At 43.3% G+C, this 62,286-nt stretch overlaps 1 protein-coding gene across 1 annotated transcript; it reads right to left on the bottom strand.

Moving 5' to 3' along the window:
* Positions 1-21,158: 21,158 nt before the first annotated feature.
* Positions 21,159-53,763, bottom strand: LOC120983013 (prostaglandin reductase 1-like). Its single transcript, XM_040413126.1, has 8 exons — positions 53,698-53,763; positions 44,059-44,118; positions 36,705-36,872; positions 35,716-35,833; positions 33,120-33,275; positions 32,412-32,517; positions 30,305-30,423; positions 21,159-21,384 (listed from the first exon to the last, which is right to left on the bottom strand). Exons 1-8 carry the CDS (start codon positions 53,757-53,759, stop codon positions 21,274-21,276), a joined length of 900 nt encoding a protein of 299 aa, XP_040269060.1. The 5' UTR covers positions 53,760-53,763; the 3' UTR covers positions 21,159-21,273.
* Between the last annotated feature and the right edge of the window lie 8,523 nt (positions 53,764-62,286).

The raw sequence follows: 62,286 nt of genomic DNA, 5'->3' as shown, positions 1-62,286 counted from the left end.
ACCCATATACAGAAACTATATAAATTACACATATCCTATACATACAATATATACATTGCACTTACCCCACATATAATATATATATAAATATATATACTACACATACCCTATATACAGATAATATATAAATTAAACAACACTTACCCTGTACAAACACTATGTACACTATACATTTACTATATACTCTACACATACCTAATATACAGACTAGTTATAAAGATTACACTTATCATATATACAAAACATAAATACTACATTTATGCTATATACATACTACATAGACTACACTATGCAGATATACTATATACAATACACTTACCCTATACATAAACTATATACACTATGTTTATCCTATATGCAGACACTATATAAATTGTTTATCCTATATAAACACTATATATACTACACTTACCTTATATACAGACATTAAATAGATTACGCTTATCCTATAAGCACACTATATAGAATATACCTATCCTATGTACACACTATGTAGAGTACACTTACCTTACACATTCACTATATACACTACACTTACCCTAAACACACACTACATACACTATACATTCACTATATATACTACATTTACCCTATATACAGGCAATATATAGATTAATTATCCTATATATACACACACTAAATGCACTACACTTACCGTATATACACACTGCATTGATGAGACATATCATATGCATACACTATATACACTAAACTTACCCAATATACAGAACCTATATAAATTACACTTATTCTATACATACAATATATACATTACATTTACCCTACATATATAACATATATACACTACACTTACCCTATATACAGACACTATATAGAATAACTATCATATATGCACACTATATGCACTACACTTACTGTATGTACAATCCATATAGACTACATATACCATATACATACAATATATATATATATATATATTACACTTAGCCAATATACAGGCACTATATAAATTACACAACACTTAGCCTATAAAAACACTATATATACTATTGTCACGGCCATGGCTATGACGGTGACTCCTGAACCGCATGCGGTTGTCAGCGGTTTAGTTTGGTTGTCAATCACAGGTGAGGGCTGTGGTATTTGCCTCACCTGTGGTTGCCGCTGGCAACAGTATGTATGTGGCAGCATAGCAGTCTGAGCTGTGTCATTGCAGCTTGCTATGTTGTGCATGCGGTTTCGTGTGATGTGAGTATGTGTGCACTTGGTTTTATGTTTTTGTGTGCACGTCCCCTTTAAGTGGTGTTTTCCCTTCCCTGGTGTTGGAAGGGTTAACCTCCTTCCTAGTGTGTGTGTGTGTGCACTGGGTGTGTCTGACTGTGGGTGTGGCTACTTGGCCCTATAAAGCCTCAGTGGAAGGCAGTAGTCAGAGGGTGCTTCAGCCATGCTGCTGGAGACATCCTCCTGCTGGTTACCATCCTTCCAGTAAGGGCCACCCTTCCGGTCATAAAATCCTTATCCCTGATGTTTAGTTTATGTCCTATGCTTTTGGTTGTTATTGCAGCTATGAATGTCCTGGTTCCTCTGTGTGCTTATGTGTGTGCTGTTTGTCTATGTTTGTGTGGACAGCGTTCCTGAGCACAGGTTCCAGTCAGCAAGGCTGTGGCAGGTTAGTGTGGAACAGTTAGGTTCACCTGTCATATTCATAGGCTGTTCTTGTTCCCCTTCTCCCTGCTGCTTGGCCAGTGAGACCCCTGTTCCTCCGTGCCTAGGAGGAATAGGTAGTCTTACCCTCCTCCTAGTTCAGGGCCGTCCTGAGGGCTTCCAGGGACTATTAGGTTCCAGTGTATGAGTCCTCCCACCATCAGGGTCGGCTCATGCGGACAGGAGACAGGGTCAGTGCTAGGGACGCAATAGGAGGTGACCTGCTCCCTAATGCTGTTGCCCTGGCTGAGTAGCGACCAGACATTTCTGAGCATCGCACGGCTGAGGGTTTTCCCCATCCTCAGAAGTGACAACTATACATACACTATATACTTTACACATACCCAATATACAGACTAACTATAAAGATTACACTTATCTTATATATAAAACTTTAAGACTACAGTTATCCTATATATACACTACATAGACTACACTGTATATATGCTATATACAGTACACTTACCCTATATATAAACTATATACACTACCTTTATCCTATATGCAGACACTATATAGATTGCTTATTCTATATAAACGCTAAATATACTACACTTACCTTATATGCAGACATTAAATATATTACGCTTATCCTATAAGCACACTATATAGATTACACCTATCCTATGTACACACTATGTAGACTACACTTACATTACAAATACACTCTATTCACTACACTTACCGTGTGTACACACTATATTAACTACAAATACCCTATACATACACTATATACACTAGCCTTATCCAGTATACAGACACATTATAGATTACACCAATCCTATATACACACTACATAGACTACACTTACCCTACACATACACTAAAATCGTTGCACTTACCGTATAATACAATATATACACTACACTTACCCTATGCACAAACACTATAAAGATTCACTTATCCTGCATACACACTATGTAGACTACACTTACCTTATATACACACACTATGTAGACTACACTTGCCTTATATACACACACTATGTAAACTACACTTCCCCTATGTACATACTGTATAGACTACATTTACCATATATAGAAACTTTATAGACAATACTTACCCTATATATACACTACATTTATTATAGTTACCATATACATACACTATAAACACTACACTTACACTATATACAGACACTATATACAGTCGTGGCCAAAAGTTTTGAGAATGACACAAATATTAGTTTTCACAAAGTTTGCTGCTAAACTGCTTTTAGATCTTTGTTTCAGTTGTTTCTGTGATGTAGTGAAATATAATTACACGCACTTCATACGTTTCAAAGGCTTTTATCGACAATTACATGACATTTATGCAAAGAGTCAGTATTTGCAGTGTTGGCCCTTCTTTTTCAGGACCTCTGCAATTCGACTGGGCATGCTCTCAATCAACTTCTGGGCCAATTCCTGACTGATAGCAACCCATTCTTTCATAATCACTTCTTGGAGTTTGTCAGAATTAGTGGGTTTTTGTTTGTCCACCCGCCTCTTGAGGATTGACCACAAGTTCTCAATGGGATTAAGATCTGGGGAGTTTCCAGGCCATGGACCCAAAATGTCAACGTTTTGGTCCCCGAGCCACTTAGTTATCACTTTTGCCTTATGGCACGGTGCTCCATCGTGCTGGAAAATGCATTGTTCTTCACTAAACTGTTGTTGGATTGTTGGAAGAAGTTGCTGTTGGAGGGTGTTTTGGTACCATTCTTTATTCATGGCTGTGTTTTTGGGCAAAATTGTGAGTGAGCCGACTCCCTTTGATGAGAAGCAACCCCACACATGAATGGTCTCAGGATGCCTTACTGTTGGCATGACACAGGACTGATGGTAGCGCTCACCTTTTCTTCTCCGGACAAGCCTTTTTCCAGATGCTCTAAACAATTGGAAAGAGGCTTCATCGGAGAATATGACTTTGCCCCAGTCCTCAGCAGTTCATTCACCATACTTTCTGCAGAAGATCAATCTGTCCCTGATGGTTTTTTTGGAGAGAAGTGGCCTCTTTGTTGCCCTTGTTGACACCAGGCCATCTTCCAAAAGTCTTCGCCTCACTGTGCGTGCAGATGCGCTCACACCTGCCTGCTGCCATTCCTGAGCAAGCTCTGCACTGGTGGCACTCCGATCCCGCAGCTGAATCCTCTTTAGGAGACGATCCTGGCGCTTGCTGGACTTTCTTGGACGCCCTGAAGCCTTCTTAACAAGAATTGAACCTCTTTCCTTGAAGTTCTTGATGATCCTATAAATTGTTGATTGAGGTGCAATCTTAGTAGCCACAATATCCTTGCCTGTGAAGCCATTTTTATGCAATGCAATGATGGCTGCACGCGTTTCTTTGCAGGTCACCATGGTTAACAATGGAAGAACAATGATTTCAAGCATCACCCTCCTTTTAACATGTGAAGTCTGCCATTTTAACCCAATCAGCCTGACATAATGTGTGTATTAATGTGTATATTTATGTCATGTTTGTGCTGTTCCTTTCATATTGAATTTCTGCACTGTATTATTTCTTGTTTTACCTATGTTGTTTAAGTCTATTGTTCTCTGCTGCCATCTGCTGGCCGGAATTCATATGCTGCACGCCTTCGTTCTTGTTAATAAAGTTTTTTCTCTGGGCGTGGTTTTAGCAGCCTTGGGCCTGGTCACTTCCTGAAGCCTTTTTTCAGTGCTGCATCCTTTGTGACTGGAGACACACACCTAGGCTTGTGAAGGCATCAGTTTTTGACAGTTGCCTCAGCAGTTAGCCTCAGAAAAGACATCCACATCACAGCATCTACTGCATTCCTGTATTGCATCACCGTATGTCACTGCTCTGGATCAAATAAACCCACGTTTGATTGCATCCTCATGTCTACGTCTGGATCCATCTAACCTGAGCATCTGCCGGTCCGGTCTGCTCCACTGCTTGGATACGAAGGTAGGACAGTCACAAAGTCATTATCAGTTACACCTTCATTCGCCTTCATGTGGGGACAGAACAGTCAAAAACTGCCTTAAAGCCTTATACCCCAGTCAATATCCGTCTGAATGTCCAATGCCGGCTACAGGTTCCCTCAGAGCCCAGTGCCACACTCAGGAACCTCCCCTGCAACAGGCCCACTCCCAGCAAATCTGCCCAGCAACAGTGCACGTCCCATACGCCTAAGGGGAAGCACGGCGTGTCCGCAGTAGATATACTCTCGCCTGGAAGTCCTCCACTACTCGCCAAGCCACTTTCTACATCCTATATTAACCCTTGCTCGCATGATATAAGAACTGTTCACGCACGCGGGGCCTCCCTTATACCAAAACCCCGCAATTCACTAAAAGGACTTTGGGAAACTCATCGGGGTGCCTCATCTGAGCCGCACTGCCATTTTCAGCCCCCAATTCAAAAGTTCATTTTCTTAAAGAGACAGCGCACCTTAAATAAAAATGGCCGAAAAGGACCTCGTACAGTTCCCCAGTGATGAAACAAAGCAAATGCAACCTGATACTGATCATTATGAAGAGCTGGAGGTAGAACCCACACTTCCAGCAGACCAAGTCACTCGACCAAGGCGCTCTCTCAAACCAACTATAAAGATCACAGAAAACTATCACACCATGAAAGATGAGCTATGTGACAACCTGGAAGAGCTATGGGAACGAGTTTCCTCCCTCATATCAGGACTTAAGTCCTCCTCAGGCGATGCCACCAGTTTACAAGTTGCCGTCGGGCGGCTGAACGCAGCCCATGAAAGATACAAGAGACTGTCCACAAGGTATATAACCTTTCTAAAAGACTCTAATATTGAAGAAGCCCCGTCAGAGTTGTGCAAAGCAGAATCAATAGACAGACAAAGAGACGCCATGGTGCTGGACGCTAAAGATAAAGTGGAACTCCGCATCTCTCATTTACAAGAAACCAGATCACACAGATCACATTCATCCAAACATTCCTCGCGGTCCTACAGATCATCATGCTCTAGAAGCTCTGCCCTGAGCGACAGATTACTAGAGGCCCGCATAAATGCAGAGCTATCCAAAGTGAGGCGTTCCTTCACCGAAAAATAAGTCCTTGCGAGAACAGAAGCACAGACGGCGGTGGCCAAGAGGGCAGAAGCGGAGGCAGAAGCCAAGAGGGCAGAAGCGGAGGTAGAAGCCAAGAGGGCAGAAGCGGAGGCAAAAGCCAAGAGGGCAGAAGCAGAAGCAGAGGCTCGAATAAAGATCCTTGAATCAGAGAGGGAAGAGGAAATCGCATTAGCAAGAGTAAGACTACTTGAGCAAGCTTTGAGCCAAGGCCTTGATTCAATCTGTTTGCCACCAGAGGAGATAGACGATCCAGCTGATCGCACCAGCGACTACATACTGAAACAGTTATCTGCACCACCCCCAGTGTGCAGTACTGTCCAAGCCAACAACACTGAAACCTCCAAGTCAGCTCTACCTGCAGTGGCAGCGATACCCACAGCACCCGAGCAATCCAATAACAGTTGCCCAGATGCGCCCTCTCAAGGGCAGTTATTACAGCAAGATGGCTACCAGGTGTTTCCTGGCCTACCTCCACAGCTCAAGCAGCAGTCATCAGAATCTACAGAGGCTAGACCACAGCTCAACCCTGCAGCAACATCATTCTACCCGGAAGCATCTCACCCTTTCACGCCACGCAGCCTATACGCCCCAGGGGCATCACAAGTTGTCATGGCAACAAGCAGTGAGAAATCAGATATGTCTGAGTTTGCCAGGTTTATGGTGAGCAGAGAGCTAATTAACACCAGTCTCTCAAAATTTGATGACCGTGCGGAGAGCTACAGAGCCTGGAAGGCAACCTTCAAAGCCGCCATCGCCAACCTCAACCTAACCGCAGAGCAGGAGCTCGACCTCTTGATCAAATGGCTGGGCCCAGGCTCCACAAATCGCATCAAGAGCCTTAGAACTGTCTATGTGGGACAAGCAGAAGCAGGTCTCGCTGCAGCCTGGCAGAGACTCGAACGCACCTTTGGCAGTGCAGAAGCAATAGAGAAGGCACTATTCAGGAGACTGCAGAACGTCCCCAAGATCAGTCTCAAGGATGTCCATAAGCTTCAGGATTTAAGTGATTTGCTCATGGAACTGGAGCTTGCCAAAAGAGACCCTCGTCTGTCCGGGCTGTGCTACCTAGATACAGCCCATGGGGTGAACCCAATTGTCGTGAAGTTACCATACAGCCTGCAAGAGAAGTGGGCGGCATCAGTCTCAAGGTACAAAAGAGTGCATGACGTCACCTTTCCCCCATTTATTCATTTCTGTAGGTTCATCGATGAACAGTCCCAGATGAGGAATGACCCCAGCCTCGACTTCCTGGAGTTCAATACTACAGCTTCAGTGACACCATCATCAAGGTATGAAAGTATTGTGCATAAACACAGAGACTTTAAGAGCAGCGTGAATGTTAGAAAGACTAACCTACCATCATCTGCAGTACCCACTGGTAGACAGTACACTACCTCATCAGGAGACAAGGCCTTCAATCGTGAATGTCCCATTCATAAAAAACCACACTAACTGAACAAATGCAGAGGATTTAGATCCAAAACCATACAGGAGCGCAAGAAAGTCCTCACCGAGCTTGGGGTATGTTTCAGGTGCTGCGCCTCATTGGAGCACATGGCTAAGGACTGTAAATCCATTATCAAGTGTGAGGAGTGTCATAGTGATAGACATGCCTCAGCTATGCACCCAACTACACTCACAAGGGACTCACCTGCTGCTGTCACCACCAGTCCTGCTCAAAGTCATGGCGGGGAGCCCCAGAACCATGCTAACACAGCCACTGCTGTTTCCTGCTCATGCTCGGACGTATGTGGGGAGGGCCAGAGTGAGAAATGTTGTGCCCGTATATGCCTAATCAAGGTCTACCCGGAGGGGCTACCAGAAAAGGCAGTAAAAATGTATGCCATCATTGACGACCAAAGCAACCGCTCCCTAGCAGGACCTAAATTCTTTGAAGCCTTTGGTATAAAGGGACCGTCAGAACCCTACATCTTAAACACCTGCTCGGGCCGCATAGAGACTAGCGGCAGGAGGGCACAAGGATTCATCGCTTGTTCCGTCAGTGGAAATACGGAAATACCTCTACCGACTCTGATCGAATGCGATCAAATACCCAACCATAGGGATGAGATTCCTACCCCGGAAGCTGCATTTCACCATCCACACCTAAGGCACCTATCCAACGTTATCCCACCTATGGACAACAACGCTGAGATTCTACTCCTGCTTGGCAGAGACAATCTAAGGGTACACAAGGTGCGTCAACAGTGTAATGGTCCCGACTATGCACCATATGCCCAGAGACTGGACTTGGGATGGGTAGTCATAGGAAATGTATGCTTCGATCAACCAAAAATCCGCTCATTCAAAACGTACGTGCGTGGAGATGGACGCACAACTTGCATTAAGCCTTGCCCTCATCACTATGAGGTGAAAGAGAAGCCTCCAGACCTCATACAACCACCTGACGACATTCCTCCCTTTGCTGACAACTTGGGAAGATTAGTCTTTCACACAAGCAAGGACGATGATAAAGTAGCTTTGTCAGTAGAGGACAGAGAATTTATCAAGATAATGGACAATGAGTTCCTTAAAGACGAAACCAATCACTGGGTTTCTCCATTACCCTTCCGAGCTACCAGGGTGAGACTCCCGAACAATAGGGAACAAGCTCTGTCTAGATTTAACTCTCTTCAGCGTACCATGAACAGTAAGCCTGAGATGAGAGAACACATCGTTGCCTTTATCGACAAAATATTCCGCAACAACCATGCAGAACCAGCCCCATCCTTAGGGAAGAACGACGAGTGCTGGTACTTGCCTTCATTTGGAGTGTATCACCCACGGAAACCTAATCAAATTAGGGTTGTTTTCGACTCAAGTGCCAAACATCAAGGTGTATCGCTTAATGATGTCCTTCTCACAGGTCCTAATCTGACGAATAACCTAGTTGGAGTGCTGATGAGGTTCAGAAAAGAGCTCGTTGCCATCACCGCCGACATTGAACAGATGTTCCACTGTTTCGTAGTCAGAGAGGACCACCGGAATTTCCTCAGGTTTCTGTGGTACAAGAATAACGACACCAACGCAGAGATGGCAGAATATCATATGAGGGTACACGTATTTGGAAACAGCCCTTCACCTGCCGTGGCAACTTACGGCCTTCGGCGAACTGCATTAAAGGGAGAATCCGAGTACGGTAAAGACGCCAGAGAGTTTGTAGAAAAGGACTTCTACGTAGACGATGGACTCAAATCACTACCGACTGAAGAAGCGGCTATCGATCTGCTCAAAAGGACTCAAAGTATGTTGTACCAAGCTAAACTTAGACTACACAAAATTGCTTCAAACAGCCTGGCCGTTATGAGGGCCTTCGAATCAGGCGATCATGCACCAGGATTCAAGGACATTAACTTGGGACTGGACAGTCCACCTGTGCAGAGGAGCTTGGGCCTCAGATGGGATCTCTCGGCTGACTCCTTCGGTTTTCAGATAAGTTGTGCAGACAAGCCATTCACAAAGCGAGGCGTCCTATCAGTGGTAAACAGCCTATTTGATCCGCTGGGATTTGTAGCGCCCATTACCATACAAGGTAAATCTCTACTGAGACAGTTTTCTGAAACAGTCAAGGATTGGGATACCCCACTTCCCTCCGAGAAAGAGCAAAAATGGGAAGCCTGGAAGCGATCTTTGTGTGCCTTGGATGAGATCCACATCCCGAGATGCTATATTAAAACTTCACTTTCCTCTAGCATAAAGAAAGAACTCCACGTGTTCTCTGATGCCTCCACGGAGGCCATCGCAGCAGTTGCCTATCTGAAGGTGACAGAACCCAACAACCAAAATCACGTTGGATTCGTCTTTGGTAAGGCTAAGTTAGCCCCCAAGCCTGATCATACTATTCCCAGACTGGAACTCTGTGGGACTGTGTTGGCAGTGGAGATTGCGGATTTTGTACAACAAGAACTGGGTGTCGACATTGCCGAAGTCCAGTATTACACCGACAGTAAGGTCGTTTTAGGTTACATCCACAATCGGACCAAGCGATTTTATGTGTACGTTAGTAACCGCATAGAGAGAATCAGGAGGTCCTCCAAACCTGAACAATGGCACTACGTACCATCCGAACTTAATCCAGCAGATCACGCCACTAGGCCTATGTCTATAGGTTCCTTTATTAACTCTACTTGGCTTACAGGTCCAGAGTTTCTGCTTGAAGAGGCGGACGAATGTGTACATGAAGTTTTCAGCATCCAGGATCCGGATAATGATCCAGAAATCCGCGCTGAAGTTAGTGTACTAGTCACTGGAACAAAGCAGACCGCCAGCTTCGGTTGTCAGCGCTTTGAGCGTTTCTCCAGCTGGATGAGACTCGTCAGAACTATTGCAAGGTTAGTGCACATTGCAAGATGTTATCATAATACTCACCAAGATAAAGATTGTCATGGTTGGCATGCCTGTCGTAAACCCTTCTCTGCTGAGAACATCTCTCATAGTGAGTACCTCATAATACGTCACGTCCAGCAAGAAAATTTCAACATAGAATGGAAGTGCTTGCACAACAAACAGCAGATTCCTTTAAAAAGCCCTCTTGCCAACTTAAATCCAGTTATCGACAGTTTTGGCTTGCTAAGAGTTGGTGGTCGTTTGAATCAAGCCCACCTGGGAATTGCAGAACAAAATCCTCTCATCATTCCCAGCAAACATCATATCACCGTCTTGCTAATCCGACACTACCACGAAAGGGCCGAACACCAAGGCAGGCAAATTACTGAGGGCAAAATACGGTCTGCTGGCCTTTGGATTATAGGTATGAAAAAACGTGTGGCCCAAGTACTGCATGAATGTGTGCACTGTCGTAAAGCAAGAGGAAAACAACTACACCAACAAATGGCCGACTTGCCTGCGGATAGACTATGCACAGAGCCGCCTTTCACCTATGTTGGCCTAGATGTCTTTGGGCCATGGATGGTATCCGCACGCAGGACCCGCGGCGGTCACGCAAACAGTAAGCGTTGGGCTGTACTATTTACTTGCATGAGTGTGCGAGCAGTTCACATAGAGGTGATAGAATCTATGGACACATCCAGCCTTATCAATGCCTTAAGACGGTTCTTCGCAATCAGAGGACCAGTTAAACAATTGAGGTCTGACCAGGGAAGCAACTTCATCGGAGCTTGTAGAGAACTTAACATCGACACCAAGTCCATTCAAGATCAGTTGGCGGAAAAAGGTTGCACCTGGATTTTCAATCCTCCTCATAGTTCCCACATGGGAGGCTCCTGGGAGAGAATGATCGGCATCTCACGCAACATCTTAAATTCTATGCTGATGGATGTAAATTCGTCAAGACTCACACATGAGACTCTAGTCACCCTTCTCGCTGAAGTTTCAGCCATTATCAACTCAAGACCCCTTGTGCCAGTGTCTATGGATCCTGAAACACCAGCCATACTGACTCCGGCTATTCTGCTTACCCAAAAAACTGAGAGTACGCTAATACCTAGTGGAGAATTTACTCATGCCAACATCTACCAAAAACACTGGAAACGTGTACAATACCTAGCAGATTACTTCTGGAACAGGTGGCGAAAGGAGTACCTCAGTATTCTTCAAGGAAGAAGAAAATGGCAATACCACAAACCAAACTTGAAGGAAGGAGACCTTGTATTGATGAAAGAGCAACAGACCGAAAGGATTGACTGGCCTATCGGATTAATTTCAAAGGTTTTCCCTAGCAAGGATGGCAAGGTCCGGAAGGTGGAGTTGAAGATCTTCAGGAAAGGCGAGCTTAAAACGTTCTCAAGACCAATCAACGAACTCATTTTAATATTGCCCATCGAGAACGTCTCTGATGGGTGAACAGGACTGTATCAAGCTTCGCAGATCTTCTCCATTCCAAGTTGGAAAACAGGACTATCTATGTTTGCATTCTAACATGTTTTCTTTTACAGGTTGTTTATATTTTATGGACATTCGTCATAGTGAAATCCCCAAAGTGAATTTCAGACGGGGAGTGTGCAGTTCATTCATATTGAATTTCTGCACTGTATTATTTCTTGTTTTACCTATGTTGTTTAAGTCTATTGTTCTCTGCTGCCATCTGCTGGCCGGAATTCATATGCTGCACGCCTTCGTTCTTGTTAATAAAGTTTTTTCTCTGGGCGTGGTTTTAGCAGCCTTGGGCCTGGTCACTTCCTGTAGCCTTTTTTCAGTGCTGCATCCTTTGTGACTGGAGACACACACCTAGGCTTGTGAAGGCATTAGTTTTTGACCAGCAGTTGCCTCAGCAGTTAGCCTCAGAAAAGACATCCACATCACAGCATCTACTGCATTCCTGTATTGCATCACCGTATGTCACTGCTCTGGATCAAATAAACTCACGTTTGATTGCATCCTCATGTCTACGTCTGGATCCATCTAACCTGAGCATCTGCCGGTCCGGTCTGCTCCACTGCTTGGATACGAAGGTAGGACAGTCACAAAGTCATTATCAGTTACACCTTCATTCGCCTTCATGTGGGGACAGAACAATGTTTTCTTTTTAATTCAGACACAATCTTCAGTCTCCGCAGTCTTCACAGAGAACCTTCTCACGGACCACAGGATAGGATAAGTGTTGCCTTTATGTTGTGTATATAGGACAGGTTTAATCTTTATAGTTAGTCTGTATATAGGGTAAGTGTATATAGCGTATGAATAAGGTGCAGTGTAATAGTGTGTATATAGGATAATCGTAGTGTATATAGCGCATGTGTGTAGGATAAGTGTAATCTACAGTCGTGGCCAAAAGTTTTGAGAATTACATAAATATTGGAAATTGGAAAAGTTGCTGCTTAAGTTTTTATAATAGCAATTTGCATATACTCCAGAATGTTATGAAGAGTGATCAGATGAATTGCATAGTCCTTCTTTGCCATGAAAATTAACTTAATCCCAAAAAAACCTTTCCACTGCATTTCATTGCTGTCATTAAAGGACCTGCTGAGATCATTTCAGTAATCGTCTTGTTAACTCAGGTGATAATGATTTCCAGCCTGAGTTAACTGCTAGATCCACCGCGGATCCACAAAAAACGGAAGCCGCCTGTGTTGCCTTCCGCAATTTGCGGAACTGAACGGGCGCCGGCAATATAAATGCCTATAACAACGGTCGTGGGCATGAGGCCTAAAGCCGCAATGCATATGAAGAACCTAACTTACAGGCAACTACATGAGATGAGTTTAAAGACGCCAAGAATTTTCACATTTTAAGTCTTCATTCACACAGTCAGTGTTTGGTCAGTGATTTCCATCAGTGATTGTGAGCCAAAACCAGGAGTGGATCCTACACAGACATAAGGTAGAAGGGAAAGATCTGCGCCTGTTCTGTGTTTTGGACCCGCACTTGGTTTTGGCTCAAAATCACTGATGGAAATCACTGACCAAACACTAACTGTGCCAATAAGGCCCTAATGCAATCATCTGCAGTGTCTGCCATTCTTTATACTTCACCGTTCTTTAGGTAACTTCACCACAAGTGTTGTAGACCTGACCAAAAGTCCTATTTTTCCTAGACACATAATAAACCGTTCAAATTTAGGGAAAACGCTAAACATCTTTCCCTGTTTGATTGTATTTATTGTAGCTTACTAAAAACACACCAGTTTTATACGGAGATATCCCGCACCTGAATATAAGTTAGATATATCTCAGTATCTTACCCCAGAAATCCCACCGTGAGCAGTGGGCGTAAAAGCAGCTCCTCCGGGTGTCTCCGAAATTCATCACTAACCATAAAATCAGTTTCATCTCCCAAGGAGCCAACTGATGATTTTTAGATTCAAGCCGACCAACAGCTGTCTGTTTACTGCAGTTGCCATGGTGATGTCAACATCAGAGTTAAAGGGGACATTACCTTCCTGATCACTTTTTCTTTTCAAATACTAATCTTGATGAATTCCTGCACTTATGTCAAGTGTTAATGAAATCCAATAATCCTGATTTTTTTTTTAAAGTAGTGGCAATCTCCTACGGGATCTTAGTGCTGGAGTGCCTGTTAGGCCAGGTTCACATCACCGTTTAGCTTTCCGTTCTTCTGTATTTTAAGCATGCTCAGTTATGCACGTGTTGCATCCTTTTTAGCCATTTCCATCTGGAATCCGTTATTTTAGAGGGGAAAAATTCCTACAAATTTTGCAGTCTAAAATAACGGATCGTAGACAGAAATGGCTAAAACGAAGGCAACGTGTGTATAACAGATGCTTAAAATACATGTGAACTCAGCCTTAGGCCTCATGCACACGGCCGTTGTGCGGTCGTTCCGTGCATTGGGGACTGCAATTTGCGGTCCCTAAAGCACGGGCAATGACCGTGCGGCGGCCATGACGAATCGAGACCTATTTAACTTAAATTCCTTTGCTGTCTGGATTCATTTTTCCATCACATTATACACTGCTTTTTCCTATGGTTACAAAAACCCTGTAAACCATCAGTGGTGGCCCTGCTTGCACACTATAGGAGAAAGCACCAGCCTATGTGAGTTTCCACAGTCCTGGTCACCAGAGAGGATTACAGGGTGGTCATAACCATGGTAACGAGCAGTGTATATGTAACGCCCCAGAGTGGCATTACCACTTCTTCACGCCGCTACTATCTCTAATGTGCTAATATCATGTCATCTTGTGTATTTATTTCAGGTCCACTACACTGTGCATTTCTAATGTTTGCAACTGTTGTGTTTAAATGCAATTTGCCTGGTTTACCAGCAGGTGGCAGCAAATACGGCAGAGCTATATTTAGGTAGAATGGAGCTTTCTATTCCATTCTATACCCCCTCGGTGGAGGAGTGGGCCAGTCCCACTTCCTGCAGGAAGGGTGGGGATTAGTGAGAGTCAGTTCCAGCTTACCCCCTGCCAAGGGAGGGTGTGCTGGGCACGTCTCTCCTGAACATGCCCAAGCCAAGCCATCCAGAGCACCCTTAGCTCTGCTGGACATGGAGGCCAAAGCTTGAAGCCTCAGGAGCCAGGAGGAGTATTTCCTTGCCAAACATAGAGTCAGACTACTAAGTGTTGTGCAGCATAAAGAAGAAGCAAAGTTATACAGCCAGCCTGATAGTACAGCAGAGCCAGAGAGCAACAAATGTAGCAGTGATGAGTTTGCCTGCCAGAGTCTTAATGCTAAAGCCTGCTGGGACCAAGGCAAAGTTGGAACTGCATCTCAAGATCTGGACTCAAGTTATTCTTTTATCCCTCAACTATTCCCCCTATTTGTTTGCTTCGTAGCCAACGCCTTTGGTCCAGCCGTATCCAGGTAGGAGCACGTGACACTCACACCTCATATAAAGGGACATTTTAGGCCACCCTATACCACTCGGCCGTTCCTACACCTGGGACGCGACATAGAGGGCCCTGTGGCGCGGCCGCCCATTGCAAATATTGTTATACTCACCTCATCCACTTGCACACAAAGAGACAGTAACTCCTCTTTTGATTAAAGAGGATCTGTCGCGCTGGGAGCGTGCAATGACGTCATCACGCTGAGCGCCGGTCCTTCGGCAGGTCCTTTTCATTCAATAGAGGAGCAAGAGGATGAGGTGAGTATATATATATTTTCTTCATTTTTTTTGCTGAAATGAAACATTACAGCAGGGAGCCACTATGGGGCATTATTACTGCAGGGGTCACTATGGCAAACATTATGGGCCACCATGGGGAACATTAGTACTGCTAATGGCCACTATGGGAGACATTATTTCTGCCGGGGGGCACTATGGGGGATATTATTACTGCTGGGGGCCACTATGGGGACATTATTACTGCTGGGGGGTATTATGTACACTGAGGGCACATACGTGGAACACTGAGGTGTGAATGAGGTTTTATAGAGCTTAGAGCGTTTAGGATTGTACGGTAACAGAATTCAGACATGTCGGTTCAGCATGTTAGGGATCAGCTCCCTGAAAAGATTGCACTGAAAGGCTCAATAGCCTTGTGTAATTTCCACTAATTAGTAGCTACAGTAGATGCATTTCTCCAGTGTGGAAATGGGGCAGTTTTTTCCTTTGTAACTAAAATGTATTTCACACCTCCACTAGGTGGCAGCAATGTACTGGTTACCTTTTCATATGACAGAAAACACAACACAGGTGTGAATACAGCCTTAGGCCTAGTTCACACGAACGTATGGCTTTTATAGTTTTTTGCGGTCTGTTTTTCACGGATCCGTTGTTCCGTTTTTGAGTTCCGTTGTGTTTCCGTTTCCTTTCCGTTTTTACGTTCCGTTTTTCCGTATGCCATGTACAGTATACAGTAATTACATAGAAAAAATTGGGCTGGGCATAACATTTTCAATAGATGGTTCAGTAAAAACGGAACGGATACGGAAGACATACGGATGCATTTCCGTATGTGTTCCGTTTTTTTTGCGGACCCATTGACTTGAATGGAGCCACGGAACGTGATTTGTGGCCAAATATAGGACATGTTCTATCTTTGAAAGGAACAGAAAAACTGAAATACGGAAACGGAATGCTTACGGAACACATTCCGTTTTTAATGCGGAACCATTGAAATTAATGGTTCCGTATACGGATCGTATACGGAACACAAAAAAACGGCCCGTATACTAAATGTGCAATAAAAACGTTCGTGTGAACTAGACCTTACCATAACTTGTTAACCCCTTCTTACCCTGTGAGATTTTAATACATCATGGGAACTATGTAGTTCCAGCCAATTGACATAATAGCAGAAGTTGTTCCTGTGTGGTCGCTGTGGGAGGCCAGTTTTGACTGAAAACCAGGCTCCAGGCCTGGCTGTTTAATGCCTTGGATGCTGCAAACAATAGCAACCGTAGCATCTAAGGAGTTTAAGAGACGAAAGGGGCTTCCTATGTCAGCACGTTGCAACAAAATTGTGTGGTGCCATTAACAAAGGCCTCCAGGTCAGACATGTGCAGAAGTGTAATAGCACCTATGGCAGAGTCTAATAGTATACTTTTTTCTTTGTATTTCCCGGCCTGACCACGGTCATCTTAAAGGGGTTGTCTCACTTCAGCAAATAGCATTTATTATGTAGAGGAAGTTAGTACAATCCACTTACTAATTTATTGTCATTATCCATATTGCTTCGTTTGGCTGGACTCATTTTTCCACATTTCACATTATACACTGCTCTTTTCCATGGTTATGACCACCCTGAAATCCTTCAGTGGTGGCCGTGCTTGCACACTATAGGAAAAAGTGCTGACCTACATATTTGGTGGTTGGTACCGTAAGACCTAACATAGGCTAGTGCTTTTTCCTATAGTGTGCGAGCACGACCACCACCACTGATGGATTGTAGGGTGGTCGTAACCATGGAAACTAGCAGTGTATAATGTAATGGAAAAATGAATCTAGCCAGCAAAGGAGGTAATATGGTGAATCACACTACATTAGTAAGTGCCTTGTATTTACTTTCTCTACATAAGAAATGCCACTTGCTGAAGTGAGACAACCCCTTTAAGCCTAATTCACATGTCAGCATACCTCTCAACTTTTTGGACTTGAACTGGCTGGTTAGGCGATAGGGCTGATCTGGCTGGTTAGGCGGGCGTCCTCTTCCTCCCTCTACAGATGGTGAAGCTCCAGGTCTCCAGACACATCAAGCATGGCTCTGCAAATGGCCGTTTGTCCTTCTGTTATGGGACCTTCATCTGTGGGTTCTTTATGTCATAGACTTATGCATCTATGACATCAGCAGCACAGTTGCCATAGTTACTACAGGGGCTTATTATTGGTACCTACCTCATGCACTTTAACTGTGAAGTCAGCCACAGTGGTCCCAAGTATTAACCCTTTCTTGACTGACTGGAGACTCTACAATATACTTGTCACTAGAAAGGCCCCTAATCACTATGGCATTTAAAAGCTGCCCTAACAATAGTAAGTTAGGGAGTGTAAGGACAGATTTGAGGTGTAATATGCACACCCATGCCCTCAAGTCCATTTGCTATATCTGAATTTACACAGATTCCAGTGGACTTCTCTTTTGGTGCCAATAAGTAGCGATCGACCAAACTATCACATTAACAAGATTTTAGTATAACCAGTTTCTTATACATTGTCTTTGAAATGACCAATACCTCATCTAAAAAAAATCTGCATGGAAGCTTCCACAAAGAGTACACATTCAAAACGAATAGGAATCAGGATTGGTACAGAGAAGAATTAAGGGGGTCATTTATCAAACTGGTGTAAAGTAGAACTGGCTTAGTTGCCCATAGCAACCAATCAGATTCCTCATTTTATTTTCCAAAGGGGCTGTCCAAAATAAAAGATAGAATCTGATTGGTTTAATTTATGCTACAGATTTCCACTGTATATTTCACCGTTTGCAATGCGTAGGGTTAGATCTTTGGTAAATCCGCACCGAAATCCACTGTGGAATGTCAGCAAAATCTGCAGTAAAATTTCCAAGAAAGGGACCCTGTCACACACAGCCAGGAAAGGGGGAAGTGGCCGACGTTGGGCTGCTCTCTCCTTTCACTTTAGTGGGGCTTAAGAAAATAGCCAAGTAGGCGAGCTCCGCTCTTTTCGGATGGGACATTTTTTATATGGATATGCCGTTAATGGGCAGATATTTTACCCCGCAGGTTTTGTCTATCAATCTGAAACAGTTGCTTCCCAACCACATATTTACTATGCTTTTCTGTGCTTCTATAGGAACTCGACTTTATGGATTAAACACACAGCAGCCATAGCATCACCAAAATTTATGATGCAGCGACCAAGCAGGTTGAATCACCAACCACACAGAGACGGTTACAACAGTCTTCCTATCTGCGTGGCATGCCGGTGGACGCCAGGCTGATAGTTAAGGCAAGAAGCTTTCAGGATACAAGCCCCAGACCAGCGTCCCAGATGGAGAAACCAAGAGTCAACAGAATCAGCTGAATCTAGGAGGCTGTGTGGTGATAGGAACATCTATTTTTTGATCCAATTCAATTATGCTAATACCAGATGTTGGGTCAACTGGGCCATTGTGGTATTGTTTAATAAGATAAGCCCCAATCTTCACACAAGCAAATCACTTAATCCCATGGAAATGTATGGAGGTCTAGAGATAAAGGGCCAGATTTATCATTAGCTCAAGTCAGAATAATGGAGTGAAAAAGTCGCAGATTTTTGCGCAATCGCTTAAACTGCGCAAAAATTTGCGACTTTTATTGGCTCTTCGTTCATCACTACACCCGGGACCCGGGATCATCTGTTTGAGAAGGCAGTAGTGCCACAGCTTTCTCTCAGCTTTCCCTAGGCCATGTGACATCACATTCATTGGTCACATGGCCTAGGCGCAGCTCTATACAATGTACAGCGCTCTGATTGGTAAACTGTGAGTAGGTCTGTTGCATTCTCAAACAGCTGATCAGTGAGGGTCCCGGATGTCAGACCACCACTGATCAGATATTGATGACCTATCCAGAGGATAGGTCATCAGTATAAAACTCCCAGAAAACCACTTTAATGTGTGGAGGCTGACTCAAGGAGGAAGATGTTGAGCCAGACTAGAATTATCAGAAATGTTTGGGCACAGGTAAATACAGCCTCTGTTTTCTTATAGTATATCTATGTTGGTTTAGGCGTGTTTTAACATCCCAAGTTGTTTCACCAACATACCACAGTTTACACGGACATGATAGTAACATAGATATACTATAAGAAAACAGAGGCTGGATTTACCTGTGCCCAAACATTTTAAGGAAGCAGGACACTGTGAACGTGATTTGAAATTTAGAGTACTTGAGCAAGTGCCTTTGTCCAGAAGGGGTGGAGATAGGACGATACGTTCAAAGAAGAGAGCTCTACTGGATCTTTGAGTTACAAACTCTCAAGCCCAGAGGCCTCAATGTGGATTTCAAAGTTATATGAATATCTCTCATTGTCTTTTTTCTGTTCTTTTTCTGTTTTTCCTGTTTTGTTTTTTCTTCCTTCTTCGCTTCTTTTCTTCTTTTTCTTTTTTCTATGGTTCTGATGAACTCTGCCCTTCTCTCTCGTATAGGTTTTATACATGTGCAACCATTGGATTTATTCCAATAACTGATTCCTGTTTTATCTATTATTTTCTATATAGATGGATATACAAACCTGTTCAACAATGAATTACCTCCTTGGAAGCTACAAGACAGCAGGACCATATTGGTGGTTATGGATATGTGAAAAAATTATTGTATTAAAAATTTTTGTGCTCACTGATGCATGTATGTAATCACATTGGGACATATGACAACACAGACAAGATCTGACCTTGCAATTATTTTCTAATATTATGGGACCTTTGGCACAGTGCAGATGGCCACTGGTTTTAGGCCATGTATCTGTGTATATTGGATCCCTAGGGAATTATACAGTCTGCGTGTGATTGGATGTTTTTTTCAGGATGGGGACCGGGATGCAGAGTCGCTTCATGGTGAGGGCTGTGTCTGTGGATCCCATTTGGGCATGCTGCCTCCGAACGGGTGACCCCCGGTGGAGATGCCACACCCCCTGAGATAAAGTGTGACTGCCTACGACAGGTGGACCATTAGATATATAACCATTGACATATGATGGTATGGGAGTATGTTTATATGGGTGATATTGGCGGGATGCCATTAGCCCCGTTTGCATTGTTTGACTCCCTCCTTTTGAGTAATCATTAAAGAAATGGTGCAGTATGATAGGTCTGCTGGAATGAATGGCGGTCATGTGACTTTGTCATGTGAGATGTGTGTGTCAGACTGTTTCCACCCTACTTTGGGAATGAGCATGCTCGGTCGATGTTCAGTGCCAGGTCGCCATCTTGAATGTGGATGAATTATCTGTTTTTAATCAACACAATTATGTACACCTGATTTGTGATATTGAATAATGATGTTATGCACTGTAATCATATGAATTTATGGACACATTTTTGGCACATAGCACTTTATGACTTATTGTCTGTTTTTAGTGAGATATAATCATGCACATTTGATATATATTGTTTTTAACATTGTTTTTGTAAAGATTGATGTATAATTATGTAATCACTTTGTTAATCATGTATGCTATATAAGCACTTGATTTTGCACTATGTATTATGGCTTGACAAAGGCTCCATGGAGTGAGTTAAAACGTTGCTGTTACCACATGGGTGATTAAAATACCCTTTTTTTCACGGATATTGCTGCCTTGGCCTTTTTTACACATATCTAATAGGACCAGGTCCGTGGTCTGCTTCAAGGAATTGCACCAGTTTGGATTTGTGTGCTGCTCTTCAACTTTTTTTTCTACATATTGTGTTATTTTTGGTCACTCCATACCAAGAGTATGCTGCATTTGTAAAAGACATGCCATGGAAAAAAAAAAACTAAACAACAATATGCCTCCTGCATAAAATGACATCAGAACACAACACATTGATTGAGCATAAGGAGGGTCAAAAAGTTGTATTTGTTTAGTGTATAACTTTCTTCATGATCACGTAAGTAACATTCAGAAAATCATGGTATCTTCTGAATGTACATATATTTGCTGAGTTTTTATTGTGATAATAACGTGTGATGTAGGTATAAAGTTCTACAAGCAGTATTCATCTTAACAGATGGCAAGCCATAGTAATGTAAACTGTATACAGACATATTTAAACTTGTATAATTGCTTTTCCGGTATTCTCTCCACGAAGCATTCCTATGAATCCAGCCGGCATGTTCTCGAAACCTTTGGTGATGTGTTCATGATATTTCACCTTACCCTAAAAGAAAATAATGAATGTTACTGTATCTTATAATAGTGTACATCTATATTTAATCACCAGATTCGGTGATGTCTAACCCAACTATACAGTATGTAATGAATTTTGTAGTTTTATGTGGAAATTTCAGATCCAAAAAGAGTTCTTTTTTTCATATTGTTTGTTAATATGTTAAATTTACATTGATAAAACCCATATAGAGTATCACAGGTAGGGATGAGCGAAGCGAGCTTTGGATCCTAGATCCGTCTCTGTACAGCATTAAAATGTATGGGCTCATGAGACTTCCGTGAATAACTTAGGCATTCGATTATTAAACTTGAAAACCATTTAAAAAAAGGTATACAAAGTCAGCTTCAGTACCGACACCAACTTTGGAACCAAGTTTTAAAATGGCTTTCAAGTTGAGAAATTAAATCCCGAAGTTATTCACCATATTCAGTCATATCAATTAAAGCTGGCCATTTCTGGTACTGCAAGCCCAGTGCTATTGAAGCTAGTATTACATGCTGGCTATTTCCACAAAATGCAGTGCAATCTGCAAGTAGAGATGTCCGGAATAGTTCGCCGGCGAATAGTTCCCGGCGAACATAGCTTGTTCGCGTTCGCCGCGGCGGGCGAACATATGCGATGTTCGGTCCGCCCCCTATACATCATCATTGAGTAAACTTTGACCCTCTACCTCACAGTCAGCAGACACATTCCAGCCAATCAGCAGCAGACCCTCCCTCCCACCTCCTGGACAGCATCCATTTTAGATTCATTCGGTTGCTGCATTCTTAGTGAGAGGGGGGACAGTGTAGCTGCTGCTGATTTAATAGGGAAATCGATAGCTAGGCAAGCGTATTCAGTCTCCACTGCAGTCCTGAAGGACTCATCTGATCTCTGCTGTAAGGACAGCACCCCAAAAAGCCCTTTTTAGGGCTAGAACATCAGTCTGCTTTTATTTTTTTTTCTGTGTAATCAAATTGCAGTTGCCTGCCTGCCAGCGTGTGTGTCAGGCTCCCAGCCCTGCAAGTGCATAGTGTCACCAGCGCAACTCATATCTGGTGTCACATTCGATTCCTTTTAAAGAAAAAAAAACAATTTTGACTGAATAAATAGCAGTCAGTTACACACGTGTTTGTGTGTTTAAGGCCCAGTGCAGTGCATAGTGTCACTTCAGCGCCATTCATATCTGGTGTCACATTCGATTGCATTTAAAGAAAAAAAACAATTTTGACTGAATAAATAGCAGTCAGTTACACATGTGTTTGTGTGTTTAAGGCCCAGTGCAGTGCATAGTGTCACTTCAGCGCCATTCATATCTGGTGTCACATTCGATCCCATTTAAAGAAAAAAAACAATTTTGACTGAATAAATAGCAGTCAGTTACACATGTTTTTGTGTGTTTAAGGCCCAGTGCAGTGCATAGTGTCACTTCAGCGCAACTCATATCTTGTGTCACAGTAGCTTGCACGCATAGTACAACTTAACTTATCTAAAAAAAATGACAGGCAGACCACCCCGCAGGGGCCGTCATGGTAGTGGTGCTGTGATTCCCTTTGGCCCTAGACTAATGCCCAGTGTTCAGAGGCCATGTACCCTGAACTCGAAAAGTTCTGAGGACATAGTTGACTTGCTAACACAGGACACCCAATCTACTACAGCTTCCGCTCGGAACCTTGACGCACCATCCTCCTCCAGCTCAGCTTTGTGCACCTCTCAAGTTACCACTTGCCCGCTTGCCGCCACCACCAACACTAGCACCACAGCCGCTTCACTTGATCTGTCAGAAGAGTTATTTACACATCAGTTGGAAGAAATGAGTGATGCGCAACCATTATTGCCAGAGGATGTACATAACAGGGATATGTCTCAGTCAGGCAGCATTACACACATGGACGTACGGTGTGATGATAATGATGTTGTACCCGCTGCTGCTTCCTTTGCTGAGTTTTCAGATACAAGTGAAGCGGTTGATGATGACGATGTGTCCGTGGATGTCACGTGGGTGCCCGCTCGAATAGAAGAAGAACTGGGGGAAAGTTCGGATGGGGAGACAGAGAGAAGGAGGAGACGAGTTGGAAGCAGGGGGAGGTCATCGCAAGGAGCTAGTGGCACAGTCAGACAGCATGCATCGGCACCCGGGGTCAGCCAGACAGCACGCCAATCAACGCATGCTGTTGCCACCACCAGAATGCCGTCATTGCAGAGCTCAGCAGTGTGGCATTTTTTTTGTGTGTCTGCCTCTGACAACAGTGATGCCATTTGCAACCTATGCCAAAAGAAACTGAGTCGTGGGAAGTCCAACACCCACTTAGGTACAACTGCTTTGCGAAGGCACATGATCTCACATCACAAACGCATATGGGATCAACACATGATGAGTACAAGCAGCACACAAACTCAAAGCCAAAATCCTCCTCCTGATCCTGCATCTTCAGCCACGTCAACAACTGCTGTCCTCCTTGCCCCCTCTCAACCATCCGCCACTCCGCCTCTCACCTACCGCAGTTCCTGCTCATCTGCCCACAGTCAGGTGTCTGTCAAGGAAATGTCTGAGCGTAATAAGCCAATGTCACAAAGTCACCCCCTTGCCCGGTGTCTGACAGCTAGCTTGTCGGAACTCTTAGCCCGCCAGCTTTTACCATACAAGCTGGTGGAGTCTGAGGCCTTCAAAAAATTTGTAGCTATTGGGACACCGCAGTGGAAGGTACCCAGCCGAAATTTCTTTTCACAAAAGGCAATCCCCAACCTGTACTCTATTGTGGAAAAGGAAGTCATGGCATGTCTGGCACACAGTGTTGGGGCAAGAGCCCATCTGACCACTGATACCTGGTCTGCAAAGCACGGTCAGGGCAGGTATATCACCTACACTGCGCATTGGGTAAACCTGCCAAGCATGGAATGCGTGGGTCTGCAGAGGAGTTGGTGACACACCGTCACGACTTGCAGGCAGGCCTGCTGCCACCTCCTCTACTCCTCCTACTCCATCCTCTTCCATAACCTCCTCGGCTGAGTCCTCTTCTGCTGCTGCCTCTTGCTCCACATCAACGGCACCCCCTCAGCTCCCCAGGGGCTATTTCACATCCCGGATATGGCAGTGTCACGCCGTCTTGGGGTTGACTTGCCTGAAAGCTGATAGGGGACGAAATAGGGATTAAACTGATAAGAATAGAACAACATAACACACCACAACTATCTGGCGGCACATTAGATTGCACGCGCAGTGCCCCAAATTTGAAGTAGGAGGACCGACCAAGCATCTTTTTCCATCTCCCCGTTCCTAAAATCGATGCCATATACACGTCCCCTGATAGGGGACGTAACAGGGATTAGACTGATAAGAATAGAACAACATAAAACACCACAACTATCTGGCGGCAGTGGCGTCGCCAGGGGGGGGCCAGAGGGGGCCACGGCCCCCCCTACATCATGCTGTGCCCCCCCATGTGCCCCCCCAACTAAAATGACCCCCCCCCCCCCCCAGTGAGCCGCCGCCGCCGGGCACAGGGAGATGAGCGCTTCCATTGCGCTCATCTCCATTGTAAACTGCCTGTGCCAGTGGAGCGGAGGTGCAGGGGAGGGAGAGGCGTGTCCCTTCCCCTTCCTCTGATAGGCTGCAGGCAGGCCCGAAGTGGAGGAGAGGCCCCGCCCCCTAATTGCTCCTGTTTATCTTTCTAAAGCTAAAGGACCTTTGATGATGTCATCACAGGTCCTGTAAGGGAACTGCACAGTGTAAAGTGTAGTTCCCAGGTTAGAACGGTGCATCTGCCATATATATATACACACACACACTGCATATATTAAACAGTATTATAGATGCAATATGTACAGATATATAGTATATACCGCAGTGCACTGATATGTGAGGTATGAGGTATAATAGATGCTGTGTGTACAGATATCAGTAAACTTCTGTATATACTATATATGTTAGGTACGAGGTATAATAGATGCAGTGTGTACAGATATATAGTATATACAGCAGTGTACTGATATCTGAGGTACGAGGTGTCAGTACACTGCTGTATTTACTATATACCTGTACACACTGCATCTATTATACCTCGTACCTCACATATTACACTACTGTATACCTGTATACACTGCATATATTATACCCCGTACCTCACATATCAGTACACTGCTGTATATACTATATACCTGTACACACTGCATCTATTATACCCTGTACCTCACATATCAGAACACTAGGGAATATACTATATACCTGTACACACTGCATATATTAAACCGCGTACCTCACATAACTGTACACTGCTGTATATAATATACATCTGCATCTATTATACCTCTTTTGTGTGCCAGGGCTGTTTTGTAATCCCAATCCGGCCCTGATGGCATAAATTATAAAACGCAGCAGCAAGAATAGTTCATGGAACAAAGGGAGGGGCTATAAAAGGGGAATGGGGGCCCAATTTAGATTCCTGCTATGGGGCCCAGTGATTTTTATGTACTCCCCTGGCTGCAGGCACTAGGCCGGCAGCCTATCAGAGGCCGGTGCAATGACGTCATCGTGCCGCCTGAGCCTTACATTACAGCGTGGGACACAGGAAGAGGCTGCATCGCATCGCTGACACTTAGGTAAGTATAAGTGTTTTTTTTTTGTTTTTTTTTTACAATAGTGTTACTGGCACATTGGGGGGGTTTATTACAATACTGGCACATGATGATGGGGGGGACTTAATACTGGTACATGATGATGAGGGGGGACTTAATACTGGCACATGATGATGGGGGGGACTTAATACTGGCACATGATGATGGGGGGGACTTAATACTGGCACATGATGATGGGGGGGACTTAATACTGGCACATGATGATGGGGGGACTTAATACTGACACATGATGATGGGGGGACTTAATACTGGAACATGGGGGGGCTTAATACTGGCACGTGATGGGGGGCTTATTACTGGCACGTGATGGGGGCTTATTACTGGCACGTGATGGGGGCTTATTACTGGCACGTGATGGGGGCTTATTACTGGCACGTGATGGGGGCTTATTACTGGCACGTGATGGGGGGCTTATTACTGGCACGTGATGGGGGGCTTATTACTGGCACGTGATGGGGGCTTATTACTGGCACGTGATGGGGGCTTATTACTGGCACGTGATGAGGGCTTATTACTGGCACATGATGGGGGGCTTATTACTGGCACGTGATGGGGGCTTATTACTGGCACGTGATGGGGGGCTTATTACTGGCACGTGATGGGGGGCTTATTACTGGCACGTGATGGGGGCTCTTGTTACTGGCACGTTATTGAGGGCACTTATTACTGGCACATTATTGGTGGGCACTATAGGGGCATCTATTGAGGCCACAAAGAAGGGGTGTTTAATATGGGAGGCTCTGTACAGTAGCATTTTATACTGGGACACATTATGGTTGGTACTATGGAGAAGGGGACTGAGGAGTACTATGGAGTCATCTACAGGGGCACTAAGAAGGGGTATTTTATACTTGCAAATTATGGGGGACACTGAGGGCATCTACTGGGGCACGATATATGGGACATTTTATACTGGTACATTATGGGGGGCACTAGCAGGAAGGGGGGAGAGGAGCACTATGGAGGCATTTACTGGTGCACTATATAGGGGTATTTTATACTGGCACATTATGGGGGACATTAGCTCAACTGGGGGCATAAGGGGGTATGTTTTGCACATTATAAGGAGAATTATTTCTACTGGGGGGCATTATGGTGGGTTTTATTACTCCCCCATGGTATGACCCCCTAGTAGCAGCACCAGCCTCTCCCTGCTCTGCTATCCCTCTGCCCCTTCTCCAAATCCTTATTATGAAATCTTTCTCATTAGGATAAATCACAACATCAGCTCCGCCGAGCCCCCGGCCAAAGTGTGGAAGTGGCGTCCGAGATCCCCAAGGGCCAAGCCAAGTAACTGTAAGTGTTCATGTGAAATATGTTTATTTTATATATGTACACTCCTGTGAGAGGCGGGGATGGAGATCTGTGGATGACACTGTTATAGGGAGGGAGATCTGTGGATGACACTGTTATAGGGAGGGAGATCTGTGGATGACACTGTTATGGAGGGGGAAATGGGGATGACACTGTCATGGGGTGGATCTGTGGGTGACACATATAGCATAAGATGCTATATACGGTATGTGGCATCCACAGATCCCCCCATAGCAGTGTCATCCACAGATCCCCCTCTCTATAAAAGTGTCATCCACAGACAGCTGGACTTTTCTTCCCTGTTGCGGTTTTAGGTATTGGGTAAAGTATTGCAGCATTTCTAAGCGTACTTGTTTAAATGTATCGTTGTTATAGCTGCCCCCCCTACTTTTGTCCTGGCCCCCAGTGTGCCCCCCCAAAATTTGAAAGCTAGAGACGCCACTGCTTCCATATCCTCCTCCTTCTCCTCTTACTTTCTAAAACTTAACATGGATAAAACAGAATTCATCATCTTCCCCCCCTCCCCCCCCAACAGACCTATCTATCACAATCAATGGCTGCACACTTTCCCCGGTCAACCAAGTCCGCTGTCTTAGAGTGACCTTGGATTCTGCCCTCTCCTTCCGACCACACATCCAAGCCCTTTCCACCACCTGCCGCCTCCAATTTAAAAACATCTCCCACATCCGCGCTTTCCTCAACTTTGCGTCTGCAAAACTAATTGTACATGCCCTCATCATCTCCCGCCTAGACTACTGCAACATTCTCCTCTGTGGCCTTCCATCTAGCACTCTCATACCCCTCCAATCTATCCTCAACTCTGCTGCAGACAGGACCAGTGCAAGGATTTTTGACACCCTAGGCAAAAGCTAATTTTGCCGCCCTCCTTGACTCCGCCTATTGACCACGCCATTTGACCCGCCCCTTTTTTGTCGCCCACCTATTTATACAGACTGTACCCTTCATTGTGGTAAAGCCATGTTTTCTCCCTCCAGCTACATACCATGTCATCCACAGATCCCCATAAGTGTCACCCACAGATCCCCACAAGTGTCACCCACAGATCCCCACAAGTGTCACCCACAGATCCCCACAAGTGTCACCCACAGATCCCCACAAGTGTCACCCACAGATCCCCACAAGTGTCACCCACAGATCCCCACAAGTGTCACCCACAGATCCTCACAAGTGTCACCCACAGATCCTCACAAGTGTCATCCACAGATCCCCTCCCCTCCCAGCGCCGCCTCCTAGCTAATTTATCCACTTCACTTGCCGCTGAGGTAAATGCAGAGAAGCGGCGTAATCGCGCACAGGCGCACTGGATACAATAGTCTGCGCCCGGGCCGTGCGGACTACTGGCAGAGGCATCGTCGAGCGAGGTGTGCTGGAAGACGGCGCATGCGCACTTCACTCGATGATGCCTCTGCCAGTAGTGGCCCGGGTGCAGACTACTGTATCCAGTGCGCCTGTGCGAGATTACGGCGCTTCTCTGCAATTACCTCAGCGGCAAGTGAAGTGAATAAATTAGCTAGGAGGCGGTGCTGCGGGCCGGATAAAAAGGTCCTAATGCTAAGCCTGGCCAGAGCGGCACTGGCTGCACGACTGATTCACCTCTCACCCTGTTACTCCCCTGCCTCTCCCCTCTGCCAATCCCTTCACTGGCTCCCCATTGCCCAACAAATTCAGTTCAAAATACTAGCAAATACATACCAGTCTGTCCACAACCTGTCCCCTCCCTACATCTCTGACCTACTTTCCCGATACATCCCTACACGCAATCTCCAATCCTCACAAGAACTCCTTCTCTCCTATCCTCTTATCACCTCTTCCCACAATCGCCTCCAAGATTTCTGCCGTATGTCCCCCCATTCTCTGGAACTCGCTACCCTAACATATCAGACTCTTACCTGCAGTGGAATTCTTTAAAAGAAACCTAAAAACCCACCTCTTCAGATAAGCCTACAACCAGTGACCCTGCTGCTTCTATACCGCCATGACCAGATTCACCCTCACCTACTGTGTCCTTCTCCCATACCATGTAGATTGTAAGCCCTGACGGGCAGGGCCCTCTCTCCTTCTGTACCAGTTTGTAACTCGTCTTGTTCATGCTTAGTGCAATTGTCTGTATTATGTATGTATACCCCTTTTCATATGTACAGCGCTATGGAATGAATGGCGCTTTAATAATAAATAATAATAATAAAAAGGGGTTGTCCGACGAAAAATATTCAACAGTTTTCAAACCAGCACCTGGATCTGAATATAATTACAGTATATGCAATTGCAAAAGTTAATTTAGTGTAAAATGTACCTATAATAGTGCCACCTGCTGTTTGCTTTTTTATTTCTCTGTCCACCTCGCTTAGGTGGGCGCACATGCTTAGTTCCACCCTACAACTGCCTCTTAAACTGTGATAGGGAGAGATTTGCAACAGAAGGTACATGCTCCCTGAGCTGCCAGCTTGATATAAATCCTGCAGAGTGACTGGAACAATGAATGGGGAGAGCTCTGGATCCATGGGAGGTACAGGGCTGGTTCTAACTTTGTTAGAAAGAAATTGTCATGTACTATATGATGTCCGGTATTTATTTTTTACATTAACCATGGGATAACTCCTTTAAATAGGTTATCCGGCTATGGTAACTGATCCTGTGAATAGGTTATCAGCATCTGATCAGTAGGTATCTGACACCAAGGACACCCTCAGATTAGCTGCTTACCATAGGCAAGTGACATCATGACCATCGGTCACGTGGCCTGGTCTCAGCTCAGCACCAATCAGATGCTGATGACCTATCCAGAGGTCATCAGTTACAGATAGCTGGATAAACCCTTTAAGTGACTGGCCACAAGTAGTGCCACTCTTTACTAGCATAACTTAACTCTAGATCATATTGTCATAGTGTATGCTACCATGGAATAATTATTTTAAATTACCATATATAACATTACCATATACCGTATGTATAACATTACCTCTAAAACCCATTGCAGGAGCTGTTTTTGTCCTTCTTGATATCTGTCTGACCAGCGCGTCACAATGAAACCTTCCATTCGGAGTTGTTTGAAGAGAATGGTGGGTTGTATATAAGGTCCTATAAAAGACATGCAAAAGAAATTTTAATTAAAGACTAAAAGTAAAAAGTTATCTGCAGAGAAATAACACATTTATATAAGAATATATATCATGGTGACTGCCATATAGCGTATGGGCACTGCAATGCTTGACATACTTTTCACTATGTTCCCTTTGGGAACTGCTATGTGCTGTTAATATGACCTTAATTTTTTTTAACCCCTTCGCCCATATCCATTAGGCACCTTAGTGACTAAGCAGCAGTTATTTCATTTTTTTGATCGTCGCATTCCAAGAGCTATAACTTTTTTTTTTTTATGTCGATGTAGCCGCATGGGAGCTTGTTTTTTGTTTTTCAGAATAAATTGTAGTTTTTAATGGTACATTTATCACACGTAATAATCACTGATTATTACATGTAACTCTTTCAGGGGAGGAATGTAAGAAAAACATCAATACTGCCTTTACATTTTTACACTGTGAATTTTACAACATTCTTTTGCGTCATATACTGTAGGTCTTTTTTTACGTTTTATTACTTTTGCACGATAAAAAACCTTTAAAAAAATGGTTTTGCATCTCTACATCCCAAGACATATCCTTTTTATTTTTCTTCATAAGGAACTGTGTGAGGGCTTGATTTTTGTGACTTGTAATTTTCACTGGTATCATTTTGGTGTACATAATAGTTATTGATCGCTTGTAATTGATCGCTTTTTTTTGGTGGTGGATATGCTAAAAATTCTGGCTTCTTTTTTTTATTTAATAGTCCTAAAGATAGCATAAACGTAGGCAGACTGTCTAGACCTGCATAAGATTTATCACAATGTCTTAGGCTGGATGATAAATCTGGTGCAGGGATAGACACTTTTCTCTGATTATATACCAACTATTGGTTGGCTTACTTTGATGTAGATTTTTAAGACAGATTCTGGCTCAATTTTGGTGCCAAAATGGTGCATATTAGGCCCTTCACCCTTTCCCATGAATCTCCGTCCCTATACACTAAGCACTGCCCCTTGTCATGTATTTGGAAAAAAGTGTAGAAACATAGATGCACCAATCTTTGCAGACAGATTTCTCTAACAGACATTAATAAATCTAGGCCATTGTGCCTCTTAAAGTGGTGGTAACAAATACATCTATTTTCAGTTGAATTTATTAAAGTTGAAAATCTTGACATTCATTAGGTCTGCAGATTTCTTTTGTTAAACTGAAGGAAACATGCTACATGTTACATATGTAAATATGCCTTTCATTTTCATAACTACTACCACGGTAGAGCCATGGATAGCTTGACCCTAACCATACTAACCCAGCAATTTTATTAGGTGACTTAAATGTTAGCTGGATATACTACACAAGTTTTAATTTAGAGGTGATCTCCCACATTTGGGTTTTTCTAACAAGTAGAGAGAATAAATTACATGAATGTGTCTTAGATGTCATTATGGGACTCTCTATAGGACCTTTGCTGTGTAGCTGGAATGTTTTCAGGATCATTAAAGATGAATTTAGCATTCACCTGAAATTGGATGATATAACTCCGAATGCCGAAGTTCAGTTCATTCAAGTAATTATGAAAAAAATATGTGCAGCAGTATCTTGGGTAATAAATAGTGCAATTCAGTTTCTGCCACACAACCGGTGAAGCCTCAAATTAAGTAGTGTAGCCTAGTCCTTAAATGGGTTGTGCAAGAATTGTTTTTTTAGTCAACCCCTCCACTTGGCTGGACCTGTAAAAGTTGTGCCACTGTGCTCCCTCTCTGTAAACATCCGGTTTGACATTGCCTGCAGCCAATCACTGGCCATGGCAATGTCAAAGTAAATGTTTTCAGCAAGGGAGCCCAGCAGAGCTGGAAGAGAAGGAGCAGGGAGCCAGCACCAGGGAGCAGGTAAGTAAGCTTCTCTTTACAGGACCGGCCAAGAGGTTGCCAAAACCCTCCCCATTTTTGCACAACCCATTTAATACATGAATTAAACTGATTAACAGCCATACAAATTTACCTGATGGAGGCACTGCATCATTATACATGGATATCGCACCACAGACAGAAATTCTTCCAAAATCCTTCATTTGTGGTAGTGCAGCATCGGAAAATTTCCCACCAACCTACAGAGCAAAGAACAAAATGTGTTTAATATATTGTGTATTTGTATTCACATTTATTGTTTGTCCCACATCAATTTCTTGACATTGCTACTTCATTCTTCAATGTTCTTGGATATTTAAAACTAATCTAATTCATCCATAAGGTCTCACTGCACCCTCAGACATAGGAGATGATAGCTACAGATTACATCATTCCTTAGAACTCCCAGAACAGTACAGACATGATTCAGCAGCTAACAGTAAATGTTATATAGCACGCAAGTGCTTTATTCACATCTATACTAGCCCAATACTTCTCTATGATATCCCATACTGTACTGTACTTTTGCGCGATTCTAAATGAAACAGAATTATGGAGCCAAATTTGTTATCTCTAGGGGTATTATATGGGGAGCAGCTAGTTTCCACCCACCAGCTTAGATTCAACTGAGACTTAGAGATATAGCCTGCAAAAGAGAAAGCTGCTAAAATATGCCAAATTAAAGTCATACTATGGTCAAATATAGCGTTATCACTCATGTACACATACGCACATTTTATTCTAAATTCGAGTGGCTTTGTTTTCCCCCTGCCTCCCCAATACAAGAGAGAGCAAGACTCACATTCTCAAAATAGCAGTCATAGCCTTCTGGAGATGCCTTCTTCAGGGCTTCTTCCAAAGAACTCACTGTTTTATAGTTAAAAGCTTCATCAAAGCCAATTTCTTTTAAATATTGGATTTTGTCATCTGAACCAGCAGATCCCACTACCTTACAGCCCTAAGGAGAAATACAAAAATTGCATATGACATTTTGATATGTGACGGGCCCACACTCCACTTTAAGGCTTCATGCACACGACCGTTGTTTTATTCCGTGTCCGTTGTTCCGTTTTTCATGATTTTCTGCGGACCCATTGACTTTCAATGGGTCCGTTGAAAACTTGGCTAATGCACCGTTTGTCATCCACGTCCATGATCCGTGGTTCCAGTCCGTCAAAAAAATATAACCTGTCCTATTTTTTTCCACCTTTAATTTTCCAAAGAAGCTGTGAAAAATGAAAGGTGGAATCTGACTGGTTGCTATGGGCAACTAAGTCAGTTCCACTTTACACCAGTTTGATAAATCTCTCTCTTTGTTTCTGGTGTCATAATGAACACAGCTTAGGACTAAAACATTCACACAAATTTGTCTAAAAAGTGGCATAAGTTGGTGCAATTTGGAGCATGTAGGGCTGCTACACTTTTTTTTGACATGACAAGAAGATGAGACTTAGTGGAAAGGGATGGATCTTTGTGGGAAAGGACAGAGCTTAAGATGCACAATTTTGCGTAAAAATCTGTCTGAAATGCCAACCATTAATTGATACAGAGTCAGAGTGGCTATCCCTGCACCACATTTATCATCCTGCTGGAGCCCCTGTGATAAATCATGTGCAGGGCTAGACATCCTGTCTAAGCTTACGCCATCTTTAGGATTAGTAAATCTGGCCACTGTGCGAGATCCCAAGCTGACCAGAATATAGCACCCAGCCAGAAAGAAATAAAGGCTCCGACTTACCATTCTAGCACAGCCAGTACACTTTAAGGACACCAACACCCTATTGAAGAGCTCACTCCTGTGCTTAAAAGGGTTTTCCAATTTTTTTTTTTTAGCTGATGGCTTATCCTTTGGATTGGCTATCAGTATCTGATCAGTGGGGATCCAACAATCTGGACCCCTGTCGATCAGCCGTTTGAAGAGACACTAGCGCTCGCAGTAGCCCTACCACATTCTCACAGCTTTCTCTAGGCCATGTGACATCACGTTCATTAGTCACATGGCCAAGGTGCTGCTTAGCCTCATTGAAATGAATGTGGCTGAGCTGCGATACCAAGCACAGTCACTATACAATGTGTGGTGCTGTGCTTGTTGAACTGAGAGAAGGCATCAGCGCTACTGGGAGCACCGCTGCCTTCTCATGCAACAGATCCGTGGGGGTCCCAGGTGTCAGACCCCTACCGACCAGATACTAATGACCTATCCAGAGGTACAGTATTAGAAGTTTTATGTGAATAGACTTCGGATGTTTCATCCGAAGTCGATTCGCTTATCCCTAGTCATTAGTAAAAAAAAGTTTTGCAAAACACCTTTAATCAATGTCCTTGCCCTTGGATGACATTACAATAATGACTTCTTTTTTTAGGCTGGCCACTTCTATACCTCAGCCTGTTCACCACCCTGAGGTTTAAAAATAGAGCAAAGCTGGGACAGTTTATAAAATATGCCATGCAACATGTAACACTTTCTTATCTAAAAATTCACCTCAATTCTTTTTTTGTATATTTTTTTTTTATTGTTAATCAACAGAACACAGAATCTAACATTTCAAACAGGTGATATCACAGATCCGGAGTCAATTAAGAGAAAAACACACAAGATCAAAGGTGATACATCCCTCTAATTGCATAAACTTAATTCATCACAATTAAAGAAGAGTTTTTAGGGTGTTCATATAACACTAAACATTTAAGAATTTTCTGACAAATGGCCCTTCCAGAATTCATAAACTATTTGGGACATAAAAATGTGCTATCAATAGTGATAATCGTGGTAATTTATTGCTGCCAGTTATGGTGACTTTCATCAAAAGAGGTCAAGCAACAGTGTTTGGTCACAACAATGTAACAGTAAGTTGTCTGTGATGCTTGCAATGTGAAACAGAATAGCATTAAAGGGGTTGGTCCATCTCACTCTTTGGTGGCATATCACTAGGATATGCCACCAATGTCCAATAGATGTGTGTCCTACCTCTGGGACCAGCACCTATCTCTAGAATGGGGCCTGCAAAGTGAAGGGGAGTGCACTGCACATATGCGACATGCTCTTCATTCATTTTTATGGGAGTTCTAAAAAGAACCGAGTATTCTTGGCTATTTCTGGAACTCCCATAGAAGCAAATGAAGAGTACTCCCATAGAAGTGAATGGTAGCTGCGCTTGTGCAATGCACCCTCCTTCCTTTTGGCAGCACCTGTTCTAGAGATAGATGCAGGTCCCAGAGGTGGGACCCGCACCAATCGGACATTGGTGACATATCCTACTGATATGCCATCAAAATGTGAGATGGCCCAACGCCTTTGACTATTAACTACAGGACAGTAAAACAAAATGCTATCTTAATTTTACCAGGTTTGAAATAAATTTAATTTTAAAGAAAAATTTGCTTTCACATTTACTTACTTTTATCTTGGCGATCTGTCCTACAACTGATCCGACTGCTCCAGCAGCACTATTGACAAGAACTACATCTCCTTCCTTAGGATTGCAGATTTCCAAAAGGCCAAAATATGCAGTTACACTAATAAAATACAGAATAGTGTTGATAAATCACAAAGTCTAAAACACACCAGTGGCACAGTCAGGGGCGGACTGGGAACTTAAAGTGGCCCTGGAAAAAATACTAAAAGTGGTACCGTTTTGAAGTTAGGTCCAAATTGATGGAAGGCAGAGCCAGCAATTGTGGCACATTATACCACCCCAACAGAGCCAAATACCATAGTCCTTCAGAAAATACTGCCCGCAGCACAAAATACACCCCTAAAAACTTCCACTGACTGGCCATGAGGAGGGCTCAGGCGGCTCCCTGGGTATCGACCCACTGGGAAATTTCCCTGTAAAGTCTATGGCCAATCCACCCCTGGGCACAGTACAAACAGCGTGGGTGGGGAGTGTTATATGTGGAGAGTTGCAAGCAAAGAGCTGCCTTCCCTGGCATATAACACTAACTAGCTATAAACTTGACATATACGGTACACTACATATTCTTTTATCACGTGCTTCATTGATATTTAATTTAATATGGCCTATGCCCTCTACACTGTTACAGATAAAATCTGTAAGTCTCAAATAGTATTATGTAAGAGCTGCTGCTGGCACATGCTGAATGGATAATAGGGAGAATCTGTCAATAAGCTGCCGGCAGGGGATTTCCTGCATATCATGATCATTGTTGGACTCCTTGCAGGCCATGGAAAAAGTTCAAAGTATCAAGTTTTCAAAGTTTGCTAACACATAAGTGACTGACCTATGATGTCAGCATGTCTGTCATTACTTTATTCCGCCTTTAGAAAGGCTAGCACAAATAACCTGTCAGGTTCCCTTTAAAATTCCCTCAAAACCAAAACTGCCCCGTGTAAACCAGATCAAATCAACATTAAATAAAAGCTTACCCAGGCATGCCTACTGTTCCGAGAGCCAATGATCTGGGCAGAGATCCAGGCCATTCAGAAGGCAGTGGAAGCAGACCTTTGCCGTTAGATATAAAGTGTGTTGTCCAGCCAGAGTTTCCAACATAATATCCACCCACTGCGAATGCTGAATTTTTGCTTTCTATTATCCTAAATGACAAAAAAGTTTAAAGTTTTCAAAACAAGCTCCCTTTAACATAATTTAGGATACCAGGAACACTTTATTGTTTTACAATTTTATAAATGACTTCTACTGTATAAAACTGTTTGTAAATATGTTGGGTAGAAAAGATGAGGCAGACAAAGTACATTTATGATTACCCTAATGTTACAGGTCTTTAAACATGAACAACCATGTCTAGAAAGATGCAAATGTCGTATGATTCATAGTTAGCCAGTTTCAATACTACTACTACTAATAATAATAATATTTAAGCTATGGATAGTAAAAGTATCATCTATTGTATGGTATATTCAGATTAGCTATCTTCCAAGAAAATAAAAGCTGTCTCTGTAGTGCCACCTAGTGCAGACAGATGCACTATAGTTAATGTCCAAAATGTAGCAGGCCTTGCTTGACAAAAAATATTACACCAGGAGCCTTCTTCAAAAGGAAAAAAGGACCAATCAGTAAATAACTGTTTCAGTGTTGTTGCCTCAGTACAGAGTAACAGAACAGGGTGGTTGATTAGCCTGATGTGAGGTCTTTGACATAAGGTAGGTCTTGAGAGTACTAGTTCTCCTTGTGAAGAACACTAGAACTAGTATTGGAAGTTTTATAGGCCAAGGGCACATCCTCTACATATTCTGGAGAAAAGAAGGTTTGTACACAAACATAGAAGAGGATTCTTTGCGGTAAGAGCGCTGAGACTATGGAACTCTCTGTCTGAGGTGGTGTTGATGGTGAGATCACTAAAAGAGTTCAAGAGGGGCCTGGATGTATTTCTGGAGTGTAAAACTATTACAGGCTATAGCTACTAGAGAGGGGTCGTTGATCCAGGGAGCTATTTTCATTGCCTGATTGGAGTTGGGAAGGAATTGAGTGGGGAAAATTGGCTTCTACCTCACAGTTTTTTTTTTTGCCTTCCTCTGGATCAACTTGCAGGATAACAGGCCGAACTGGATGGACAGATGTCTTTTTTCGGCCTTATAAACTATGTTACTATGTTACTAAGTTACTACAGATGTAGCAGCACTAGAGATCACAGCGGAATCGCGTGAGCACAGAGCGATATCGTGTTTCATTAGAGAATGTAAATATACTTATATACTTTATAAAAACAAAACAAATATAAAAATATTGAATATGAATATTGAAGTTGAATATGGTATATTATTAATCTGCTTACCAGTGTTTTGGTGCGATTGTCCGCTGTCACTGGTGGCAGTTACTGTATATACATACGTGGCTGACTTTACTATACATGATGGGCAAAGGTTCCAGAAATTACTACAAAGTGCAATAAATTGCTAAATAACATTTATTAAGGAAATTATTTATAAGTATATATGTGGAGGAAAAGGCCACAATGTTTATTCTTTAACTAACTAATTAACTGTTAAATAGATATAATAATAAACAACACGTCCACTCAAATAATGAGTGACTTCACCCAATGAATCTAACATTGCGACAATATAGAGGAGGGGGGGCGGTAGTTGTTTGTTGTCCATTGCAGTGAATGTGCCCTAACCGTTGTTTCCTTCTTTTATAGGTACCTGAAACGTCCATTAAAGAGCAGGACCAATCATCATTCACCAATGGCACCTGCAACTTTCCCCAGACGTCATTCGCCGATGACTTCTCCAATCAGATCCTGTTGCCAGGTAAGAAATTATTAACTTCATTATACACCACATACACCTATACAATGAACGGAACCATGCCATCAAGTGTTCTCTTCATTGTATACACAATTACGGGCCCATACAGTAGTTGTCTTTCTTCCAGTAACAGCGGACAATCGCACTAACTAACACTGGTAAGCAGATTAATAATATACCGTATTCAACTCAAGCACATAGAAGGTACTGAACACATTGAAATATAAAGTGGCAAAAAACATATAAAGAGGAGGCATATAACAGCAGGAGGACTTACTCTGCTCTGTAATTTAACAGTGACTTTCACAGTGACCGCCCCTTTAACAGTGACTTTCAAAGTGTCCGCCCCTTTAACAGGGACCTTCATAGCGCCCACCCCTTTAATAACAGTGACCTCCACAGTGCCCGCCCATTTAATAACAGTGACCTCCACAGTGCCCGCCCCTTTAATAACAGTGACCTCCACTGTGCCTGCCCCTTTAAAAACAGTGACCTTCACAGTGCCCGCCCCTTTAAGCAGTAAAGAAAAATGGTTGGGTTGTTATGGAAACCTGGAGTAAAACTTTGTTTATGGCAGTTGGGATTTGAAGAGAAAGACTTGCAGGCTTGTATTGGCTAATGTGGGTAATTTTTGGGGAATATCTCAGGAATGGTACGTCCTAGAGAGCGAAGGCCCGGTCTATATCCTTCCCGGACACCTAATGTACCTGTGTGCCAAATTTGGTGAAGATCTTTCCAGTCGTTTGGTTGCGCATAAAGAACGTCCAGACAGACAGACAGACAGACAGAAATTCATTTTTATATATATATAAGAGATTTATATTTCAGAATTATTGTGTAGTAGACAGTAATAAAATAGGTATAAATAAATAGGTATATAGCTCGGGTGCCCGCTCGGCCATCCTGAAATGGGGCACATCAGGAGCTGCGGGGGGATTAAGTAATAAAATAACAATGTGTATATACCGTATATATATATATATATATATATATATATCTACATATTTAACAAGGTTCTGATCCCCACAGTCATGGACTGTGTGGATCAGAACCTTTCAGCCGGCATTGTTCTTAGAATAAAGGATATATGATTTTAGATATAGATCCGGCCATCTAAATTAATATTAATTATAGCAGCTGAGTGGTAAAGCAGGCTGGGAGGATCGCGCGCCCACTCAGCCATCCTGAAATGGGAACATCAGAAGTTGCAGGATGGGGGGATGAAGTATTATACCTACTGTAAGGGGTTACACTCTCAGGTAGGGCGGCGATGACAGATTCTCTTGCATACCACAGGGTTAAAGTCCAAATGTTGCTTTATTTATCACACTCCGGCAATACAGGCAACCCCAGTTATAATTCACTGGGTAAGGTGAAGGACCAGCACCACAAAACATAAACCAAACTAAAATAAACACCTGCCCGTCTGGGCTCTGGCTAATACAGTGAAGTTCCTAACTCACCTATTGAACACCGTTCACACAGAGAATTTGGCTTCTCTAGCCAGCAGGGCAGCCAGCTTCCCAGACTTTCTCCAGGCATTACTCTCCCCAGTGTTACAATCCTACAGGCTCACCTGAGTCAGAGGATAGCTGGCTGGAGGTGGAGCCCAGTGGCAAGGACCGCAGGCAGGTTGTAGTTGCAGGAAGTCAGACAGAGGCGTAATCGGTTAGCAGGCAGTGGGTCAGGGCAGGCGGCAGTGAGCGTGGTCAGACAATCCGGATCGGGAACGGTGGAAGCAGTTCAGTTGGTAGGGACAAGCAGAAGAGTAGTCGGGGACAATTCCAAGGTCGGCAGCAGTCAAGTTGGTAGCAGTAGCAGCAGAGGAACAGCAGTAGATGCAGCAGGATCAAGTCCAGAAGAACAATAACCAGCAGGGATCTGGTGCAAGAGGCTGGGCTTATAAAGTTTATCTGCATTTCTTTTGTCACAGACATCCTGGAACTCCAGATATTGAGGGGGTAAAAGCTCCTTGGTGGATAGTCCGAATATGGTAGGTTCTTCGGGCGGAGAAGGGACGGATTTACGTAAACAGTTCTGAGAACAAAAGTCCGAGCGGAACCGTATGCAGCGGGCATCCCAGTCCACCGAGGGGTTGTGAGTTTCCAACCAAGGGATGCCTAGGATCACCGGAAACTTAGGGGAGGTGATCAGGGAGAAGTGAATGGTTTCCTGATGATCGGGTTCGACGAGAAGTTGAAGATCAGCGGTCTGGTGCGTAACCGGCCCAGAAGAGAGCGGGGTCCCATCGACGGTTTCCAGATCGATGGGGGCTACCCTGGTTACCAGTGGTATGTTGTTCTCATGGGCGAAGGTCAAGTCCATGAAATTTCCGCCGGCCCCCGAGTCAAGCATTGCGGAGCAGGGAAGCTGTCGTTCCCCAATGGTGATAAGGATGGGAACAATGAAGTGGGACCCGGTACCTGTAGTGTCCATGGTTTCAGAGGCCAAGGGTGAAATTTTAGCTTGTTGTAATTCCCGTAATTCAGTGACAGCAATGGTTCGGCAAATCTTATTGGGGCACCTAATAGCGAAGTGCCCTGGCTCGCCACAGTAAAGGCAGAGGCCCGCGGCCAGTCGTCTCTCCTTTTCAGCAGCCGATAGAGTCTTGCGCAGTGTGTCGACCTGCATCAGTTCGGTGGAGGGTTGGTGAGCCGGCTGAGTCATTGGAGTGAAAGGGTACGCGGGCCTGTTATCTAAGGACCAGAGTCTTTCTCTCCTTCTTTCCGCGAGTCTCCGGTCAATTCGGATGCACAGTTGGACGAAGTCATCCAGATCGTCTGGGGCGTCTACCCTGGCGAGCTCATCCTTTATAAGTTCGGAGAGTCCGCGGCGAAATTGACTTTTCTGAGCAGCGGGGTTCCAGGTGGTGTCCGTGACCCAGCGGCGGAACTCGGAGGAATACTCGGCTACAGAGCGTCTTCCCTGCCGTAGACTGTGCAGCCTAGCCTCGGCAGTCGCGCAGCGGTTAGGGTCGTCGAAGACTTGGCTCATGGCTGCGGTGAAGTTGTCTAGATTATTTAATAAGAGACTGTGGGACTCCACATATGGGGATGCCCATGCCAGGGCCTCATCAGTTAGAAGGTTAATGATGAACAGGATCTTCTTTCTGTCCAAGGAAAAGGAGCCCGGCTGCATCTGAAAGTAGATACGGCACTGGTTGAGGAACCCCCGAAACTGGCTCCGATCGCCGTTAAACTTTGACGGGGGAGGCATGCGGGAGTCTGTGACCGCGCTGCGTACGTCCAGTAGTTGACTCTGTAAGTCGATAATTTCTCTCTGTTGGCTCTGGATTGCGCCTTGAAGTTGAGTCATTTCCTTTTGGGCAGAGGTGCCAAACTCCTGAAGTTCGGAGACTTGTTTGCGCAGGGTGGCCATCGCGGACTCCATTTTTTGGGCTGGTTATTCTGTTACAATCCTACAGGCTCACCTGAGTCAGAGGATAGCTGGCTGGAGGTGGAGCCCAGTGGCAAGGACCGCAGGCAGGTTGTAGTTGCAGGAAGTCAGACAGAGGCGTAATCGGTTAGCAGGCGGTGGGTCAGGGCAGGCGGCAGTGAGCGTGGTCAGACAATCCGGATCGGGAATGGTGGAAGCAGTTCAGTTGGTAGAAGAGTAGTCGGGGACAGAAGAGTAGTCGGGGACAATTCCAAGGTCGGCAGCAGTCAAGTTGGTAGCAGTAGCAGCAGAGGAACAGCAGTAGATGCAGCAGGATCAAGTCCAGAAGAACAATAACCAGCAGGGATCTGGTGCAAGAGGCTGGGCTTATAAAGAGGAAGTAGCAGGTGCAAGGAATCACAGAGATTAACAAGGCAAGCCTGGAACAAGGTAGATCAAAGAGTTCAGTAGAAGGAAATGTCCAGAAGGGTTGGTAGTCTAGTGGCTAGAGCTACTGCCTGGGACATGGCTGGTCACTGGTTCGAATCCCGACACCCAGACTGATAGCCTGGACTGTGCTTTATTTCCCCTTGATGATCCCAGCTGGCTTCAGCTGGGATCCCTCAGGCTAGGGAAAAACCTGTCCCGGAATGGGGTGGACTGGGGAGGTCCCTCTACCAATCCTACCTTCTCCCAGTCCAATAAAATCCAGCCCATAAACTTAACAAAGCTGTCTCAGCAACCTACACATTGCTGAGACCATTTTAACCTTCTGGATCTTATTTACCTCACCAGTTGAGGAAGCTGGGTGGGATATCCACCCCTGCCAGGACTTTACCATACACTTTTCTGTTCACCTTACCACACTACATATACACTTTATAATGTTACATTTATAGTGTAATGTAGTGTCATTATGTACTTTAAGTTAACACTGCCATCTACTGGCCTTGTTGTGTACTGCTGTTAGAATTGTTATTTCATTCGGAATGAAAGAGGAGAAGTCGCGATTCGTTAGTAACGCAATGTGAAACCTGTGTTTGCAAGTGCTACTACATCTGTATGCATTGTAAACGCACAAATTAGCTCTCCTCCTGTGGAATTAAACGTTCTGACTAACCTGTGGGTAACTACCCTGTAAGTCAACATCTGACCTATGAAAGAGCCTTGAAACGTGACTTTGGATATCAGGCAAGCCAATATCTCCTACAAAATAGCACTGTTTCAGAGATCCTGTTCCCCTTCAGTATAAAGCAGGCTACTGATTGGCCAGGTGATAGGCCTTTGATGTAGCATTGCTCTGTTGATGAGGACAAGAACCCCAAAACAGCTGATTGCAACCAGAAAGTCATTAGTCCATTTTTTAACTTTTTTTTTACATTTTTTTATTATTCACAATTTAGCTTAAAAAAAAATGATTGATAAGGTCCTGCAGCAGTGAAATTATTTAAAATGACCCTCTGGTTCAGTAAAGGAGTTATCCATGTAAATATAATGATGATCTATCCCCAGGATAGGTCATCATTATCACATCGTCAGGGGTCCACGTTCCGGCACCTCGGCTGATCAGTTAAATCAGGGAGCCGCTGTGCTCACTGTAGCTTTGGTGAGCAAATCCGGCTCCCGGCATCTTTCCGCTAAGTACATTGTACAGCGTCTTTTCTTTGCGTTGCAGCTCAGCCCTATTCACATCAATCCGGCTGAGCTGCAATTAGGCTGATGTTACAGATTTATGGTGACATCACATGGCCTCTTCTAGCGGCTGATCAGCAGGGGTTTCCCTGCAGACCCCTGACGATCTTATATTGATGACCTATCCTGAGGATAGATCATCAATATCAAATTACCAGACAACCCCTTTTGGATGACAGAGGAGCTTGAGAACTAGCAGGATCTGCAACTAAAAAGATGAAAAGGAGAGCACCACGAAAGTATTCTTTTTGTTACCGAGTTCATGTGATTTTGTTTTCTTAAAATGGAGGGTTACTTTTATTACTTTTTTACTGTACATTATCAAACATATTAAACATATATACTCCTTAGTTAACAGAAGTGAAAAATGAATAGGAATCTCGTAACCTGCTGTCTGACAACCCAAGACCCATCTGTCCTGAAAGGCATGGATTATATATATTACCTGGCAACTTGGGATCCTATCATTACATCCCCTCCTTTCATAGTCCGGCTACTATACGGCCTGTAAGATATAAAAGAATTAGGTTAGTGCTGCTTGCATGTCATCATGAGTATTCACTAAATATTGTTTTACCCTTCAAAAAATGCCCATTTCTGTGGTATTTAACAATAAAATCTGACAAAAAGAAAATATGCATTACCAGTTTCTTCAGACTCAGAAATTAATTTTCACTGCCAATCAAATGTACCCAATAAATGGCACTCTGTGGCCTTCTGCTGCAAGTATTGAAAAGTGGGTGAGAATCTGAGACTGGGATTTCTAAGCTTTGATTGTCACCATATTTACAGTAATGTTTTCAGGACTTAGGGCAGGTTTTTGAGGATTTTCATTGTGGATTGTATTGCAAAGGGTGAATTTCAGGGCAAATCCGCAACTAACACATGCAGATTTTGCTGCGGATTCATTACGGAATGGCAGTGAAATCCATTCTGCTTGGAAAATATGTATCAACATTTTTCCATGGCTGAAACCATCAGTTTTTGTGACAGTTTTTGACCCAAAGCCAGAAATAGATCCAGCAATGAAGTATAAGTCTGTCCTTTATCTTTCTCATTCATTTGGAATCTATTACTGGCTTTAGCTAAAAAGAAATGCACCAAAAACTGCTGTGTCTTAAACAACCCTTAACCTCTTTAATCCAGGGGGATTTTTTGTTGAGCGTTTTTTACTCTAGACCTTCCCGAAACCATAACTTTTTTTCCCATTCACATATTTGGGCTTGGTTTTTGCAGGACAAGTCGTGCATTCTAATGATACCATTTACTGTTGCATACGATGTAGTGGGAAGCTGGAAATATTCCAAATAGGATGAATTGGGAAAAAAAAAATGCTTTATGGGTTTCATTTTTACAGAATTCCCTGAGTGGTAAGCTAACCTGTTCCTTTCATTCTCCAGGTCAATACAATTACTGCGATACGACATTTGTATAGTTTTTCTTGTGTTTTAATCTCTAAAAAAGAACAAATTTTGGTTGAAAAAGCAATTTATTTTTTTTTTGCATTACCATATTAGAACCCCCGCAACTTTACTTTTATGTCTATGGAGCTGTTTGAGGGCTCATTTTCTGCTGAATGATCTGTACTTTCCAATTATGTCATTGGGTTGTGTAGGACTTTTTTTTATCACCTTTTATTACATTTTTTTGGGGAGGTGAATCAATGAAAAGAACAAATTGGCCATTTTAATATTTTTTTTTATATGTATTTAAATAGTACATGTGTTTTCATACACACTGATGACTATGATGTTTATTTTTTATATTGTTCGTTTATTTTTATTTTACTTTTGGGGAAAGGGGGTTGATTTGAATATTTTTTTTTTATATTTTTAAAACATTTACTTTTTTTTAACTTTGTTTTGTCCTCCTAGATGACTATAACCTGCAATCATTATATTATCATTTGTATTCTGTAATGGATTTTTATCCATTAGGCCTCTTTCACACGGGCGTGTCCGGATTAGGTCCGGATGTGTCCCGGTGCATCGCGGCAAACCCGCGCGAGTAGGAACTCAATTGCAGTCAGTTTTGACTGCGATTGCGTTCCGATGTTCAGTTTTTATCGCGCGGGTGCAATGTGTTTTGCACGCGCATGATAAAAAACCGAATGTGGTACCCAGACCCAAACTTCTTTACAGAAGTTCAGGCTTGGGTTAGTTGTAGTGTAGATTGTATTATTTCCTGTTATAAGGGAAAATAATAGCATTCTGAATACAGAATGCATAGTACAATAGAGCTGGAGGGGTAAAAAAAAATATATATAATTTAACTCACCTTAATCCACTTGTTCGCGCAGCCGGCATCTCCTTCTGTCTTCATCTGTGAGCAATAGGACCTTTGATGACGTCACTGCGTTCATCACATGGTCCATCACATGATCCATCACCATGGTGATGGATCATGTGATGAGCGTAGTGACGTCATCAAAGGTCCTATTGCTCACAGATAAAGACAGAAGAGATGCCGGCTGCGCAAACAAGTGGATTAAGGTGAGTTAAATTATTTTATTTTATTTTTTAACCCCTCCAGCCCTATTTTACTATGGATTCTGTATTCAGAATGCTATTATTTTCCCTTATAAACATGTTATAAGGGGAAATAATAATGATTGGGTCCCCATCCCGATCGTCACCTAGCAACCGTGCGTAAAAATCGCACCGCATCCGCATTTGCTTGCGGAGGCTTGCGATTTTCACGCAACCCCATTCATTTCTATGGGGCCTGCGTTACGTGAAAAACGCACAAAGAGGAGCAGCTGCGATTTTCACGCAACGCACAAGTGATGCGTGAAAATCACCGCTCGTGTGCACAGCCCCATAGAAATGAATGGGTCGGTATTCAGTACGGGTGCAATGCGTTCAACTCACGCATCGCATCTGCGCGGAATACTCGCCCGTGTGAAAGGGGCCTTACAGAATTCAGTATACTGTATTACAAGGCATGGTTGCCAGCATTGGAATATACTCGTAATAAGCATGGAAGCCTTGTACAGGCTCAGGCCTATTACTACTATGGAATACCTTCCCCGATCTCAACCAGGGGAAGACATACATCCTGGGCTGGGAAGCATTGGGCTTCTGGTTTTAGTGATGCTGTGTTCACGTTTTACCATGGCATCTGAGGGTTAAATATCTCCATCAGCATCATCACTGAATGCAGACATTAGGGTGTCTGCTGTTGAAAATAGCAGGCACCCGGTGGCTATGGGGCCTGCTGCGCTCAAAAATGGGTGCCCTCTTTAAAACACCCACATCTGCTGTATATTTATGGTGCTGTAAGAGAAGGGAGTTAAAGGGGTTATCCCACAATTTTAGAGTTAGTCACATACAGCACGTAATTAAAACATATTTTATATTGGGACACATTAAAGGGATTCTTTCACCAAGTTTTAGGCTATAGCGATACGGACATGCACGGTTAGATCGCCGCTAGCATGTCCGCAATATACCTGTCCTATTGGGCTGTGTGCTTTTATTTTCTTTAAAAAAAGATTTTAGATATATGTAAATTAGTCTTGAAGGTGCCCAAGGGGCTAGACGAACCTTCCTGGTGCCCAGCCACGCCCGCCTGTGAAGGAGCCCAGCACCGCCTATGTCCTCCGAATTTCCTCCTTTCATCAACGATAGATTGCCGTAATCTCGCCGTACTCAGGAGAAGTAGGGCAATGTGTTTTGGGGTGTATTTTTACATATACCCATGCTGGGTGAGAGAAATATCTCTGTAAATTGACAATTTTGTATAAATTTTTTTTAAAAGTTGTCATTTACAGAGATATTTCTCACACACAGTATGGGTATATGTAAGAAAATACACCCCAAAACACATTGCCCTACTTCTCCTGAGTACAGAGATACCACATGAGTGACACTTTTTTGCAGCCAAGATGCGCAAAGGGGCCCAAATTCCAATGAGTACCTTTAGGATTTCACAGGGCATTTTTACGCATTTGGATTCCAAACTACTTCTCACGCTTTAGGACCCCTAAAATGCCAGGGCAGTATAAATACCCCACAAGTGACACAATTTCTGAAAGAAGACACCCCAAGGTATTCCGTGAGGGGCATGGCGAGTTCATAGAAGATTTTTTTTTTGGGCACAAGTTAGCGGAAATTGATTTATTTTTTTGTTTTTGTTATTTCTTACAAAGTCTCATATTCCACTAACTTGTGACAAAAAAGAAAATTTTAACATTAATAAAAACATTACATTTCACAACTCACCATACCCTCATGGAATACCTTGGGGTGTCTTCTTTCTAAAATGGGGTCACTTGTGGGGTATTTATACTGCCCTGGCATTTTAGGGGCCCTAAAGCGTGAGAAGTAGTTTGGAATCCAAATGCGTAAAAATGCCCTGTGAAATCCTAAAAGTACTCATTGGAATTTGGGCCTCTTTGCGCACCTAGGCTGCAAAAAAGTGTCACACCGGTGGTATCGCCATACTCAGAAGAAGTAGGGCAATGTGTTTTGGGGTGTATTTTTACATATACCCATACTGTGTGTGAGAAATATCTCTGTAAATGACAACTTCTTCAATTTTTTTATACAAAGTTGTCAATTTACAGATATATTTCTCTCACCCAGCATGGGTATATGTAAAAATACACCCCAAAACACATTGCCCTACTTCTCCTGAGTTTGGCGATACCACATGTGTGACACTTTTTTGCAGCCAAGATGCGCAAAGGGGCCGAAAGTCCAACGAGTACCTTTTAGGAGGGCATTTTTAGGCATTTGGATTCCAGACTTCTTCTCACTCTTTAGGGCCCCTAAAATGCCAGGGCAGTATAAATACCCCACATGTGACCCCATTTTGGAAAGAAGACACCCCAAGGTATTCCGTGAGGGGCATGGCGAGTTCATAGAAGATTTTTTTTTTGGCACAAGTTAGCGGAAATTGATTTTTTTTGTTTTTCTCACAAAGTCTCCCTTTCCGCTAACTTGTGACAAAAAGTTCAATCTTTCATGGACTCAATATGCCCCTCAGCGAATACCTTGGGGTGTCTTCTTTCTAAAATGGGGTCATTTGTGGGGTGTTTGTACTGCCCTGGCATTTGAGGGTCTCCGCAATCATTACATGTATGGCCAGCATTAGGAGTTTGTGCTATTCTCCTTAGGCCTCATGCACACGACCGTTGTTTGGGTCCACATCCGAGCTGCCGTTTTGGCGGCTCGGATGCGGTCCAATTCATTTCAATGGGACCGCAAAAGATGCTGACAGCACTCCGTGTGCTGTCCGCATCCGTGGCTCCGTTCCGCGGCCCCGCTAAAAAAATATAACATGTCCTATTCTTGTCCGCGCTTTGCGGACAAGAATAGGCATTTATATTGCCGGCGCCCGTTCCGTTCAGCAAATTGCGGAAGTCAACACGGGCACCTTCCGTTTTTTGCGGATCCGTGGTTTGCGGACCGCAAAAAACGGCATGGTCGTGTGCATGAGGCCTTATATTGAGCATACGGGTAATGAGATATTTTTTTTTCGTTCAGCCTCTGGGCTGAAAGAAAATATGAACGGCACAGATTTCTTCATTCGCATCGATCAATGTGGATGAAAAAATCTCTGCCAAAAATGTGCAAAAAACAAAAAACCTGCGATCGCTAATAAAGATCCAAAAAGCTCAAAAGTGATTTTTATAGCGCCGCAGCGATTTTACAGTGTTTTTGCAGTGATCAGAAAAAAAATATTTTTGTCAATGCGGTGGGGCGGACTGAACGCAAGTGTGCGCACAAGATCAGGCCTGATCGGGCGAACACAGCGTTTTTTGTAGAGCCTAAGGTGACCCTAATGTACTGATATAGATCTGATTGCGATCAGTTTGATCACATACAGATACTATATAGTACTAGTGCTGATTAGCGACAGCGATGACGCTAATCAGCGACTAATCAGTGACTGCAGTGCGGTGGGCTGGGCGCTAACTACCTAACAAGTAGCTAACTAACTGGCGGTGATAAGGGACCCTTAGGCCCCATTCACACGTCCGCAATTTTGTTCCGCATTTTGCGGAACGGAATTGCGGACCCATTCATTTCTATGGGGACAGACTTTGTCCCGCTCGGATCCGGAATTGCGGATCTGTACTTCCGGGTCCGCACTTCTGTTCCGCCAAAATATAGAACATGTCCTTTTCTTGTCCACAATTGCGGACAAGAAAAGGCATTTTCTATATAGTTCTGGCAATCTGCGGATCCGCAAAATGCGGAAAGCACATTGCCGGTGTCCGTGTTTTGCGGATCCGCGGATCCGCAAAATACATACGGACGTCTGAATGGAGCCTTACAGGGGGGTGTCAATGACAGGGGGGTGATCAGGGAGTCTATATGGGGTGATCAGGGGTTAATAAAGGGTTAATAAGTGACAGGGGGGGGGTGTAGTGTAGTGTGGTGCTTGGTGCTACTTACAGAGCTGCCTGTGTCCTCTGGTGGTCGATCCAAGCAAAAGGGACCACCAAAGGACCAGGTAGCAGGTATATTAGACGCTGTTAACAAAACAGCGTCTAATATACCTTTCTGGGGTTAAAAAAATCGCATCTACAGCCTCCCAGCGAATGATCGCTGCTGGCAGGCTGTAGATCAACTTATTAACTTTGCGATCCTGTGAACGCGCGCTCCTGTGAGCGTGCGTTCACAGGAAATCTCGGCGTTACGTGTGCGGCAAGCGGTTAAAGAAAATAAAAGCACACAGCCCTATAGGACCGGTATATTGCGGACATGCTAGCGGCGATCTAGCCGTGCATGTCCGCATCTCTATATCCCAAAACTTGGTGACAGAATCCCTTTAAATACACTCACCTAAAGAATTATTAGGGACACCATACTAATACGGTGTTGGACCCCCTTTTGCCTTCAGAACTGCCTTAATTCTACGTGGCATTGATTCAACAAGGTGCTAATAGCATTCTTTAGAAATGTTGGCCCATATTGATAGGATAGCATCTTGCAGTTGATGGAGATTTGAGGGATGCACATCCAGGGCACGAAGCTCCCATTTCACCACATCCCAAAGATGCTCTATTGGGTTGAGATCTGTTGACTGTGGGGGCCATTTTAGTACAGTGAACTCATTGTCATGTTCAAGAAACCAATTTGAAATGATTTGAGCTTTGTGACATGGTGCATTATCCTGCTGGAAGTAGCCATCAGAGGATGGATACATGTTCTCATTCTGTTTACTCCAAATTCGGACTCTACCATTTGAATGTCTCAACAGAAATCGAGACTCATCAGACCAGGCAACATTTTTCCAGTCTTCAACAGTCCAATTTTGGTGAGCTCGTGCAAATTGTAGCCTCTTTTTCCTATTTGTAGTGGAGATGAGTGGTACCCGGTGGGGTCTTCTGCTGGTGTAGCCCATCCGCCTCAAGGTTGTGCGTGTTGTGGCTTCACAAATGCTTTGCTGCATACCTCGGTTGTAACGAGTGGTTATTTCAGTCAACGTTGCTCTTCTATCAGCTTGAATCAGTCGGCCCATTCTCCTCTGACCTCTAGCATCCACAAGGCATTTTTGCCCACAGGACTGCCGCATACTGGATGTTTTTCCTTTTTCACACCATTCTTTGTAAACCCTAGAAATGGTTGTGCGTGAAAATCCCAGTAACTGAGCAGATTGTGAAATACTCAGACCGGCCCGTCTGGCACCAACAACCATGCCACGCTCAAAATTGCTTAAATCACCTTTCTTTCCTATTCTGACATTCAGTTTGGAGTTCAGGAGATTGTCTTGACCAGGACCACATCCCTAAATGCATTGAAGCAACTGCCATGTGATTGGTTGTCTAGATAATTGCATTAATGAGAAATAGAACAGGTGTTCCTAATAATTCTTTAGGTGAGTGTATGTTATGTGAACGGATATTTCATTGATAAGCACTACCCAGCGGTTCAGGCCCCCCCTCCCTTCCCCGTACTGAATAAACCTATGAGTTCAGATGTGGATAAGTATATGCAATTTGTAATCTTTAGAAGTGGGATGATGCCTGCTGCGGGGAAGGCTATCCCATAATCTGCATTGTCTTCTCTGCTTGTCAGAGGAAAAGAACGTCATTTTATTTTCCTCTGCTTGTGAGTATAGATGCTGAACATGCACAATGACATTCTCCTCTTCTGACAAGCAGGGAAGGCTTAAAGGGGTTGTCCAGCATTAGATAAACATGGCTGCTTTCTTCCAAAAACAGCACCACCCCTGTCCATAGGTTGTGTCGGGTATTGCAGCATACCTCCGTAGGAGTAAATGGGGCAGAGCTGCAATACTGCACACAACCTGTGGACAGCGGTGGTGCTTTTTTTGGAAGACAGCAGCTATGTTTTTCTAATCATGGACAACCCCTTTAATCTCAGGGATCCTTCCACACCAAAGATGGAGAAATAGAGCACAGAAACAGCTCATGTATGTCCATTTCTGAACATGTAGAAAAGAGGGTGTACTATGGGGCTGAACTGCTAGGTGACGCTATTATAAGTCTTAAATGTAATCTCTAAATATACATCACTACAAAAGATGCTCAGAATTCCGGGGGATATTTATCAAAAGTGTTGTAAAGGAAATCTGGCTTAGTTGCCCATATCAACCAATCAGATTCCACCTTTCAGCTTCCAAAGGAGCTCTGAAAAATGAAAGGTGGAATCTGATTGGTTGCTATGGGCAACTAAGCCAGTTCTACTTAACACCATTTTTTTTTAAATCTCCCACATTGAGTTTTTTTTGCTAAACAAAAAATTATTGAGCTAACCCCTTTAAAATGTAGCTTAGCATATTAATCATGGGTCTGCCTCTTCCCCTTTTGACTTTGATGGGAAAAACATTATTTAACAACCACATGATCATGGTTTTACATGAGGTATTGCAACATGGTTTTCCATAAAAGCAGTACTAGGAATATTTTCCTTGGACTGCCCACGTTAAAAAAACGCAGTAGCAAAACTGTAAAGAATAAGATATATTAATATGTGGTACTGGCCATTGTTCCCTTAATGATTTCTGCCATACTTAGTGCTGTTTTTCTGCATTTTTGTGATTTTTTTCACAACAGTTTTTTTTTTTGTTGTTGTTCTGGCTTCTTTCTTTTCAAAAATGCTTAAGCTCTGGTGTTTTCATCCCATTCTCTATAGGGGAAAAATGCTAGTGGTAAGACACATTGGGGAGACATTTATTGCGACCAACATTTTAGATGCCAGTCTTAATAAAGCCCTAAGCAGGCGGTGGATCCGGCGAAGTTAAGAAGAGGCGCCGGCCTCTCCATAACGTCGGCAGATCCTCAGACAGTTCAAAATGTAAAACAGTTTTCGAACTGTCTTACATTTAGACCTTTTTCTACCCCTAAAACAGGCGTAGAAAATGGTAAATGAGATAAGCCCAACGGCCCATCCCCTTCCCAATCCAAAATTTTAGACCTGGCCTGAGCAGGGAGAAGTCGCAGATTGCAGCGCCACGGTTATATTTCAGATTGATAAATGACCCCCATTTTGTGCCTGAAAAACACCAGAGAAACCACCACAAAAAAAAAAAAAGAGGGGGAAAATGATCATTGCTGACATATTCATGTATGTAGAGAATCTAATATATATATATATATATATATATATATATATATTCACATTCATAATATTTGTTCTGGGCCGTTGTGCCATTTTAGCGGCTTCTCACCTAGTACTCTACTCAGCGTTTAGTTTACACCAACAACCCACAAATGACAAAATTGGAATCAAATTGACCAACAAAATATAACTTAGGGCTCATGCACACAAATGTATTTTCTTTCCGTGTCCGTTCCGTTTTTTGTGTGGACTGTATACGGAACCATTCATTTCAATTGGTCTGCAAAAAACAGCAGTTACTCCGTGTGCATTGCGTTTCTGTATGTCCGTATTTCCGTTCTGCAAAAAAAATAGAACATGTTCTATTATTGTCCGCATTACGGACAAGTATGGTACTGTTCTTTTAGGGGCCAGCTGTTTCGTTCCGCAAAATACGGAATACACACGGACGTCATCTGTATTTTTTAAGGATCTGTTTTTTGCGGACTGCAAAATACATACGGTCGTGTGCATGAGGCCTTACTATAATTATTATTAAACTTATTTACCTCATATATGGGTCCACACTTAAAAAGACTGATTCCAGCAAAATTTCTGAAAATATATACATGTAAATAAAAATGTTATTATGAATTCAGGTGGAAAATATATCCAGTAAAAAAAATAACAAATAAAATAGGTACCTCACCTCTCCAACCCCATTGCAGCCATTCTGATGGTGCCTAAGTCTCCACTGTCATCTATTCCCTGAGATCCTCACACAGCAGGAAATGGCTGGGAATGTCGCTCAGCCAATCCCAGTGATTGAGTGAGCAACATTCCCGCTATGTCAGCAAAAAGCTGCACACATTGTGGGCCCGGGCACCATCTGAATGGCAGCAGTGGGGTATGAATCTTTTTTTTAAACCATTAGCATCCTACTGAAATTTTCTTTTTCTATGGCTGCAAAAACCTTTTAAAAAGGTAAAATTCTGACCACATACAGCCACCAGAAGCTTTGGAGCTGACTGTACACTGTGTATATATGGGCCCTGCTTTATTAAGGTGTATACACCTAAAACCTGTCTAAAATGTGGTGCAAGTTGGTGCCACTAGGGTTTTTACACTTTTTCTGACTTACTCGACAAGGGGGTAGGCCTTAGTACAAAGAAGTCCTGTATTAATGTAAGCCAACCAATAGTAATTATAGAGTCAGTGAAAATGGTCTATCCCTGCACCAGATTTATCATCCAGCCTGAGCCTCTGCGGTACGTCTGGTGCAGGTCTAGAAAGGCCCTCTAAGATTACACCATCTACAGGATTAGTAAATCTAGGCATTGACTTCAATAATAAAACACTATATACTTTAGTTTAGACTGGGTTCACAAAAAACATATACAGTCAGGTCCATAAATATTGGGACATCGACACAATTCTAACATTTTTGGCTCTATACACCACCACAATGGATTTGAAATAAAACCAATATGTGCTTTAACTGCAGACTGTCAGCTGAGCCATGGAACAGCTGAGAAGCTAATTGTCCCATTACTTTTGGTCCCTTAACAAGTGGGAGGCACATATGCAAACTGTAGTAATCCCTACACCGTTCACCTGATTTGGATGTAAATACCCTCAAATTAAAGCTGACAGTCTGCAGTTAAAGTACATCTTGTTAATTTTATTTCAAATCCATTGTGGTGGTGTATAGAGCCAAAAATGTTAGAATTGTGTCGATGTCACAATATTTATGGACCAGACTGTATGTTAACAGATGGCATACAGAAAGTATACATTACCATATACAGTTTTACTGGACTCTGCAGAATAGAAAAGCATGGTGTGCTATACTTTTGTATCTTTTTATCCCCCCCAAAGTATAAGTTAAACAGATTGCAAAAACATGATGTGAACCCACCCATGCAAGATGAGCGAAAGTCTTGAAATTCGAATGTCTTGAAATTTTTTAAACAATTTGATTCGGACCCAAATCAATTCTGGTGTGGCAGTATGGGCAATGGAAGGGGCAGTAGGGGGATTAGCAGCAGGGAGTAGTAGCTGTGGCAGTAGCAGCAGCCATACCATACATAACATGATAGTAGGCAGGCAGACAGCGGCAATGACATGATGGTGGCAGCCGTCATACAGTATGGAACATGATGGTAGGCAGGCAGACCACGGCAGTGGAAATATAGCGGCAGCAACCATGTAGTACAGAACATGATGATAGACAGCAGATAGCAGCAGGGGCTTGATGGGGCACCTTCAGATCTATTCATTGGCCTCAGCCAGAGGAATGTGAAAATCTTTATGGATCCATTCCCTGTTCATTTTGACAAAAGTGATGTTTTGTACCCTGGCAGAGGACAATTTTGTCTGTTTAGGGATGACAGCACCAAATGCCGCGATGAAAACTCTCTGAGATGACATAGAGAGAGCATACTGGGCCAGTTCAGGCCACTGCTTCAATCTTCCTGCCCAGAAGTCCATGGGGTCAGTGAACATTGTACATGGATGCCCAGAAAGACCAGAGTCCAGGTAAGGATGAACCTGGATGTTGAGGCAGTACATCTTCATTTGCTGATTTGAGTCAGCCTGGCATGGTACATGAAAAAATTGCTCCATTGTACTAGCTACTGCAACTTCTGCTGCTTGTGGTAGCAAAGACGGGAGAAGGTGGGTGGTTCATCAGGAGACAGAGATGGGCCTCAGCCAAAAGCTGCATATACCGTGTTTCCTTGTAAAAAGTAATTTGACCTCTCTTTCAACATGAGGAAAATATTCCCCCATTTTGCTTTCATAGTGAGGGTCTAAAAGCATGGCTATCCAGTGATCATCAAATTGCTTGATGGTAAGTATGCAGCTGTCTTTACTTAAGCAAACAAGCATACAGCTTGCCATTCTGGCTTCCACTGAGATAATTGATCATGGCCAGTGTCATCATCTACAGCCTCTGGCTCTACCTCTACCATGGCACCACTCCTCCTCCTCCAGTGGTAGCTACTCATCCTTCATGGGACTCTCTCTGTGTGGGTCCCCAACAGCTACAAGACAGCCAGCAAAATGTGTAAGCTTTTCTTTTTCTGCCCTCCCTTGGTGCATGAGCGTCTGCTCTAAGATAAATATCAGGGGGATGACATCATTGATGCCGCAGTTGAACCTAGTGACAAATCTGGTGGCCTCTTCGAAGGGACCAACACATGCTCCCAGCTAAGGTGGTATGGTGCATAACGGAAACATTCACTAGTCTACGCTGGTCGTGCAGAAGATCTAGCATATGCAAGGTGGATTTCCAGCGAGTTGGAATTTCCAGCGAGTTGGAATGTCGTAAATCAAGTGGTGCAATGGCAGACCGTTCTATTGGGAGGGTATTCCTTTCCCCAAAAGAATTGCTGAAATGCAAGAACAGAGTGTGGAGAGTGGCAGTAGTGGCAGTAACAATGACAATATTGGCCCTATAACAGAGTGGGGGCAGAAAGTGGGAGTAAGGCAGTTTTTAAATCACGGTTTATTTTTCAGTTTTTCTGATGCGTTAGAAGAACAGAAAACTAAAAAAAGAAAAAGAATACTGCATTTTGAGCATCTATAAAGCCTCTTTCAGATGGTCAGTATTTGATCAGTCATTGTAAGCTTTTAGTTTACAAATACTGATCAAATACCGATGCAAAATACTGATCATGTGAGAGACCTCATGCTCAATTTACATCCATTTTGGCCATTTATGTCTGAAATCAGTTTTCTTTTAACAAAGAAAAAAAGCCATGATGCAGGACTTTAATGGCCTTTTTCACACGGTCAGTATTTTACATCAGTATTTGATCAGTATGTGTAGGCCAAAAATAGGAGTAAGTCCAAAACAGGAGATAAAAAGTAATGGAAATATTTGCTTCTCATCTGTGTTTCAAACTAGCGTTAGCATTTTTCGGTATTGAGATCCGTCATAGGGTCTCAATACCGGAAAAAAATGCTTTCGTTTTGTCCCAATTCATTGTCAATGGGGACAAAATGTAACTGAACAGAATGGAAAGCTTTCGTTCCTGGGATGCGGACCAAAACGGATCCGTCATGACCCACAATGCAAGTCAATGCGGACGGATCTGTTTTCTCTGACACAGTAGAAAACTGATCCGTCCCCCATTGACTTTCCACAGAGTTCATGACGGATCCGTCTTGGCTATGTTACAAATAATACAACCGGATCCGTTCATAACGGATGCAGATGGTTTTATTATCAGTAACGGAAGCGTTTTTGCTGAACCCTGCCGGATCCAGCAAAAATGCTAGTGTGAAAGCAGCCTAACAGATGCATAAAATAAAAGATCCTTTTTTCCTGTTCTTCTGGCGGATAAGAAGAACGGAAAAATAAACAGTGATGTCAACACAGAACATCAGGCATCAGTAGCTGGAAGTCTGGGTTGATCCACGCCCAATTCATCTTTATAAAGGTTAGTCTCTCAACATTTTGGAGGTAACTATGCCCCCCCGCCGCAATGAACACCCGCTCTGATGCCACACTACTAGCCAGGCAGGAAAGCATGGCCATTGCCAACTCAGCCAGTTGTAGCTACAATTCAAGTTGGCATTTCCAGTAGTAGTGTTGAGCGATGTGAGCTTCAGATCTTAGATCCAAAGTCGCTTTGGTCCTAACTTCATTTGAATGCTGTATGGAAATTTGTCTCCGTACAGAATTCATATGTATGTGCTCCGGCGAGCCAAAGTGAGTTATCACCGAAGTCCCATGGGACTTTAGTGAATAACTTCGAGATTAAATTTTTAAACTTTATAATCATTTTGAAACATGGATCCGAAGTTAGCTTCGGTACCGAGGTACCAGTCTTTACCAAAGCTGACTTTGGATCCATGTTTTAAAATGATTTTAAAAGTAAAAAAAAAGTTGGCTGAAACTATTCACCGAAGTCTCACGAGACTTCGATGATGACTCACTTCGTCTCACCGGAGCCCATACATTTTAACAGCATTAAACCGTCTCCGTAAAGCGTAAACTAATTTTGGAGCAAATCGACTTCAGATCTAGGATCCGTCGCTCGATTTGCTCAACACTACCCAGTAGTCCAGGGAATCTTGGATCATGGATGACAGGGTGCAGTCCAAGTATGCCACTATGTTCTAGTTGAGGTTCTGTTGCTGGTGGATGGTTTCTTCAGTATGCGGCTAAAGAAAAGTGCTCATAAGAGACTCCAGACTAAAATTGCTAGTAGTAAAGGGCGACACAGCTTGTCAAATCAAAAGTGGCAGGTCGACACGCCTCTTTCCCTGCCTATAACCCCGCCCACTCCACCCACAACCCCTCCCAGTCCTTCACAAACCACGCCTAAATACTGCCCCAAACCACGCCTAAATACTGCACCATTCGACGACGCCCTTATTCTGTTAGATCTGATATCGTATTAGTAATTCAATTAAGTTTTAATATCTTTAAAAATAAAATGCTATTAAAAGCTGTATGAATCTATTAAAAGCTCTATGAATTTATTAAAAACTGTATTAAAAGCTTTTCAAACTCTTAGAATCTTCAATAAGCTAAAGGACCTTTGATGCGCCCCCAGAAGAAGGTGTTTCCGCCGAAACGCGCGTCGGGGAGTGTGATCCTCCTTGTGGTGACAGCAACATTATGGGTAAGCTTGAGTTGTACTACGTGAATACACTCTGTTTGATGTGGGCGCTATTATAAGTCTTTGACTGATTCCTGCTTTTGTAGGTTGTATACTTGCTGCACTTGGCCTCTTTATAATTATCATATAGACATTTGCAGGCTTTTTCTATATGTGTAATTGCAATATGGGGGCTCACTCCAAACGATTTATGGAAACAGGTGCTCGAACCCAATTAGAGGGACACCCACCCTCTAGACAAGTATAAACAGTTAAATAAAGTAGTGGGTGAGCACACTGACCTGGACTTATTATATAAAATTTTATTAAATCAATAAATATGACACGTGTATAGGTTATAAAATTAGATAAAACATAAAATCAATATCTGATAACACTGATAATAGCACAAAGTCCAATCGATATAATGTATTGGATATTGCCCACGTAGTTGCTGGAAAACACAATGTTCAGGCAGGCTGAAATTGCCAGATATCCGGTGTATATATCAATGAATTACTGTCCCATATATCAGTCCACACAAGGAACAGGTAAATAGCCGGGATGTCACTGTGTCAGTATTTTCATCCTTCGGCGTAACACAAATATAGCAGAGTTTGAGTCTCTAGAAAGGTCACGATTTGCGTGGCCGTTGGCAGTATTTATAGCCTCATAGATGGTCGATATATTGTAAGGAGGAATGGCTCTTACCTTCCTTAGTATCCAAACGAGGGTCGGGCGGCGCGAGATGATACTGGCGTCACGCTCCGTACTCCTCCGGCTGCCTGTACCGAACTATCGCGGGAATTGCAGCGAGACTTGGTTCGTCCGTACCTTTTACTCTTCCGGTATGGAACAAAGTGAGACGTCTTCTGGTCTGTGAATTCTTATTGCGGTCTATGAATTCTCATTCCAATGTTGTTTCTTGTATCTTGCAATTAATAGCGTGGCCACGCTTCTAGTAGCGGAGGTGCTCTTTACAGGTGTCCGATCCGGCCCAGACGCGTTTCGGGAATTAGCCTTCCCTTCATCAGTGCTCACCCCTCTCTCATTTTCTTATGTACACCCTGTCCGCTAGGAGGCACCACACATTTTGTGTGTGTTTTGTTATCTCTATGTTTTTATAATTATGTAGCTTTGATGATGTCAACGCAGGTCCTCGAAGTGGAACTGATGCTGTCCCTTTGTTAGATCCTGCAGGACCTGCGATGGAAACTTGCTTTAATTATATACGATTGTGTTTAATAAAAATAGAAGGCGTACGTGATGTAAGCAAAATATTTGATCACCGCATCTAACGCAGATATGTAGCATTTATAAATATTAACAATAGCTAATTGCGGCACCCAACTTTCCTGGATGCCGATAACACGTAGAACACAACGCCCTTAGCATCTTCATACAGATTTGTCTTTTGTCCTATCACAAACGCAGCAGCTGCGGCAGAAACTACAGAAGCTGCATCAGCCGCGGCACCTACAGTAACTTTCCAGGGTTCCGATTCTGTCTTCCCATTTTGTCCTATTTCATAGGCACATCTATCACAGATATTCAACCTAGCTATCTAACACAGATGTGTATCATCTATAAATATTAACATTAGCTAATTGCGGCATCCGAGTTACGAGACATAGTCCGCCTAATATACGAACAGCTACGACAATAGCAAACAGTTGTCAAAACATGTCCGGACTTGTTCTAATATCTTTAAAAATAAAATGATATAAAGGCTCTATCAAACTCTTCATCAGAATATTAAAAGACTATTAATCTCTTCTATGAATCTTTTAAAAACTTAATCTATCTAGCTAGTGCCTATCTAACTATCTATCTATCTATCTATCTATCTATCTATCTAATATCACGTCCTAATAAAATGATATTAAGATTCTATCCTAACTATCTATCTTTCAGACGTAGTCAATTGGCGGAATGTATAAGAGCGCTACACGCTCAACAAAAAAACACAGAAATTTGCTACGTTACGAAATTTTGTTTAATAAAAATCTAATGTGTACATGATTTAAGCAAAATGTCTTTATTAACGACGCATCATGGTACATTTTTCAATAACTCATTAGGGTGGACACTAGTGTTGGGCAAGCATGCTCTGCCGAACACTAATTTAACTCGAGCATCGCGATGCTCGGCACATTGCAGTGTTCGGCCGGAATATCGCTAAAGATGTTGTCGCTACGGCATCGACTGCCGTTATGGATCGAATAAATTAGACCTATGCAAGGGCAGGAAGGTTCTGGCGTTGTGGAAATTCAGAGAGAAACGCTGAAAAGAAACCGCAGTCGCGACACCGTCATCCTACCACCTTTTATGAATAAAGTAGAGCCGACTAAGAGACATCGCCACCAGAAAACAAGAAGCCGTTCACAGAGCAACATCTTCTAATTAACAGCTATGGCTTTTGTACATGATGCATCCACTGAGTACACAAAATCAGAGTTGGATATCTGATTTTAGAGCTTCTTTTTGTGGGCAAAAAGAAGCTCTAAAATGTGATATTTCGCATCTCAACGGTCATTCTTGGTAGCGCCGCCGCTCCTGTAAAGATGTCGAACAGGATTAAACGTAATTGGGATCTTTTAAAAGTGTTAGTTAAAACAAAACTGACGGTCCGAATATCAATATTACGCAGCGCCAGTAAAGATTTGATATCTGCTATTGGCGAGATCACTCTCAACATCCTTAAAGGAAAGATACCTTTTAGAGAGCGACAAAAAATATATATGTCACGGCCATGGTCATGGCCGTGACTCCTTTACCGCATGCGGTTGCCTGCAGTCTGGTTTAGTTCTTCAACCACAGGTGAGGGCCGCTAGTGTTTAGCCTCACTTGTGGTTACCGCGGGCAACAAGTAGTTGGGTATTGTCGCAGCTTGCGGCAATGTGCATGCGGTTGCACCTAGCAACCTCTCTGTTAGGTGTGTGTGTGTATGTTATGCACTTTGTATGTCTGGTGTGCACTAGGTTTATGTTAGGTGTGCACTGTGACACTTTCCTTCACTGTGGCTGCCCGTGGCAACGTTTGGTATGTGTACATGTGGTGGCAGTGTCTCGGCCTTCTGGCTGACTCCCAGGACATGGTCGCCACCCATGTCATTGCCTGCGGTAACAGCTATAGTGTGATGTGCATTTGGACACTTCCCCTTTAAGTGGTTTCACTCCCTGTTAGTGTTGGAAGGGTTAATTCCCTCTCCTGTGTGTGTCTGTGTGGGTGTGGCCACTTTGGGCTATAAAGCCTCTTTGGAGATCTGAAGCTGGGGGGTTCTTCAGCCATGCTTTGCTGGAGAAACCCTCCTGGTATTTCCATCTGCCAGTGGGGGCCACCCTTGTGGTCAAAAACAAATTGTTATGTATTGTTTATACACGATGTATTGAGGATGTGTTTGTGTGTCATGTCTATTCTTTGCAGCGTATGGTTTCCTGGTGTCCTGTGTGGTGTGTGTGCTCTGTCGTTTGTGTTTGTGGACAGCAGCACTGATACTTGGGTCCCAGGCCCTGTGTCTGTGGCAGGTGGGTGTTAGTACTAGTT

The sequence above is a fragment of the Bufo bufo genome, unplaced genomic scaffold, assembly GCF_905171765.1.
Source record: "Bufo bufo unplaced genomic scaffold, aBufBuf1.1, whole genome shotgun sequence".
Lineage (NCBI taxonomy): Eukaryota > Metazoa > Chordata > Amphibia > Anura > Bufonidae > Bufo > Bufo bufo.
The sequence above is the reverse complement of the archived record's forward strand: the minus strand, read 5'-3'. Positions and strand labels throughout refer to the sequence as shown.

Coding starts and splice junctions, on each gene's coding strand:
- LOC120983013 (XM_040413126.1), bottom strand. CDS start 53,759: ATGTATATATTTTCAGAAATTTTGCTGGAATCAGTCTTTTTAAGTGTG. Junction 36,873..44,058: donor ATAGGATCCCAAGTTGCCAG/GTAATATATATA, acceptor TTTGTCATTTAG/GATAATAGAAAGCAAAAATT. Junction 32,518..33,119: donor ATGACTGCTATTTTGAGAAT/GTGAGTCTTGCT, acceptor TTTGCTCTGTAG/GTTGGTGGGAAATTTTCCGA.